Raw genomic sequence first — 72,089 nt, forward strand, 5'->3', positions numbered from 1 at the left:
ATTGGCCTAGGCTTGGCTATTAAAGGGAGAGTTACCAGAAACAGCTTTGACAAACAGAAAGCGGGCACAGAAATTGGAAGAGATCAAACAGACTCTGATTCAAGGGATAAGAAAGGAATCCTTGGCAAGAAGCGAGAATAGAGGGATAAGCACTCAGAGGAGAACATGGTCATCTGTTCAAGTCTATGGGAAGGCCATGCTGATTCAAGCTTGAAGCTTGATTGGAAACAGGAGGCCTGACTTGGGCCTTATCAGACCTACTTTGTCCTTCTGCCTTAAGCATAATCGAAAGTCAAGAATGATGTCTTGAGGACATTGAAGAGAAGAATCGATGCCTCCTTTCCTAGGCCCCTAGCATTCTTTGAAGATCAGTCTCACTTTTCCATAGCTCTGGAGTCATGGGGGCCCACTGGATGCATGCTAATGTGTCCCAAGAGATGTCTTGGAAGCCTTCAAGGAATGCGGCCTTGTCATGATTGGGGTATGTCTCTTTGTTTGGAGGGGCTCTACAAGTGTGCTGAAAAGCACCCTTTTCCAGAGGGATTCGTTCCTTTGTGAAGGCTGCCCTCCCAGGCTTGAGTGCTCAGTTTGCCTACAATAAAATTCTATCCCCCTACCTCTTGCCAGACAAGGATTATTGCTTATGTGATTTGACACCATATGTAAGGACGTAGGCTGAAAATTAGAACATTACAATTGTGTTTCAAGCAAAATAAACAGGCCAGGGTTGAGGATGTAAGTCCAACAAATGGCACTGCCTCTAGAATTAAGGTAAGCCTGTATCTAGACGGAATCTAGGGGAACGTTCAAGGATCAGGGGTCATTTCGAAACTTCCAGATCCAGAAAAGAGAGAGAAAACTATCTTTCCTGGAGAGAGGAATTCATCAGATTTGTCTAATTTGTCTCGGAAACACTTTGTCTGTGAAGGGGGTTGCCAGGACCACCTCGAATTAGGAGTTTCTGGTCTCAAGATGTCAAACCAACCCAGATGACCACGTGTTCTCAGTGCTTCGTTTGACCTAGGCTAGGATAGCAAAGATTCCTACAAGTGACCGGTGCAAGTTCAAAGACAACCAAGAGTCATGAAAGCTCTCACACCTCGGCCTAAAACACATACGGTAATTAAAGAAATACAAAATTAATCACTTGGAATGAAGGAGAACGGACTGATAAGCATGTCTGAGGGAGATATCTGAGAAAGGCCAAGACAATTATACTATGGAAAAGAAAAAGAGGTCCCAGAAAATGTAAGGCGAACAGAAATCCCACCGGAATAATCCACAATGAAAGATGATGTCACTTTTTATACAGACTCTGCTTGAACGTTTGAAAGTCAGAGAAATTCACAAGCCAAAAAAGAGCAGCGAAGGTCGAACTTTGAAAAGATCTGCTCGAAATTTCTGCTACATTCTCTCTAGACACTGGTTTCTTTCCTATAAGATTATCCTGGGTTGTATCTCTTCTATGTTGTGTAGATGGCCAAGTGGGTGGACCTTCCCCAGAGAAAGTCCTGGACTCCCTCCCAACTTGAACTTACCCAGGCAATCCTGTGATGCACAAAGATCGTGTCATCTCCTAGCACTCTGCCGATTCCACCTTGGCAGGTCACAGGTTTTCCTTCCTTCTTCCTTTGGGGAAGTGTACCAGATGCGTTCATAGATTGTAATATTCTCATTGTTCTTTTTCTGGTGCGTATTGGTAAAGTATCCTCACAATTGCTACTTATTTATGATCCCTGTCCCGCACCGAACCGTGAAATCTATATTTCCTAACACTGCTAATGTGATCTGCACCCGTGATGTGAATCAGTGAGCCCCATGCCACCAAAGCAGAACGTGGCCACTTTCCCGCTCCACCACAGGGCCGGACCTGAATTGTACTTTTGGACCAACCTTTTGGCTGAACTTGGGAAGACGTGGGCCTGTTTGGATTATTGGTGAAGGTGATTAGTAGTAACATCATGGACGGTAACATTTTCCGTTGGTTCATGGGTTTGGCACGGATCCTTTTCTCTTTTAGTATCCCTCTTAACCTATTTGGAATGGTCTACCTTTCTGTAGCATCAGTAAGCATTTGGAGGTGATTTTCCATCCTTGGAAGTTCACCTTCTCTAATCTCTTTCAGACCCCAAAGCTTTATGCCATCATTCTGGACCTCTTTTATGATTTTTGATTTTTGGTGAATTTCCTGCCGTAAACCTGCATTAGAACATCCTATATCTTTCAGATTTGCATCCTCATCAATTTAGACTTCTATGTAGCTTACATCATCTTCACCAGCGTAAGCCTAATCTCAAGCCCTCACCACACACTTGTGCCTCATCATCTCTTTCACCCTCCCCCTCCGCCCCGGTTTGCCTCCTGGAAGCCACAATCAAATATCCCGAGCAACCTGTTGGTTACTGCTTGCTTTTTCTTCTCCTTGTAAGTGAGATCCTACGCTGTTTGACTTTATCCCAGGGGCTTGTTTCACTTCCCCTAAAACCCTCACTGTCATTCTGGTGGTCACAAATGGCTGGATTGCATCCTTTGTTCTGGCTGAGTGGTATGCCATTGTGTGGCTATAGCCCATCTTCCCTCTGCATTCATCCCTTGCTGGGGACCAGGGCAGCATCCAAGTCTTGAATAGTGGGAGTAAGGCTGTGGTAAACTCAGTGGTGCACATGTCTTTATGCAGTAGTTTCTCCGAGTTCTTTGGTTAAACACGCCACAGAGGAATAGCTGGAATCATATGGGACATGGAATCCAAAACTTCTGAGGCAGTTCCACACCGCTTGGCGTAGTGGCTGCACGGGTTTCCACTCCCAGCAGCAGTGCAGGAGGCTTCCCTTCTCTCCACCTCCTCTCTGACACTTGATGTTTCCCGTCTGCTTCCTTATAGCCATCATGACCACAGTGAGCTGCTATGTCCTTGCAGTTTGGATTTGCATTGGCCTGAGACCTAATGATGGTGAACATGTGTTCAGGCACCTGTTGGCCCTCTTTCGATCTCCTAAGGAGAAATCCCTGTTTCCATCTTTTGCCCAGATTTTCATGGGCTTGTGGTGTTTCTTCTTGTGAAGACGTTTGAGTTGATTGCATCTTGGGGCTTTCCACCCCGTGTCCGACGTGTGCTTTGCAAACATCCTCTGCCAGTTGTTGTGCTGTCTTTGCATTGAGGCGATGGTTTCCTTGACTGGGCAGAAGCGTGTGCATTTGATGTGGTCCCGTTTGTTTCTTGTTTCCTCTGTTACCCTTGCCCAGTCAGACACGCCTCTTCCAAATAGGTGGCTCAGACAGATGGCAAAGAGCAGTCTGCCTAGGTCTTCTCCTACAAGTTTCACGGTTTCAAGTCTGCCATTCCAGGCTTTAATCCATTTCGAGGTGGTGTGTGTCTCATGTGTAACATCATGGTGTACTCTCGTTGTGTCCCATGTGGCTGTGCAGACTTCCCAGCACCGCTTCTTGTAGAGACTCTGCTTTCTCCACTGTCTCCTCTTGGCTCCCTGGTCGAAAATGGGCCGTCCATGTACGTTTAAGTTGGGCTCTGGGCTCTCGATTCTGTTGCATGGGTCTGTGTGACTGTTTTGAGGCCCAGACTGTGCCGTTTCGGTGCCCAGCGCTTCGTCCTCTATGTTGAAATGAGAAAGTGTGACACGTCCCGCTTTGTTCATTTTCCTGAGGATTCCTTGCCTATTCAGGGTCTCTTGTGTCTGGCTAGAAACTTTAGGATTCTCTCTTCTATCTCTGTGGCAAATATTGCTGCAAATTTGACTGGGTTTGTAAGGAATCGAGGGATTCCTTGCTCAGGTATGGAAGTTTCAAGTGTGTTCATTCTTCCATTCCCGGATCCTGGAATATCCTTCTTTTTCCTTGTGTCTTCTTGAATTTCTTTCCCCAAACGTTTGCTAGTTTTCGATTGACATAGCTTTCACCTGTTTGGCTAGGGTTCTTCATAGAGATCTTATTTTTGCACTGGCAAGCTGTTGTTTCTTCTTTGAGCTTCAGTTTTTCTATCCTTTGCAACTTTTCATTGGTTTGTTTCGGCAGAAGTGCATCGCTGAGCTCACATCTGCTGGCTATGCTCCTGTATTTGCTCAGAAGTGTGGCCCTGTCTAACATCTCTTCCCATTGGACTCTACACTACCTGTGACGCCTGCCCCAGAACGAACGAAGCAGTGGTGAGCAGGCTCCCCCCCAGGATTCCACCCGGCCCACCCCTGGCCACCGACTCAGAAGGTGCGGTCCTCACTGCTGCACCACCGGCCGGCCCCTTTCATGTTCCACTGGCAACCTGCAGTTGAGTGCAATGGGACTTGAATGGGCTACTTGAGACCAGCTCTGGCACTGTGTAGATGAGGCCAGGTTGTTTTTCGGCTCTTCTGTGATGTCAGAGGATTTGTCATAATTGTGTATCTGCTGTCCCGGCTAGCTTCACGGACACAGGGGTTTCCGAGCCCGCTTGGAGGAGTCTCATGACTCATCCTTCCCAGTTAGCCCAGGTTTGACCTTCGCTGTCATTTGTTCGCTTGTGAATTTCTCTGACTTTCAAACGGTAAACCAGAGTGTGTCTAAAGACTGACATCTTTCATTGTGGATTATTCAGGTGTGGTTTCTGTTCGCCTTCCGTTTTCTGGGACCTTTTTTTCTTTTCCATAGTATACTCGTCATGGTCTTTCTCAGCTATCTCCCTTAGACATGCTTATCAGTCCGTTCTGCTTCACTCCAAGTGATTAATTTTGTATTTCTTTAATCACCGTATGTTCTCTAGGCTGAGGTGTGAGTCCTTTCGTGACTCTTGGTTGTTGTCTTTGAATTTGCAATGGGCACATGTAGGGATCTTTGCTAGCCTAGCCTAGGTCAAACTAAGCACTGAGAACATGCGGTCATCTGGGTTGGTTTGACATCCTGAGATCAGAAACTGCAAACTCGCGGGTGTCCTGCCAACCCCCTTCATGGACATAAGGTTTCCGAGACAAATTAGACAAATCTGATGAATTTCTCTCTCCAGGAAAGATATTTTTCTGTCTCTTTTCTGGTTTTGGGAAGTTTCGAACTTGACCCCTGATCCTTGAACGTTCCCCTAGATTCCGTCTAGATACGGGCTTACTTTATTTCTAGAGGGTGTGCCATATATTTACCTTACGTCCTCAGTCCTGGCCTGCTTATTTCCTTGAAACAGAATTGTAATGTTCTAATTTTCAGCCAGCTTCCTTACGTATGGTGTCAAAACACACAAGCAATAATCCATCTATGGCAAGAGGTAGGGGGATAGAATTTCATTAGGGCCAAACTGAGCACTCCAGCCTGGGAGGGCAGCCTTCACAAAGAAACGAAGCCATCTGGAAAAGGGTGCTTTTCAGTACACTTGTGGAGCCCTTTCAAACACAGGGACAACCCCAAGCATGACAGGGCCCCATTCCTTGAAGGCCTCCAAGACATCTCTTGGGACACGTTAGCATGTACCCCGTTGGCCCCCGTGACGCCTGAGCTATGGAAAGTGAGACTGATCTTAAAGAATGCTAGGGGCCTAGGAAAGGAGGCATCGATTCTTCTCTTCAATGTCCTCAAAGCATCGTTCTTGACTTTGGATTATGCTTAAGGCAGAAAGACAACGTAGGTCTGATAAGGCCCAAGTCCGGCCTCTTGTTTCCAGTCAAGCTGCAAGCTTGAATCAGCGTGGCCTCCCTATAGACTTGAGTAGATGACAATGTTCTCCTCTCAGTGCTTGTCCCTGTACTCTCACTTCTCCCCAAGTATTCCTTTCATTTCCCTTGAATCAGAGTCTGATTTATCTCTTCCAGTTTCTGTGCCCGCTTTCTGTTTGTCAAAGCTGTTTCTGGGTATCTCTCCCTTTAATAGCCTAGCGTAGGCCAATCCTCAGACTGGAACCATGCGGCCATCTTGGGGGACATGTTCAGCGTGATGTCATAAACAACCTCAAAATTCTAAGTTGTCCTGACAAGCTCCATGCACACAGAGTTTGAGAGCCATCTCGGACCAGTCTGACTCCTCACCCTTTCCAGGTGGGATAGTTGTCCTTTTTCTGGATTTCTTGTCGTTTTTCTAAGTTTCCCCTCGAACTTTGAAAGGCCTGCTACATTCTCTCTGGACACTGGTTTCTTTCCTGTAAGATGATTCTGGGTTGTATCTCTTATAGCAGGTGTAGATGGCCTAGTGGGTAGACCTTCCCCAGAGAAAGTCCTGGACTCCCTCTCAAGTTGAGTTTGCCTAGGCAATCCTCTGATGCACAGTGATCGTGTCACTCCTAGCACTGTGCGAATTCCATCTTCGCAGGTCACATGTTTTCCTTCCTTCTTCCTTTGGGGAAGTGTACCAGAAAATTCACAGATTGTAATACTCTCATGGTTCTTTTTCTGCTGCGTATCGATAACGCATCCTCACAATTGTTACTTATTGATGATCTCTGCCCGCACGTACCATGAACTCTATATTTCCTAACGCTGCTAACGTGATCTGCACCCGTGATGTGAAACAGTGAGGCCGGGCCGCCCAAGCAGAACGTGAGCTCGTACCCGCTCCACCACATGGCCGGCCCTGAATTGGACTTTTGGACCAACCTTTTCCTGAACTTGGGAAGACGTGGGCCTGTTTGGATTATTCGTGAAGGTGATTAGTAGTAACATCATGGACGGTAACCTTTTCCCTTGGTTCATGGGCTTAGTTCGGATCATGTTCTCTGGGTAGTATTCCTCTTCATCTATTTGGAATGGTCTACGTTTCTGTAGCATCAGTAAGAATTTTGAGGTGAATTTCCATCCTTGGAAGTTCAACTTCTCTAATCTCCTTCAGCCCCCAAAGCTTTATGCCGTCATTCTGGACTCCTATTTGGATTTTGGATTTTAGGTGAATTTATTGCCATAACCCTGCATTAGAACATCCTATATCTTTCAGATTTGCATCCTCATCGATTTAGACTTCTGTGTAGGTTACAACATCTTCACCAGCGTAAGCCTAATCACAGGACCTCACCGCACACTTGTGCCTCATCATGTCTTTCACCTTCCCGAACCACCCGGCTTTGCCTCTGGGAACCCCCAATCAAATGTCCCGTGCCGCCTGTTCGTCAGTGCTTCTTTTTTCTTCTCCTTGTAGGTGAGATTCTACGGTATTTGACTTTCTCCCTGGGGCTTGTTTCACTTCCCCTAAAACCCTCACTGTCATTCTGGTGGTCACAAATGGCTGGACTGCATCCTTTGTTCTGGCTGAGTGGTATGCCATTGTGTGGCTATAGCCCATCTTCCTTCTGCATTCATCCCTCGCTGGGCACCAGGGCGGCTTCCAAGTCTTGAATAGTGGGAGTAAGGCTGTGGTGAACTCAGTGGTGCACATGTCTTTATGCAGTAGTTTCTCCGAGTTCTTTGGTTAAACACGCCGCAGAGGAATAGCTGGAATCATATGGGACATGGAATCCAAAACTTCTGAGGCAGTTCCACACCGCTTGGCGTAGTGGCTGCTCGGGTTTCCGCTCCCACCAGCAGTGCAGGAGGCTTCCCTTCTCTCCACCTCCTCTCTGACACTTGATGTTTCCCGTCTGCTTCCTTATAGCCATCCTGACCACAGTGAGCTGCTATGTCCTTGCAGTTTGGATTTGCATTGGCCTGAGACCTAATGATGGTGAACATGTGTTCAGGCACCTGTTGGCCCTCTTTCGATCTCCTAAGGAGAAATCCCTGTTTCCATCTTTTGCCCAGATTTTCATGGGCTTGTGGTGTTTCTTCTTGTGAAGACGTTTGAGTTGATTGCATCTTGGGGCTTTCCACCCCGTGTCCGACGTGTGCTTTGCAAACATCCTCTGCCAGTTGTTGTGCTGTCTTTGCATTGAGGCGATGGTTTCCTTGACTGGGCAGAAGCGTGTGCATTTGATGTGGTCCCGTTTGTTTCTTGTTTCCTCTGTTACCCTTGCCCAGTCAGACACGCCTCTTCCAAATAGGTGGCTCAGACAGATGGCAAAGAGCAGTCTGCCTAGGTCTTCTCCTACAAGTTTCACGGTTTCAAGTCTGCCATTCCAGGCTTTAATCCATTTCGAGGTGGTGTGTGTCTCATGTGTAACATCATGGTGTACTCTCGTTGTGTCCCATGTGGCTGTGCAGACTTCCCAGCACCGCTTCTTGTAGAGACTCTGCTTTCTCCACTGTCTCCTCTTGGCTCCCTGGTCGAAAATGGGCCGTCCATGTACGTTTAAGTTGGGCTCTGGGCTCTCGATTCTGTTGCATGGGTCTGTGTGACTGTTTTGAGGCCCAGACTGTGCCGTTTCGGTGCCTAGCGCTTCGTCCTCTGTGTTGAAATGAGAAAGTGTGACACGTCCCGCTTTGTTCATTTTCCTGAGGATTCCTTGCCTATTCAGGGTCTCTTGTGTCTGGCTAGAAACTTTAGGATTCTCTCTTCTATCTCTGTGGCAAATACTGCTGCAAATTTGACTGGGTTTGTAAGGAATCGAGGGATTCCTTGCTCAGGTATGGAAGTTTCAAGTGTGTTCATTCTTCCATTCCCGGATCCTGGAATATCCTTCTTTTTCCTTGTGTCTTCTTGAATTTCTTTCCCCAAACGTTTGCTAGTTTTCGATTGACATAGCTTTCACCTGTTTGGCTAGGGTTCTTCATAGAGATCTTATTTTTGCACTGGCAAGCTGTTGTTTCTTCTTTGAGCTTCAGTTTTTCTATCCTTTGCAACTTTTCATTGGTTTGTTTCGGCAGAAGTGCATCGCTGAGCTCACATCTGCTGGCTATGCTCCTGTATTTGCTCAGAAGTGTGGCCCTGTCTGACATCCCTTCCCATTGGACTCTACACTACCTGTGACGCCTGCCCCAGAACGACTGAAGCAGTGGTGAGCAGGCTCCCCCCCAGGATTCCACCCGGCCCACCCCTGGCCACCGACTCAGAAGGTGCGGTCCTCACTGCTGCACCACCGGCCGGCCCCTTTCATGTTCCACTGGCAACCTGCAGTTGAGTGCAATGGGACTTGAATGGGCTACTTGAGACCAGCTCTGGCACTGTGTAGATGAGGCCAGGTTGTTTTTCGGCTCTTCTGTGATGTCAGAGGATTTGTCATAATTGTGTATCTGCTGTCCCGGCTAGCTTCACGGATGCAGGGTTTCCGAGCCCGCTTGGAGGAGTCTCATGACTCATCCTTCCCAGTTAGCCCAGGTTTGACCTTCGCTGTCATTTGTTCGCTTGTGAATTTCTCTGACTTTCAAACGGTAAACCAGAGTGTGTCTAAAGACTGACATCTTTCATTGTGGATTATTCAGGTGTGGTTTCTGTTCGCCTTCCGTTTTCTGGGACCTTTTTTTCTTTTCCATAGTATACTCGTCATGGTCTTTCTCAGCTATCTCCCTTAGACATGCTTATCAGTCCGTTCTGCTTCACTCCAAGTGATTAATTTTGTATTTCTTTAATCACCGTATGTTCTCCAGGCTGAGGTGTGAGTCCTTTCGTGACTCTTGGTTGTTGTCTTTGAATTTGCAATGGGCACATGTAGGGATCTTTGCTAGCCTAGCCTAGGTCAAACTAAGCACTGAGAACATGCGGTCATCTGGGTTGGTTTGCCATGCTGAGATCAGAAACTGCAAATTCGCGGGTGTCCTGCCAACCCCCTTCATGGACATAAGGTTTCCGAGACAAATTAGACAAATCTGATGAATTTCTCTCTCCAGGAAAGATATTTTTCTGTCTCTTTTCTGGTTTTGGGAAGTTTCGAACTTGACCCCTGATCCTTGAACGTTCCCCTAGATTCCGTCTAGATACGGGCTTACTTTATTTCTAGAGGGTGTGCCATATATTTACCTTACGTCCTCAGTCCTGGCCTGCTTATTTTCTTGAAACAGAATTGTAATGTTCTAATTTTCAGCCAGCTTCCTTACGTATGGTGTCAAAACACACAAGCAATAATCCATCTATGGCAAGAGGTAGGGGGATAGAATTTCATTAGGGCCAAACTGAGCACTCCAGCCTGGGAGGGCAGCCTTCACAAAGAAACGAAGCCATCTGGAAAAGGGTGCTTTTCAGTACACTTGTGGAGCCCTTTCAAACACAGGGACAACCCCAAGCATGACAGGGCCCCATTCCTTGAAGGCTTCCAAGACATCTCTTGGGACACGTTAGCATGTACCCCGTTGGCCCCCGTGACGCCTGAGCTATGGAAAGTGAGACTGATCTTAAAGAATGCTAGGGGCCTAGGAAAGGAGGCATCGATTCTTCTCTTCAATGTCCTCAAAGCATCGTTCTTGACTTTGGATTATGCTTAAGGCAGAAAGACAACGTAGGTCTGATAAGGCCCAAGTCCGGCCTCTTGTTTCCAGTCAAGCTGCAAGCTTGAATCAGCGTGGCCTCCCTATAGACTTGAGTAGATGACAATGTTCTCCTCTCAGTGCTTGTCCCTGTACTCTCACTTCTCCCCAAGTATTCCTTTCATTTCCCTTGAATCAGAGTCTGATTTATCTCTTCCAGTTTCTGTGCCCGCTTTCTGTTTGTCAAAGCTGTTTCTGGGTATCTCTCCCTTTAATAGCCTAGCGTAGGCCAATCCTCAGACTGGAACCATGCGGCCATCTTGGGGGACATGTTCAGCGTGATGTCGTAAACAACCTCAAAATTCTAAGTTGTCCTGACAATCTCCATGCACACAGAGTTTGAGAGCCATCTCGGACCAGTCTGACTCCTCACCCTTTCCAGGTGGGATAGTTGTCCTTTTTCTGGATTTCTTGTCGTTTTTCTAAGTTTCCCCTCGAACTTTGAAAGGCCTGCTACATTCTCTCTGGACACTGGTTTCTTTCCTGTAAGATGATTCTGGGTTGTATCTCTTATAGCAGGTGTAGATGGCCTAGTGGGTAGACCTTCCCCAGAGAAAGTCCTGGACTCCCTCTCAAGTTGAGTTTGCCTAGGCAATCCTCTGATGCACAGTGATCGTGTCACTCCTAGCACTGTGCGAATTCCATCTTCGCAGGTCACATGTTTTCCTTCCTTCTTCCTTTGGGGAAGTGTACCAGAAAATTCACAGATTGTAATACTCTCATGGTTCTTTTTCTGCTGCGTATCGATAACGCATCCTCACAATTGTTACTTATTGATGATCTCTGCCCGCACGTACCATGAACTCTATATTTCCTAACGCTGCTAACGTGATCTGCACCCGTGATGTGAAACAGTGAGGCCGGGCCGCCCAAGCAGAACGTGAGCTCGTACCCGCTCCACCACATGGCCAGCCCTGAATTGGACTTTTGGACCAACCTTTTCCTGAACTTGGGAAGACGTGGGCCTGTTTGGATTATTCGTGAAGGTGATTAGTAGTAACATCATGGACGGTAACCTTTTCCCTTGGTTCATGGGCTTAGTTCGGATCATGTTCTCTGGGTAGTATTCCTCTTCATCTATTTGGAATGGTCTACGTTTCTGTAGCATCAGTAAGAATTTTGAGGTGAATTTCCATCCTTGGAAGTTCAACTTCTCTAATCTCCTTCAGCCCCCAAAGCTTTATGCCGTCATTCTGGACTCCTATTTGGATTTTGGATTTTAGGTGAATTTATTGCCATAACCCTGCATTAGAACATCCTATATCTTTCAGATTTGCATCCTCATCGATTTAGACTTCTGTGTAGGTTACAACATCTTCACCAGCGTAAGCCTAATCACAGGACCTCACCGCACACTTGTGCCTCATCATGTCTTTCACCTTCCCCCACCACCCGGCTTTGCCTCTGGGAACCCCCAATCAAATGTCCCGTGCCGCCTGTTCGTCAGTGCTTCTTTTTTCTTCTCCTTGTAGGTGAGATTCTACGGTATTTGACTTTCTCCCTGGGGCTTGTTTCACTTCCCCTAAAACCCTCACTGTCATTCTGGTGGTCACAAATGGCTGGATTGCATCCTTTGTTCTGGCTGAGTGGTATGCCATTGTGTGGCTATAGCCCATCTTCCTTCTGCATTCATCCCTCGCTGGGCACCAGGGCGGCTTCCAAGTCTTGAATAGTGGGAGTAAGGCTGTGGTGAACTCAGTGGTGCACATGTCTTTATGCAGTAGTTTCTCCGAGTTCTTTGGTTAAACACGCCGCAGAGGAATAGCTGGAATCATATGGGACATGGAATCCAAAACTTCTGAGGCAGTTCCACACCGCTTGGCGTAGTGGCTGCACGGGTTTCCACTCCCACCAGCAGTGCAGGAGGCTTCCCTTCTCTCCACCTCCTCTCTGACACTTGTTGTTTCCTGTCTGCTTCCTTATAGCCATTCTGACCACAGTGAGCTGCTATCTCCTTGCAGTTTGGATTTGTATTGGCCTGAGACTTAATGATGCTGAACAAGTTTGCATGCACCTGTTGGCCCTCTTTAGATCTTCTTGGGAGAAATCTCTGTTTCCATCCTTTGCCCAGGTTTTCATTGGCTTCTGTTTTTGTTGTTGTTGTTGTGGAGACATGTGAGTCGATTGTATCTTTGGGCTTTTCACCCCTTGTCCGATGTGTGCTTTGCAAACATCCTCTCCCAGTTGCTGTGCTGTCTTTGCATTGAGTCGATGGTTTCCTTGACTGGGCAGAAGCGTCTGCATTTGATGTGGTCCCGTTTGTTTCTTGTTTGCTCTGTTGCCCTTGCCCAGTCAGACATGCTTCTTCCCAATAGGCGGCTCAGACAGATGGCAAAGAGCACTCTGCCTAGGTCTTCTCCTACAAGTTTCAAGGTTTCAAGTCTGCCATTCAAGGCTTTAATCCATTTCGAGGTGGTGTGTCTGCCAGGTGTAACATCATGGTCTACTCTCGTTGAGTTCCATGTGGCTGTGCAGGCTTCCCAGCACCATTTATTGTAGAGACTCTCCTTTCTCCACTGTCTCCTCTTGGCTCCCTGGTCGAAAATGGGCTGTCCATGTACGTTTGAGTTGGGCTCTGGGCTCTCGATTCTGTTGCATGGGTCTGTGTGCCTGTTTTTGGGCCCAGACTGTGCTGTTTCGGTACCTAGCGCTTCGTCCTGTATGTTGAAATCAGAAAGTGTATCACGTCCTGCTTTGTTAGTTTTCCTGAGGATTCCTTTGCCTGTTCTGGATCTCTTGTTGCTGGCTAGAAACTTTAGGATTCTCTCTTCTATCTCTTTGGCCGATATTGCTGCAACTTTGACTGGGATTGCATGGCATCCAGAGATTCCTTTCTCCAGTATGGACTTTTCAGGTGTGTTACTTCTTCCATTCCTAGATCCCGGAATATCATTCTTTTTCCTTGTGTCTTCTTGAATTTCTTCCACCAAACGTTTGCTAGTGTTCGCAGTAACATAGCTTTCACCTGTTTTCCAAAGATTCTTCATAGAAATCTTATTCTTCTTACTGGCAAGCTGGTTTTTTTATTTTTTTGAGCTTCAGTTTTTCTATTCTTTGCAACTTTTAATTTGTTTTGTTTTGGCAGAAGGGCATCGCTGTGCTCAACTCTGCCGAAAATGCTCCTGTATTTGCTGTGGATATCTGGCACTGTCTAACGTCCCTTCCCATCTGCCTCTACACTACCTCTGATGCCTGCCCCAGAATGACTGAAGCAGTGGTGAGCAGGCTCATCCCCAGAATTCCACCCGGCCCACCCCGGACCATCGACCCAGAAGGTGGGGAACTCACCCCTACACCACCGGCCAGCCCCTTTCATGTTCCATTGGCAACCTGCAGTTGAGTGCAATGGGACTTGAATATGCTACTTGAGCCCAACTCTGGCACTGTGTAGATGAGGCCAGGTTGTTTTTCGGGTCCAATGTGATGTCAGAGGATTTGTCATAATTGTGTCACTGCTGTCCCGGCAAGCTTCACAGACGCAGGGTTTCAGAGCCCGCTTGGAGCAGTCTCATGACTCGTCCTTCCCAGTTAGCCCAGGTTTGACCTTAGGAGCCGTTATTTGGCTTGTGAATTTCTCTGACTTTCAAACGTTCCATCAGAGTCTGTCTAAAGAGTGACATCATCTTTCATTGTGGATTATTCAGGTGTGCTTTCTGTTCGGCTTCCATTTTCTGGGACTTTTTTTTCTTTCCATAGTATACTCGTCATGGTCTTTCTCAGCTATCTCCCTTAGAGATGCTTATCAGTCCGTTCTACTTCATTCCAAGTGATTAATTTTGTATTTCTTTAATCACCGTATGTTCTCTAGGCCGAGGTGTGACTGCTTTCGTGACTCTTGGTTGTTGTTTTTGAATTTGCACCGGTCACTTGTAGGAATCTTTGCTATCCTAGCCTAGGTCAAACTAAGCACTAAGAACACGTGGTCATCTTGGTTGGTTTAACATCCTGAGATCAGCAACTGCAAATCTGCGCAGGTCCTGGCAATCACCTTACCGGAGACAATGTTTCCTAGACAAATTAGACAAATGTGATGAATTCCTCTCTCCAGGAATGATATTTTTCTGTCTCTTTTCTGGTTTTGGGAAGTTTTGAACTTGACCCCTTATCCTTGAACGTTCCCCTAGATTCCGTCTAGATATGGGCTTACCTTATTTCTATAGGCTGTGCCTTTTGTTTGACTTACATCCTCATCCCTGGCCTGTTTATTTTTCTTGAAACACAATCATAATGTTCTAATTTTCAGCCAACTTCCTTACATATGGTATCAAAACACATGATCAATAATCTTTCTATGGCAAGAGGTAGGGGGAGAGACCCCTTTTTGGATTTGATTTTACGTGAATTTATTGCAATAACCCTGCATTAGAGCATCCTATGTCTTTAAGATTTGAATCCTCATCGATTTAGACTTCTGGGTAGGTTACATCATCTTCACCAGCGTAAGCCTAATCACAGGTCCTCACCACACACTTTTGCCTCATCATCTCTTTCGCCCTCCCCCACTGCCCCGCTTTGCCTCTCAAAACCCCCAATGAAATGTCCCATGCTACCTGTTGGTCAGTGCTTACTTTTTCTTCTCCTTGTATGTGAGATCCTATGGTATCTGACTTTCTCCCTAGGGCTTGTTTCACTTCCCCTAAAACACTCACAGCCATTCTGGTGGTCACAAATGGCTCGATTGCATCCTTTGTTCCGGCTGAGTGGTATGCCATTCTGTGGCTAGAGCCCATTTTCCTTCTGCATTCGTCCCTTGCTGGGCACCAGGGAGGCTTCCAACTCTTGGATAGGGGCAGTAAGGCTTTGGTAAAGTCAGTGGTGCACATGTCTTTATGCAGTAGTTTCTGAGTGCTTTGGATAAACACGTCGCAGAGCAATAGCTGGATCACATGGGACATGGATTCTTAAATTTCTGAGGCATTTCCACACCGCTTGGAGTAGTGGCTGCACCAGTTTCCACTCCCACCAGCAGTGCAGGAGTCTTCCCTCCTCTCCACCTCCTTACTCAGGCTTGTTGTTTCCTGAGTGCTTCCTTATAGCCATTCTGACCACAGTGAGCTGCTATCTCCTTGCAGTTTGGATTCGCATTGGCCTGAGACTTAATGATGGGGAACAAGTTTTCATGCACCTGTTGGCCCTCTTTAGATCTTCTTGGGAGAAATCTCTCTTTTCATCTGTTGCCCAGGTTTTCATTGGCTTGTTGTTTGTTTTATTTGGGAGACGTGCGAGTTGATTGTATCTTTGGGCTTTTCACCCCTTGTCCGATGTGTGCTTTGCAAACATCCTCCCCCAGTTGTGCTGTCTTTGCATTGAGTCAATGGTTTCCTTGACTGGGCAGAAGCATCTGCAGTTGATGTGGTCCCGTTTGTTTCTTGTTTGCTTTGTTGCCCTTGCCCAGTCAGACATGCTTCTTCCCAATAGGCGGCTCAGACAGATGGCAAAGAGCACTCTGCCTAGGTCTTCTCCTACAAGGTTCACGGTGTCAAGTCTGCCATTCAAGGCTTTAATCCATTCCGAGGTGGTGTGTGTGCCAGGTGCAACACCATGGTCTACTCTCGTTCTGTTCCATGTGGGTGTACAGGCTTCCCAGCACCGTTTCTTATAGAGACTCTCCTATCTCCACTGTCTCCTCTTGGCTCCCTGGTCGAAAATGGGCTGTCCAGGTACGTTTGAGTTGGGCTCTGGGCTCTCGATTCTGTTGCATGGGTCTGTGTGCCTGTTTTTGGGCCCAGACTGTGCCGTTTCTGTTTCTAGTGTTTCGTCCTATATGTTGAAGTCAGAAAGTGTGACACGTCCTGCTTTGTTCGTTTTCCTGAGGATTCCTTTGCCTATTCGGGGTCTCTTGTTGCTGGCTAGAAACTTTAGGACTCTCTCTTCTATCTCTGTGGCAAATATTGCTGCAACTTTGACTGGGATTGCATGGAATCCAGAGATTCCTTTCTCCGGTATGGACATTTAAAGTGTTACTTCTTCCATTCCTAGATCCCGGAATGTCCTTCTTTCTCCTTGTGTCTTCTTGAATTTCTTACCCCAAACGCTTGCTAGTTTTCGATTGACATAGCTTTCACCTGTTTTGCTAAGGTTCTTCATAGAGATCTTATTCTTCATACTGGCAAGCTGTTTCTTTTCTTTTTTTTTGCTTCAGTTTTACTATTCTTTGCAACTTTAATTTGGTTTTGTTTTGGCAGATGTGTAACGCTATCTCAGATCTGCTGGCAGTGCTGCTGTATTTGCTTTGGAAAAGTCGCCCTGTCTAACGTCCATTCCCATCTGCATCTACACTACCTCGGACGCCTGCACCAGAATGACTGAAGCAGTGGTGAGCAGGCTCACCCACAGGATTCCACCTGGCCCACCCCAGGTCACCGAACTAGGAGGTGCGGACCTCACCGCTGCACCACCGGCCGGCCCCATTCATGTTTCATTGGCCACCTGCAGTTGATCGCAAAGGGACTTGAATATGCTACTTGAGCCTAACTCTGGCATTGTGGAGATGAGGCCATGTTGTTTTTCGGGTCCACTGTGATGTCAGAGGATTTGTCATAATTGTGTCACTGCTGTCCTGGAAAGCTTCATGAACACAGGGTTTCAGAGCCCACTTGAGCCGTCTCATAACTCACCCTTCCCAGTTATCCCAGGTATGACCTTCACTGCCGTTTTTTGGATTGTGAATTTCTCTGACTTTCAAACATTCAAGCAGAGTCTGTCTAAAGACTGATATCTTTCATTGTGGATAATTCGGGTGTGATTTCTGTTCTCCTTCCAATTTCTGGGAACTTTTTTCTTTTCTGTAGTATAATCATCACAGTCTTTCTCAGCTATCTCCCTTAGATATGCTTATCAGACCGTTCTCATTCATTCCAAGTGATTAATTTTGTATTTCTTTAATCACCATCTGTTCTCTAGGCCACGGTGTGAGTGCTTTCGTGATTCTTGGTTGGTGTCTTTGAATTTGCACCGGTCACTTGTAGGAATCTTTGCTATCCTAGCCTATGTCCAACTAAGCACTGAGAACACGTGGTCATCTGGGTTGGTTTGACATCCTGAGATCAGAAAGTCCAAATTCGAGGTGTTCCTGGAAACCCTCTTCACAGCACAATGTTTCCGAGACAAATTAAACAAATCTGATGAATTCCTCTATTCCGCAAACAAATTTTTCTGTCTCTTTTCGGGATTTTGGAAGTTTCAAACTTGACCCCTTATCCTTGAACGTTCCCCTAGATTCCATCTAGATGTGGTCTTACTTTATTTCTATAGGCTGTGCCATTTTTTTTTACTTACATCCTCAGCCCTGGCATGTTTACTTTTCTTGAAACAGAATTGTAACGTTCTAATTTTCAGCCAACATCCTTACATATGGTTTCAAAGCACATAATCAATAATCCTTCTATGGCAAGAGGTAGGGGGAGGGAATTTCATTGGAGCCAAACTGAGCCCTCTAGCGTGGGAGAGCAGCCTTCCCAAAGGAATGAAGCCCACTGGAAAAGGGTGCTTTTCAGCACACTTGCAGAGCCATTCCAAACAAAGAGTCATACCACAAACATGACAGGGCTCCATTCCTTCAAGGCTTCCAAGACATCTCTTGGGACACATTAGTGTGTACCCAGTGGGCCCCCGTGACCCCAGAGCTATGGAAAGTGAAACTGATCTTCAAAGAATGCTATGGGCGTAGGAAAGGAGGCATCGATTCTTCTCTTCAATATCCTCAAGACATCATTCTTGACTTTGAATTATGCTTAAGGCAGAAGGACAACGTAGGTCTTGTAAGCCTCAAGTCCGGCCTCTTGTTTCCAATCAAGTTTCAACCTTGAATCAGCATGGCCTCCCCATAGATTGTTAGGAAATATAGATTTCATGGTACAGCGTACACAGTGATCATAAATAAGTAGCAATTGTGAAGACACGTTATCAATACGCACCAGATAAAGAACCATGAGAATATTACAATCTATGAACGCAACTGGTACACTTCGCCAAAGGAAGAAGGAAGGAAATCATGTGACCTGCCAAAGTGGAATTGGCAGAGTGCTAGGAGATGATGCTATCATTGCCCATCAGAGGATTGCCTCGGCAACTTCAACTTGGGAGGGACTCCAGGACTTTCTTCGGGGAAGGTCCACTCTCTTGGCCATCTCCCCAAGATATAAGAGATACAACCCAGGATAATCTTACAGGAAAGAAACCAGTGTCTAGAGAGAATGTAGTAGGCCTTTCAAAGTTCGAGGAGAAAGTTAGAAACCGACAAGAAATCCAGAAAAAGGTCAACTATCCTACCTGGAAAGGGTGAGGAGTCAGACTGGTCTGAGATGGCTCTGAAACTCTGCATGGAGGTTGTCAGGACAAGTTAGAATTTTGAGGTTGTTTATGACATCACGGTGAACAGGTCCCCCAAGATGTCTGCATGGTTACAGTCTGAGGATTGGCCTAGGCTAGGCTATTAAAGGGAGAGATAGCCAGAAACAGCTTTGACAAACAGAAAGCGGGCACAGAAACTGGAAGAGATAAATCAGACTCTGGTTCAAGGGATAAGAAAGGAATACTTGGCAAAAAGCGAGAATAGAGGGACGAGCACTGAGAGGAGAACATTGTCATCTATTCAAGTCTATGGGGAGGCCATGCTGATTCAAGCTTGCAACTTGATTGGAAACAGGAGGCCAGACTTGGGCCTTATCAGACCTATGTAGTCTTTCTGCCTTAAGCATAATCCAAAGTCAAGAATGATGTCTTGAGGACATTTAAGAGGAGAATTGATGGCTCCTTTCCTAGGCTCCTAGCTTTCTTGGAAGATCAGTTTCACTTTCCATAGCTCTGGCGTCATGGGGGCCCACTGGGTACATGCTAATGTGTCCCAAGAGATGTCTTGGAAGCCTGCAAGGAAGGGAGCCCTGTCATGCTTGTGGTATGTGTCTTTGTTTGGAAGGGCTCTACAAGTGTGCTGAAAAGCACCCCTTTCCAGAGGGCTTCATTGCTTTGTTAAGGCTGCCCTCCCAGGCTAGAGTGTTCAGTTTGGCTCCAATGAAATTCTCTCCCCCTACCTCTTGCAGGAGACGCATTATTGATTATGTGTTTTGACACCATGCATGAGGAATTTGGCTGAAAATTAGAACATTACAATTCTGTTTCAAGAAAAATAAACATGCCAGGGCTGAGGATGTAAGTCAAACAAATGGCACAGCCTGTAGAAATAAGGTAAGCCAGTATCTAGACGGAATCTAGGGAACGTTCAAGGATCAGTGGTCAAGTTCGAAACTATCCAAATCCAGAAATGAGACAGAAAAATATCTTTCCTGGAGAGAGGAATTCATCAGATTTGTCTTATTCCTCTCAGAAACATTGTGTCAGTGGTGGGGGTTGCCAGGACCACCTCGAATTTGGAGTTTTTGATCTCAGGATGTCAAACCAACCCAGGTGACCACGTGTTCTTGGTGCTTAATTTGACCTAGGTTAGGATAGCAAAGATTCCTACAAGTGACCGGTGCAAATTCAAAGACAACAACCAAGAATCATGAAAGCAGTCACACCTCGGCCTAGAGAACATATGGTGATTAAAGAAATACAAAATTAATCACTTGCAATGAAGGAGAACGGACTCATAAGCATAGCTGAGGGATATAGCTGAGAAAGACCATGACGAGTATACTATGAAAAAGAAAAAAAGGTCCCAGAAAATGGAAGCCGAACAGAAAGCACACCTGAATAATCCACAATGAAAGATGATGTCAGTCTTTAGACAGACTCTGATGGAACGTTTGAAAGTCAGAGAAATTCACAAGCCTAAAAATGGCAGCGAAGGTCAAACCTGTTCTAACTGGGAAGGGTGAGTTATGAGATTGCTCCAAGCGGGCTGTGAAACCCTGTGTCCATGAAGCTTGCCAGGACAGCAGAGACACAACTATGACAAATCCTCTGACATCACAGTGGACCCGAAAAACAACCTGGCCTCATCTACACAGTTTCAGAGTGCCGGGGTCCCGCCCCGGCTGTGTCCAGGTTCCTGAGGGATGGACGGTGTTGGCGCAATGAGGGGAAAATAAAGGGCTCGTTAGACTTGGGTTAGTGTTAGGAAGTCCGACTTTACTTTGCACAAGTGTCGTTTATATATTTTTCAGGCTTAGTACAGAAATGCTTCTACAAATATTCTCAGAGAGATAAGGAAGTGAAAAAAACGAGCCCAAGAATATTTAGTAGCATTCCATTCTAAAGAGCATAAGGTTAATGATCGTCTTCTCCGCAATTAACTAGTGTTTGATGTCTCTAAGCTAAAAGAGATAGGTACCTAGACACCCGTTGTAATTCATGGTAAAGTTAAATCAAAGAGAGAAGGTCCAGGCCTCCGGACAGGACAGCTGTTTACATCCTGGGGGAGCCATCCCTGCCTCCCTCAATCATTTACGCCATTTGTGTAGATGGTTAATGGGAACAAAAGGCGACTCCAGGGTATCTTATCCCCAGGGCTATCTGCATTCTCAGCGGGCAGTTAAACATCTTTACATTTTTGCGCCCTTTAGAGGGTGAAAGCATTCCTTTGTCTTTTAGATTGTGGAGCTAGCAGTCCCTTAAACACACTGCCGGAGAAAGCATCATTTCGTTAGTAAAGTAAAGGGCAGAAAAGCTAAGCTAAACTATATATCTTCAAGAATAAAAAGCACAAATAAGTATAGACATAACCTTGATAGAAAGCATGCATATAATTCAGAAAATATCAGGGGTGTCAGCCGGCCATTCTTCACCGAGGGGCATCCCTGCACCCCTCGGCCCTTCTACTCATCAATTATTTGTTATTTATTGCTTTTAGGAGAAAACCTCTATAACATTTTAACAGAAAGCAGAAGGTGAAGAATAATATATAGATACTTCTTGATCATCCAATTAACCAACAAACTTAGAAGGACGATGCCTATATATTTAGACAAAGAACTGGAGGGAGAAGGAAACATTAACCAGACAGAGGCCATAAACCTAATTCGGCATCTTATCTGGGCAGGATTAATTTCTGATTGTCTCAAATGGGACTGTGTGCTCCTCCAATAATTAACCGAAAAATATCTTGAAAGTTACCTACAGGTGGTCACATTCTCTTAGTATATCGAATTTTCCCAGGAGGTAGTGCCTCCCAAGCAGCCACCCAAAGGAGTGAAAACTGGAGGTTAAGAAAGGAAAAGGAATGAAGGGCAATTAGAAGCAGCACAGGTTTCAGAACTATGTGAGGGGCTGACCGGTTATTCTTCACCAAGGGGCGACGCTGCACCCCTGGGCGTTAATCATCTGGACCCTGTCAAACCGCCAATCAAATGATGCAGCCACGGCTCCCAGCACCAGAGTTGGGATCAAGTAGTATATTCAAGTCCCATTCCACTCAACTGCAGGTTGCCAATGGAACATGAAAGTGGCCGGCCAGTGGTGCAGCGATGACATCCACATCTTCTGGGTTGGTGGCCCGGGGTTGGCCGGGTGGAATCCTTGGGGTGAGCTTGCACACCACTGCTTCAGTCATTCTGGGGCAGGCGTCTGGGGTAGTGTAGAGGCAGATGGGAAGGGAAGTTAGACAGGGCCAGATATCCACAGCAACTACAGGAGCATTGCCAACAGATGTGAGCACAGCGATGCACTTCTGCCAAAACAAAACAAATGAAAATTTGCAAAGAATAGAAAAACTGAAGCTAAAAAAAAAAAAAACAGCTTGCCAGTAAGAAGAATAAGATCTCTATGAAGAACCTTAGCAAAACAGGTAAAAGCTATGTCAATCGAAAACCAGCAAACATTTGGGAAAGAAACTCAAGAAGACACAAGGAAAAAGAAGGATATTCCGGGATCTAGGAATGGAAGAAGTAACACACTTTAAACGTCCATACCGGAGAAAGGAATCTCTGGATTCCATGCAATCCCAGTCAAAGTTGCAGCAATATTTGCCACAGAGATAGAAGAGAGAGTCCTAAAGTTTCTAGCCAGCAACAAGAGACCCCGAATAGGCAAAGGAATCCTCAGGAAAATGAACAAAGCAGGACGTGTCACACTTTCTGTATTCAACATATAGGACGAAGCGCTAGGTACCGAAATGGCACAGTCTGGGCCCAAAAACAGGCACACAGACCCATGCAACAGAATCGAGAGCCCAGAGCCCAACTCAAACGTACCTGGACAGCCCATTTTCGACCAGGGAGCCAAGAGGAGACAGTGGAGAAAGGAGAGTCTCTACAATAAACGGTGTTGGGAACCCTGCAAGGCCACATGAAACACAACGAGAGTAGACCATGATGTTACACCTGGCACACACACCATCTCGAAATGGATTAAACCCTTGAATGGGAGACTGGAAATCGTGAACCTTGTAGGAGAAGACCTAGGCAGAGGGCTCTTTGCCATCTGTCTGAGCCGCCTATTGGGAAGAAGCATGTCTGACTGGGCAAGGGCAACAAAGCAAACAAGAAACAAACGGGACCACATCAAATGCAGACGCTTCTGCCCAGTCAAGGAAACCATCGCCTCAATGCAAAGACAGCACAACAACTGGGAGAGGTTGTTTGCAAAGCACACATCGGACAAGGGGTAAAAAGCCCAAAGATACAATCAACTCGCATGTCTCCATAAGAAAAAAAACAAGAAGCCACTGAAAACCTTGGCAAAAGATGGAAACAGAGATTTCTCCCAAGAAGACCTAAAGAGGGCCAACAGGTGCATGCAAACTTGTTCACCATCATTAAGTCTCAGGTCAATGCAAATCCAAACTGCAATGACATAGCAGCTCACTGTGGTCAGAATGGCTATAAGGAAGCAGACAGGAAACAACAAGTGTCACAGAGGAGGTGGAGAGAAGGGAAGCCTCCTGCACTGCTGGTGAGAGTGGAAACCGGTGCACCCACTACGCCAAGCGGTGTGGAACTGTCTCAGAAATTTAAGAATGCATGTCCCATATGATCCAGCTATTCCTCTGTGGCGTGTTCCTGCAAAGAACTCGGAAACACTACTGCATAAACACATGTGCACCGCTGAGTTCACCACAGCCTTAACCCGCCATCCAAGACTTGGAAGCCGCCCTGGTGCCCAGCAAGGGATGAATGCAGAAGGAAGATGGGCTATAGCGACACAATGGCATACCACTCAGCTGGAACAAAGGATGCAATCCAGCCATTTGTGACCACCAGAATGGCTGTGAGGGTTTTAGGGGAAGTGAAACAAGCCCCAGGGAGAACGTCAAATACCGTAGGATCTCACTTACAAGGAGAAGAAAAAACAAGCACTAAACAACAGTTGGCACTGGACATTGGATTGGGGGTTCCCTGAGGCAAAGCAGGGCGGGGTGGGAGGGTGAAAGAGATGCTGAGGCACAAGTGTGTGGTGAGGGCCTCTGTTTAGGTTTACGCTGGTGAAGATGATGTAACCTACACAGAAGTCTAAAGCGATGAGGATGTAAATCCTAAAGATATGGGATGTTCTAATGCAGGGTTATGGCAATAAATACACCTAAAATATAAAATCCAAAAAGGGGTCCAGAATGACGGCATAAAGCTTTGGGGGCTGAAAGAGATTAGAGAAGGTGAACTTCCAAGGATGGAAAATCACCTCCAAATGCTTACTGATGCTACCGAAAGGTAGACCATTCCAAATAGGTGAAGAGGGATACTACCAAGAGAACAGGATCCGTCCTAAACCCATGAACCAAGGGAAAATGTTACCGTCCACGATGTTACTACTAATCACCTTCACGAATAATCCAAACAGGCCCACGTCTTTCCAAGTTTAGGCAAAAGGTTGCTCCAAAAGTACAATTCAGGTCCGGCCCTGTGGTGGAGCGGGTAAGTGGCCACATTCCACTTTGGTGGCCCGGGCCTCACTGTTTCACATCACGGGTGCAGATCACATTAGCAGTGTTAGGAAATATAGACTTCATGGTACGGTGCGGACAGGGATCATAAATAAGTAGCAATTGTGAGGATACGTTACCAATAGGCACCAGAAAAAGAACCATGAGAATCTTACAATCTATGAACGCACCTGGTCCACTTCCCCAAAGGAAGAAGGAAGGAAAACCTGTGACCTGCCAAGGTGGAATCAGCAGAGTGCTAGGAGATGACACGAGTGTTGTGCATCACAGGATTGCCTCGGCAACTTCAAGTTGGGAGGGAGTCCAGGACTTTCTCTGGGGAAGGTCCACCCACTTGGCCATCTACACAGAATAGAAAAGATACAACCCAGGATAATCTTACAGGAAAGAAACCAGTGTCTAGAGAGAGTGTAGCAGGCCTTTCAAAGTTCGAGGAGAAAGTTAGAAACCGACAAGAAATCCAGAAAAAGGAAAACTGTCCTACCTGGAATGGGTGAGGACACAGACTGGTCTGAGATGGCTCTGAAACTCTGTGTGCATGGAGGTTGTCAGGACAACTTCGAAATTTTAGGTTGTTTATGACATCACGGTGAACATGTCCTCCAAGTTGGCCGCATGGTTACAGTCTGAGGATTGGCCTAGGCTAGGCTATTAAAGGGAGAGATACCCAGAAACAGCTTTGACAAACAGAAAGCGGGAACAGAAACTGGAATAGATAAAACAGACTCTGATTCAATGGATAAGAAAGGAATCCTTGGGGAGAAGCGAGAATAGAGGGACAAGCACTGAGAGCAGAACATTGTCATCTATTCAAGTCTATGGGGAGGCCATGCTGATTCAAGCTCGAAACTTGATTGGAAAGAAGTGGCCGGACTTGGGCCTTACCAGACCTACGTTGTCCTTCTGCCTTAAGCATAATCCAAAGTCAAGAATGATGTCTTGAGGACACTGAAGGGAAGAATCAATACCTCGTTTCCCAGGCCCCTAGCATTCTTCGAAGATCAGTCTCACTTTCCATAGCTCTGGCGTCATAGGGGCCCACTGGGTACATGCTAATGTGTCCCAAGAGATGTCTTGGAAGCCTTCAAGGAATGGAGCCCTGTCATGCTTGTGGTATGTCTCTTTGTTTGGAAGGGCTCTACAAGTGTGCTGAAAAACACCATTTTCCAGAGGGCTTCGTTCCTTTCTGAAGGCTGCCCTCCCAAGCTAGAGTGCTCAGTTTGGCTCCAATAAAATTCTCTCCCCCTACCTCTTCCCATAGAAGGATTATTGCTTATGTGTTTTGACATCATATGTAAGTAAGTTGGCTGAAAATTAGAACATTACAATTCGGTTTCAAGAAAAATAAACCGGCCAGGGCTGAGGATGTAAGGCAAACAAACGGCACACCCTATAGAAATAAAGTAAGCCTGTATCTAGATGGAATCTAGGGGAACGTTGAAGGATCAGTGGTCAAGTTCGAAACTTCCCAAATCCAGAAAAGAGACAGAAAAATGTCTTTCCTGGAGAGAGGAATTCATCAGATTTGCCTAATTTGACTCGGAAACATTGTGTCCTGAAGGGGGTTGCCAGAACCACCTAGAATTTGGAGTTTCTGATCACAGGATGTCAAACTAACCCAGATGACCACATGTTCTCAGTGCTTAGTTTGACCTAGGTTAGGATAGCAAAGATTCCTACAAGTGACCAGTGCAAATTCAAAGACAACAACCAAGAGTCACGAAAGCACTCACACCTCGGCCTAGAGACCATACGGTGATTAAAGAAATACAAAATTAATCACTTGGAATGAAGGAGAATGGACTGACAAGCATGTCTAATGGAGATAGCTGAGAAAGACCATGATGAGTATACTATGGAAAAGAAAAAGAAGTCCCAGAAAATGGAAGTCAAAAGAAATCACACCTGAATAATCCTCAATGAAAGATGATGTTAGTCTTTAGACAGACTCTGCCTGAACGTTTGAAAGTCAGAGAAATTCACAAGCAATAAACGGCAGCGAAGGTCAAACCTGGGCTAACTGGGAAGGGTGAGTCATGAGACTCCTCCAAGCAGGCTCTGAAACCCTGTGTCCATGAAGCTTGCCGGGACAGCAGAGACACAATTAAAACAAATCCTCTGACATCACAGTGGACCCGAAAAACAACCTGGCCTTATCTACACACTGCCAGAATTGGGCTCAAGTAGCATATTCAAGTCCCATTGCACTCAACTGCAGGTTGCCAACAGAATATGAAATGGGCCGGCCATTGGTGCAGAGGCGAGGTCTGCACCTTCGGGGTCGGTGGCCCGGGGTGGGCCAGGTGGAATCATGGGGATGAGCCTGCTCACCACTGCTTCAGTCTTTCTGGGGCAGGCGTCTGAGTTAGTGTAGAGGCAGATGGGAAGGGACGTTAGACAGGGCCATACTTCCACAGCAAATACAGGAGCATTGCCAGCAGATGTGAGCTCAGCGATGCACTTCTGCCAAAACAAAACCAATTAAAAGTTGCAACGAATAGAAAAACTGAAGCTAAAAAAAAAATAGCTTGCCAGTGAGAAGAATAATATCTCTATGAAGAACCATAGCCAAACAGGTGAAAGCAATGCCAATCGAAAACTAGCAGAGTTTGGGCAGAGCAAAATGGCGGGGTGAGCTGATCCGGATTGTCTCCCCTCCAAAATACAGCAAAAGATTGCAAGAACTGAATTTCAGAGAATAAACATAATGCCAGCTCCTTAGAGACCTACAATACCAAGAAGGGGGAGATCATAAACCTAGCTTTACACCCTCGGAGGCGCTGGAACGGTAGGAGAGAACATCGCTCCCTCCCCTAGAGTCTGCGATCGCTGCAGCGTGGGATGGCAAGGAGCGGGGGAGGGGCCACGTGACCGTAGGATCATCCACGACTCCTGCCTCTGATTCAGTGGAGACCCGCTGACGGGGGGAAAGCTTCCGTCCGTGGGAACCCTATAAATCAAGGGCCTTGGGAGACCAGAGAACAGAACTGATCTGAACCCAGACGGCGTGTGTGAGTAACAGCCCCTCCCCCACAGCAAAGCCAGTGGGTGCAGCCATCTTGCCCCAAGGCGGAGAGCTAACATGCCGCTCTCGACCCCCATCTAGTGTCGACAGGCTGTAACTACAACTGAATTCTACCACCATGAGAAAAAAACCGCTCCTCTACCATCAGCAATTTATAAAAGCCCCAGACCAGAAGGAAAACAATAAAAACACAGAATTAAGTCCTGAGGACTTGGAATTAGCTAAACTAAGTGATAATGAATTCAGAGCAGCTATAATCAAAAAACTCAATGAGGTAGAGAGATAGAGACACAAGCCGAGTTCTGGAGCTACTTCACAAAAGAGATTGAAATCATAAAGAAGAATCAGAATTACTTGAGATGAAAAACACAATGGACCAGATAAAACAGAATACGGATTCCCTGATTGCCTGTGTAGACAACATAGAGGAGAAAATCAGCATAATCGCGGACAGACAGGCTGAATGGCGCCAGACAGAGGAAGAAAGAGAACTAAGAATTTAAAAAAATGAGGAAAATCTCTGAGAGATAATGGATTCAATGAGGAGTAAGAACATAAGGATCATAGGAATTCCCGAGAATATGGAAAAGGAAAATGGAGCAGAAAGTGTGCTTAACGAAATTATTGAAGAGCACTTCCCTAATCTAGGGATCAACGGAGAAATGTGTGTAGAGGAGGGTTTTAGAGCTCCTAGATTTTTCAATGTAAAAAGACCCACCTCAAGGCACATAATAGTAAAGTTGGCAAATAGGAATGATAAGGAAAGCATACTCAGGGAAGTAAGAATAAAAAAGAGAGTAACCTATAAAGGAGCCCCTATCAGACTGTCAGTGGATTTCTCTACAGAAACCCTACAAGCTAGGAGAGAATGGAGTGATATATTCAAAGCTTTAAAGGATAAAAACCTTCAGCCAAGAATACTCTATCCAGCAAGAATTTCCTTCAGATATGAGGGAGAAATTAAATCTTTTCCAGAAAAACAAAAGTTAAGGGAATTTGTAACTAAAAGCCCTCCATTACAAGAAATCCTCAAGAAGGCTCTCATACTTGAAAAAAGGAAAAAGGGAGAAAGGGGACACAATCCACAGACTAGGGAGACCGATGGATAGAACCAGAACAGGATAGCAAATATTCAACTATAGCATTAGGGTAAAAATAAGGAAACTACCAAAACAAGGACGATCTTAGCACTCTAACTACAAATTAATAAGACGAGTTGGAATAAGAAATGAAAATAATTATTTAGGAGGGGAAGAGCAAAGGGTCTAAGTCAGTATTGGTCGAGTAAGTAAGAGACCACCAGAGAATAGACTATATTATACACGAGATTCTAAATACAAACTTCAAGGTAGACACTAAAATAAAGTACAGAACAGAGTCACAAATCATAGATAAGGAAAAATCTAAGAAACCCAGCATAAGAAATTGCAGTATTAAATGGGTAGTCTAAAGCACACAGGAAAAGAAACACAGGAAAACAAGCTAATGAGCGACAGATTGACAGCATTAAGTCCACATGCATCAATAATCACTCTCAGTGTGAACGGATTGAACTCTCCAATAAAAAGACACAGAGTGGCAAAATGGATTAAAGAACAAGATCCAACAATTTGTTGCCTCCAGGAAACACACCTCAGCCCCAAGGACAAACACAGACTCAGGGTGAAGGGGTGGAGGACAATACTTCAAGCAAGGAGCAAGGAAAAAGAGGCAGGTGTTGCAATTCTCATATCAGACCAAGTGGATTTCAAAATAAGACAGGTAAAGAGAGACACAGAGGGACAATATATAATCATCAAAGGGACACTTCATCAAGAAGAAATAACGATTATAAATATCTATGCACCCAACACAGGGGCACCAAGATTCATAAAGCAACTATTAACAGACCTAAAGGAAGATGTTAAAAACAGCACAATTATAGTAGGGGACCTCAACCCCCCACTCACATCAACGGACAGATCATCCAGACAGAAAATCAACAAGGAAATATTGGAGCTGAATGAAAAACTAAAACAATTGGACTTAATAGACATATATAGATCACTCCACCCTGAAGGAGCTGAACACATCCTTCTCAAGTGCACATGGAACATTCTCTAGGATAGACCATATGTTGGGAAACAAAGCAAGCCTCTACAAATTTTAAAAAATTGAAATAATAACACGCATCTTCTCAGATCATAGTGCTATAAGGCTAGAAATTAATTACAAGAAAACAGCTGAGAAAGGCACAAAGATGTGGAGACTAAATAACACACTACTGAACAAGCAATGGATCATTGAAGAAATTAAAGAAGAAATAAAGAAATACCTGGGAACAAATGAAAATGATAGCATGCCATACCAACTCATAGGGGATACAGCAAAAGCATATTAAGAGGAAAATTCATCGCAATACAGGCACATCTTAACAAACAAGAAAAATCCCAAATAAGCAACCTTAAAGCACACCTAACTGAACTAGAGAAAAAAGAACAAATGAAGCCCAAAGTCAGCAGAAGGAGAGACATAATAAAAATCAGAGCAGAAATAAATACTATTGAAACGGAAAAGGCAGTAGAAAGGATCAATGAGACAAAGAGCTGGTTTTTTGAGAAGATAAATAAAATTGACAAACCACTAGCCAGACTTACAAAGAAAAAACGGAGAAAGCTCAAATAAACAAAATCAGAAATGAGCGAGGAGAAATAACAACAGACTCTGCAGAAATACAACAGATTCTAAGAGAATACTACGAAAAACTATATGCCAACAGAATGGATAACCTAGAGGAAATGGATACATTCTTGGACTCCTACAATCTCCCAAAGCTCACTCAAGAAGAGGCAGACAATTTGAACAGACCAATCACAAGGAAAGAGATTGAAACAGCAATCAAAGACATCCCAAAGAATAAAACCCCAGGACCAGATGGCTTTCCTGAGGAATTCTACCAAATTTTCAGAGAGGATTTAATACCTATCCTTTTCAAGCTATGCCAAAAAATTAGGGAAGATGGAACACTTCCTAACACATTCTATGAGGCCAACATCACACTGATACCAAAACCTGACAAGGACACCACGAAAAAAGAGAACTACAGGCCAATATCACTGATGAACATAGATGCAAAAATTCTAAACAAAATTTTGGCAACCGGAATTCAGCAATTCATCCAAAGAATCATACATCAGGATCAGGTGGGATTCATACCAGGGACACAGGGATGGTTCAACATCCGCAAATCAATCAATGTGATACACCACATCAACAAACTGAGGAATAAAAACCACATGGTCATCTCAATAGATGCAGAGAAGGCATTTGACAAGATCCAACAGCCATTTATGATAAAAACTCTGAATAAAATGGGCATAGAAGGAAACTACCTCAACATAATAAAGGCCATATACGACAAACCCATAGCCAACATCATACTCAATGGGCAAAAACTGAACCCCATCCCCCTGAAAACAGGAACGAGACAAGGATGCCCTCTATCACCACTCTTATTTAACATAGTACTGGAGGTCCTGGCCAGAGCAATCAGGCAAGAAAAAGGAATAAAAGGAATCCAAATAGGGAGGGAAGAAGTGAAACTCTCGCTGTTTGCAGAGGACATGGTCTTATATATAGAAAACCCCAAAGAATCCATTGGAAAACTGTTAGAAGTAATCAACAACTACAGCAAATTTGCAGGGTATAAAATCAATTTGCATAAATCAGTAGCATTTCTATACTCCAGTAATGAACCAACAGAAAAAGAACTCAAGAATACAATACCATTCACAATTGCAACAAAAAGAATAAAATACCTTGGGGTAAATTTAACTAAGGAAGTGAAGGACCTATATAATGAAAATTGCAAGGCCTTTCTGAGAGAATTGGATGACGACATAAGGAGATGGAAAGGCATTCCATGTACATGGATTGGAAGAATAAACATAGTTAAAATGGCCATTCTACCTCAAGCAATCTACAGATTCAATGCCATCCCAATCAGAATCCCAATGACATTCTTTACAGAATTAGAACAAAGAATCCTAAAATTCATATGGGGCAACAAAAGACCCCGAATTTCTAAAGCAATCCTGAGAAAAAAAGAGCAAAACGGGAGGCATCACAATCCCTGACTTCAAAACATACTACAAAGCTACAGTACTCAAAACAGCATGGTACTGGTACAAAAACAGGTGCACAGATCAATGGAACAGAATTGAAAGCCCAGAAATAAAACCACACATCTATGGACAGCTTATCTTTGACAAAGGAGCTGAGGGCATACAATGGAGAAAAGAAAGTCTTTTCAACAAATGGTTCTGGGAAAACTGGAAAGCCACATGTAAAAGAATGAAAATTGACCATTCTTTTTCACCATTCACCAAAATAAACTCAAAATGGATTAAAGACCTAAAGGTGAGACCTGAAACCATAAGGCTTCTGGAAGCAAACATAGGCAGTACACTCTTTGACATCAGTATTAAAAGGATCTTTTCGGACACCATGCCTTTCAGAGAAGGGAAACAATAGAAAGAATAAACAAATGGGACTTCATCAGATTAAAGAGCTTCTTCAAGGCAAATGAAAACAGGATTGAAACAAAAAAACAACCCACTAACTGGGAAAAAATATTTGCAAGTCATATATCTGACAAAGGCTTAATATCCTTAATATATAAAGAACTCTCGCAACTCAACCACAAAACACCAAACAACCCAATCGAAAAATGGGGTGGAGACATGAACAGACATTTCTGCAAAGAGGATATACTGATGGCCAATAGGCACATGAAAAGATGCTCATCATCGCTGATCATCAGGGAAATGCAAATCAAAACTACACTAAGATATCACCTTACACCCGTTAGAATGACAAAAATATCTAAAACTAGTAGCAACAAATGTTGGAGAGGTTGCGGAGAAAAAGGAACCCTCATACACTGCTGGTGGGAATGCAAACTTTTGCACCCACTATGGAAAACAGTATGGAGATGCCTCAAAAAGCTAAAAATAGAACTACCATAAGATCCAGCCATCCCACTACTGGGTATTTATCCAAAGAGCCTGAAGTCAGCATTCCCAAAAGTCCTGTGCACCCCAATGTTTATTGCAGCACTGTTTACAATAGCCAAGACGTGGAAGCAACCTAAGTGCCCATCAACAGACGAATGGATAAAGAAGATGTGGTACATATATACAATGGAATACTACTCAGCTGCAAAACAGAACAAAATCATTCCATTTGCAATAACATGGATGGACCTTGAGAGAATTATGTTAAGTGAAATAAGCCAGCGACAGAAAGATAGTCTGTGTATGACTCCAGTCATATGAGGATTTTAAAACTATGGACCAAGAACAGTTTAGTGGATACCAGGGGAAAGGTGGGGTGAGGGGTGGGCACAAAGGGTGAAGTGGTGCACCTACAACGTGACTGACAAACATTAATGTACAACTGAAGTTTCACAAGATTTTAACCTATCAATAACTCAATAAAAATAAAAGTTGCAAAGAATAGAAAAACTGAAGCAAAGAAAAAAAAAACAGCTTGCCAGTGAGAAGAATAAGATCTCTATGAAGAACCTTAGCAAAACAGGTAAAAGCTGTGTCAATCGAAAACTAGCAAACCTTTGGGGAAAGAAATTCAAGAAGACACAAGGAGAAAGGAGGATATTCCCGGATATAGGAAGGGAAGAATTAACACACATGAAACGTCAATACCAGAGAAAGGAATGTCTGGTTTCCATGCAATCCCAGTCGAAGTTGCAGCAATATTTGCCACAGAGATAGAAGAGAGAATCGTAAAGTTTCTAGCCAGCAACAAGAGACCCCAAATAGGCAAAGGAATCCTCAGGAAAACGAACAAAGCAGGATGTGTCACACTTTGTGATTTCAAGATATAGGACGAAGCGCTAGGTACCAAAACGGCACAGGCTGGGCCCAAAAACAGGCACACAGACCCATGCAACAGAATCAAGAGCCCAGAGCCCAACTCAAACGTACCTGGACAGCCCATTTTCGACCAGGGAGCCAAGAGGAGACAGTGGAGAAAGGAGAGTCTCTACAAGAAACGGTGCTGGGAAGCCTGCACAGCCACATGGAACACAACGAGAGTAGACCATGATGTTACACCTGGCACACACACCATCTCGAAACGGATTAAAGCCTTGAATGGGAGACTTGAAACCGTGAACCTTGTAGGAGAAGACCTAGGCAGAGTGCTCTTTGCCATCTGTCGGAGACGCCTATTTGGAAGAAGCATGTCTGACTGGGCAAGGGCAACAAAGCAAACAAGAAACAAATGGGACCACATCAAATGCAGACGCTTCGGCCCAGTCAAGGAAACCATCTACTCAATGCAAAGACAGCACAACTGGGAGAGGATGTTTGCGAAGCACACATCGGACAAGGGGTGAAAAGCCCAAAGAAGATACAATCAACTCACATGTCTGCACAAGAAAAAAAACAAGAAGCCAATGAAAACCTGGGCAAAAGATGGAAACAGAGATTTCTGCCAAGAGGGCCAACAGGTGCGTGAAAACTTGTTCACCATCATTAAGTCTTAGGCCAATGCAAATCCAAACTGCAATGACATAGCAGCTCACTGTGGTCAGAATGGCCATAAGGAAGCAGACAGGAAACAAGTGTCAGAGAGGAGGTGGAGAGAAGGGAAGACTCCTGCACTGCTGGTGGGAGTGGAAACCGGTGCACCCACTACGCCAAGCGGTGTGGAACTGCCTCAGAAATTTAAGAATCCGTGCCCCATATGATCCAGCTATTCCTCTGTGGCATGTTCATCGAAAGAACTCAGAAAGACTACTGCATAAAGACATGTGCGCCGCTGAGTTCACCACAGCCTTAACCCCACATCCAAGACTTGGAAGCCGCCCTGGTGCCCAGCAAGGGATGAATGCAGAAGGAAGATGGGCTATAGCCACACAATGGCCTACCACTCAGCCGGAACAAAGGATGCAATCCAGCCATTTGTGACCACCAGAATGGCTGTGAGGGTTTTAGGGGAAGTGAAACAAGCCCCAGGGAGAAAGTCAAATACCGTAGGATCTCACTTACAAGGAGAAGAAGAAACAAGCACTAAACAACAGGTGGCACGGGACCTTTGATTGGGGGTTCCCTGAGGCAAAGCGGGGCGGGGTGGGAGGGTGAAAGAGATGCTGAGGCACAAGTGTGTGGTGAGGGCCTGTGATTAGCCTTATGCTGGTGAAGATGATGTAACCTACACAGAAGTCTAAATCGATGAGGATGTAAATCTGAAAGATATGGGATGTTCTAACGCAGGGTTATGCCAATAAATTCACCTAAAAGCAAAAATGCAAAAAGGGGTACAGAATAACGGCATAAAGCTTTGGAGGCCGAAAGAGATTAGAGAAGGTGAACTTCCAAGGATGGAAAATCACCTCAAAATGCTTAATGATGCTACAGAAAGGTAGGCCATTCCAAATAGATGAAGAGGAATACTACCAAGAGAACGTGATCCATGCTAAACCCATGAAGCAACAGAAAATGTTACCGTCCATGATGTTACTACTAATCACCTTCACCAATAATCCAAACAGGCCAACTTCTTCCCAAGTTCAGGCAAAAGGTTGGTCCAAAGGTACAATTCAGAGCCGGCCCTGTGGTGGAGCAGGTAAATGCCCACGTTCCGCTTGGGCGGCCCAGGCCTCACTGTTTCACATCACGGGTGCAGATCACATTAGCAGTGTTAGGACATATAGATTTCATGGTACGGTGCGGACAGAGATCATAAATAAGTAGCAATTGTGAGGATACGTTCTCAATACGCACCAGAAAAAGAACCATGAGAATATTACAATCTATGAACGCATGTGGTACACTTCCCCAAAGGAAGAAGGAAGGAAAACGTGTGACCTGCCAAGGTGAAATTGGCAGAGTGTAGGAGATGACACGATCGTTGCGCATCACAGGATTGCCTGGGCAACTTCACCTTGGGAGGAAATCCAGGACTTTCTCTGGGGAAAGTCCACCCACTTGGCCATCTACACAAGATATAAGAGATACAACCCAGGATAATCTTACAGGAAAGAAACCAGTGTCTAGAGAGAATGTAGTAGGCCTTTCAAAGTTCGAGGAGAAGGTTAGAAACCGACAAGAAATCCAGAAAAAGGACAACTATCCTACCTGGAAAGGGTGAGGAGTCAGACTGGTCTGAGATGGCTCTGAAACTCTGTGTGCATGTAGGTTGTCAGGACAACTTCGAAATTTTAGGTTGTTTATGACATCACGGTGAACATGTCCCCTAGGGATGTGAGGACATCCTTAACACTTCCACGAGCTCCTGGAAGTGTGTTTTCCCTCCTCTTGCCAGAACTAGTTATTACAGAGCTTCGTAACATTTGCCACTCTATTACGGATGTCCTACTTTAGTATTTATTTTTTACTTTTACATGTTTTAGACCATAAAAAACTTCAAGTTTTAATGTAATCTTTATGTTTTTATTAATGTTTTCCTTTATGGCTTTAACTATATATTTTTTCTAACAATTTTATCATTTTGTTTTGTGTAAATCTTTACATAATCTAGAGTTGATTTTTGCTGTAAAGTTACTCTTTCTGCACTTTAATCAGTTCCACAAATGATCTTAAAGATGGAACATCGGGCATCCTGAGCTCAGGCAGACTGGTTTTGAAATTAGTGGGCATTTCTAACAGCTCTGCGTATGTGCCATTTCAGATACAAGTGCTGGTTGAAGCTGACCACTTCAAGGTTGCAGTCAGAGATGCTCACTTATTGCAGTACAATCATCGGAATAGAAATCGCAGAGAAATCAGCAAACTGAATTTCTGGTGACATAAATCTCACCAGTGCTTCGCGCACTGTGATATAATCTTAAAGGGGCAGATGCTTTTTAAAAAAACAAAATTGAATGTAAACTTTGCACATTTAAAGGGTTCCTGTACACTATGAGTGAAAAGTTGTACCTTTATTCATCAATGTCCTACTTGTAAATCATCCATTTAATAAATACTGTAAGAGTTACCTGTCTTCATATGTCATTTAATTGGGGCAGTTTATTTTCAATAATGCACAATGCAAAAAGAAATATGTAGCAATATTAATACTGTGTTGGAGTCTCCCAAAGCTTTCTATACTTCCTAAAATATTTTTAAGACAAGAAATAGGAGTAAATACTACCCAAAAATTAACCTCTCTCTTCCTGGGTTTCATAAAAACCAGGAGATGCCACAAGGAAATCATTCTCCCATTTTCTTACTTAAGGAAATAAAATATATTCAGGAAATGAGAAAAGCAGAAAGAGTTTACCCATAGATGACCCTTGACCCATAGGCAGTTACTGTTAGCATTCTATTTCTTTTGACTCCTTTTAAATCCTATTTTGTCTCTAAACTATACTTCGCTGCTTTCAAGTCAGCATTGGATACCGACATGAGACTATCTCTATAGGTTTTCTTGGTTTTTATGAAATCTCTAAATTTGTAGAGGGGAAAAAAGTCATTTCTTAATTAAACATATATCAAATTCAGAAGTTTAATAGTTCCCATTGTCAACATGCTTAACTATGCCTTTCTGCCCTTCCTTTCTCCCAGCAAGCCCAAAGAATAATGAAATTTCAAAACTAGGTTGTGGTCACACCACTTCATTTTATAGAAGACTGCAATATTATTGTATCTATTATTGTCTCTACAATACCGTCTTCTCAAGTACTTTAAATTGCTCGTTGTCACAGGCTGGGTTCCCGGGGAAGCAAAGAGATCAGAATGCAAGAGGTTTATGAGGGAGCGCTCTTGTGATCAACTGCTGTAGGGACAAGAAGGTACAGGATTGGGCAGAGGAGGACGTGGGACGTGGAGGCCTCAGCCCACCCTGCAGGGGAGCTGAAGCTGGGATGATCCTTTAGAGCAGTCAAGAGGGGGACAGGTCCTTGTAGCTCAACTCTAGTCAACGAGTACAGGCCACCTGGGAAACAGGGTGGAAACGTGGTTGAAGGGTCTGTCTTCACCTGAGGCCGTTCTCACATGGGATGATAGCTGCGGGCGGCCTGCGCTTCCGATGACAAGAGGAGTTCATTCCTCAGTCCTTCAGAGGGATTGAGCGGCACATCACAGCACAGTGTAAAAACTACGTAAATCCCTTAACCTAACATCTGGTCTGGACAGCCCTTCTCCTATGGTTAAATGGAAGAACATAAGCTTTGGAGGAAAGAGGGAACTATGTTTACGCAAAATAACTCCTCTGAGCCTCGGTTCCTTTGTCTATAAAATGGGCAGTATAGCACATCTTCTGTAGAGTTACTGTGATCACTAAATATTGTTTGCAAAGGGGTCGTCATGTAGTAGTCTTCAATAAACGGAAATGCCCTTTCTTTTTGATTTTGGAAAGGCTCTTGTTCTACTCAAGCAGTTTCCTTCCATTTGGTCTTCAAAGAGTTTTCTCATGCCTCATGGTTCTAGAGTCCAATAGCCCAGGAACACTATTTCTAGTTGTAGGAGACACTGATGGCTGCCTTCCCATTTATTCCCCATTTCCCATCCCCTACTGACTCCTATTGATCTGCAGATGGGCAAGTGGCATCAGTTGGCCCAACCAAAGGGAAAGACAAAGCTCTGGTTACCACCCACAGCCATCTTATGACCCCAAAAGGACCCCGCCTTGGAGAAGCCGACACCGAGGGTGACCAAGTGAACTACGAACTGAATGTGGACCTTGATGCCATCACTGAGCTGTTGATACTAAAGTGCCTCAAATCATCCTGATGACTTATTGTTAAGCCATGGGCGGTGCCATGTCCACACGTGGGATCTGAACCCACAAACCCGGGGCCACTGAACCGGAGCCATTTTCTGGCTTCTTGGGGCCTCGCCAACTGAGTGGGAGGGCCTGTCAGCTCCTTCCTTTAATAAGCAAACCAGCCCTTCGTCCGGACCCCACACCCACCACCATCTCTCCACCCCAATCACCCCAGAGCAGGTACTAGGCCTCAGGTGCGTCTGCCTCCACTTCAGAGGAGCCAGCCTCATGTACCAAAACTGGCTGCCTGGTGCCTGCCATTGCTCCCAACGTCCAGGCCCAACTAGTGGCTGCTCGCTGACCCATCTCCCCAGATCCAGGCCTCACCTCACTGATGGACCCACAGCCCAGACCCACCCTGTCCAGACCCCAGACCCCTGCCTGGCCTTGGACTGAAGTGGGGGCTGTGTGTCCCTTCCCGTTTGTCCCCCTGAGGGGCTGCCACCATCCTCTTAGTCCTTGAAGCCAGAGACAGGCTGTGAGGACCCCACATCTCAGCTGTGGGCTGAACCGTGTCCCCAAACTCACAGGTTGAAGCCCTGACCACAGGACCTTGGCACGTGCCAGGTTTTGGAGATGGCTCTTTAAGGAGGTGAAATGAGGTCCTGGTGCAGTGGGACTGGGGTCCTTATGAGAAGAGGAGACGCAGATGCAGAGGAGCAGCCCCGTGAGGACGGAGACAGAGATGGGAGGGAGGCTGCCACCAGCCCAGGGACCCTGGAGCCCCAGACGCTGGAAGAGACAGGAGGGACACTCCCCTGGAGCCTCCGGAGGGAGCACGGCCCTGCAACCCTTGACCTCAGACTCTGGGCTCCAGGATGGGGTAGGACGTATCCCTGGGGTTCAAGCCCCTGAACGGCCCGTCACCTGGAACTCTCGGGACCTGCACTCTGTCCCACCCATCCAATCCCGTTTTGCTGACTTGAATGCCCCTCAGCCCGATTCCCAGCCCCCGAGCGGCCCTGGGAGCCCCGACAGGGCGGGCTGATGATGCGGGCGGGGGGACCAGAGGCGACTGGCCCCCACTAACGATTCCCCTAAACCCCGTCTTCCCTCCGGCATCTGATATGCAGACGCCCCCCGGCTCGCACCCCATTCCTTTATCTCTGGGCCGACGACACCCGACCCCCCACCCAGGCCCCCCAGCAGGGCTCCCCGGCTGAGGGCTCGGCGCCCGGGGGTGATTAACGCCCAGCTTGCTGTGTGAAAGATGTGAGTCCTGACTCGGTTGGGGGCCAAGCGGCCCCAATTAAGGCGGCAGCGGCTTTCATGTTCACCTCAATTAAGCCGCCTGCCGTTTCCCGAGTCATTTCCCGGGCACCGTCCCGTGGTGTCGGCCGCACACCAAAGGGCCTCGCGGGCCACGCAGCAGGTGACGCTCATTTGCACACTGACCCAGGCAGGCGGGGGCAGGGGTGCTCTGGGAGGGCTCTGGAGCTGGTTGGGGTGAAGGGTCACGGGGTCGGGTCCCTCCTGCCTCTTCTGCTCATCAAACCATGTGAGGCAGCATCTTGCATACAAAATGCAGGAAAACCGGCACGGATGTGAGTTCAGGGCCACTCTTCCTCAGCAAAAAAAACAGGTGATCTCTGATTCAAAGGATGAATTGGGTCTTGGGCCAGAGGCCGCGTCCCTCAGGACGAGCCTAGTGGTGGTGAGGTCACAGGGCACGGCGGGTGCTGCCTCCTTCCGCCTCTGAGGTCCGACCACCGTCCTTCAGATGCGCAGGACCCGACCAACCCAAATCACCCATCACAAATCACTCCCGGACAGCATTGCCTCCCAACCTCAAAACCACCATCAAAAGGGCCCAGTCAGTCCCCACATTTGCTTTTCTCCTTCTCCGTGCAAAAACCAATGCTCCATCCTTGGTGCTGAAAGCACGAAAATGGACGCCTGCATCCTGGGACAGCAATCCAGCTGCTTCCAGGAGCGCTGTTTGCAGGAGGAATAAATGAGACCGAAAACAAATGGGCAAAATACGGTCCATCCGTGCAGTGGAATATTATGCAGCCATGAAAAAGGAGCCCATGTCTGAATCTCCTTCCTTTTCATGGCTGCATAATATTCCCCCCACAACGGACCATGTGCTGTTCCCCCATTTATGCAGCTGTGGACACTCGCGGTGGTTGATGAATCCGATTTTTATAAGTCGGTCTATTAACCCGAGCCGCTTCCTGTCCATTTTCCTTTCTCCAGGGGCTCAGTATTTATTCCCAGGCCACGTGACCCTCAGGCATCATGCCCCTGGGCAGCATTGACAGCTGTCGACCCTGCAGAGAGGTCCCCCGTCCTGCTGTTTGCACACGACCCCACCCACATCACCCCCATCTCCACATGGAGCTCGCCTGTCAGATGCAGCAGGAGATGCAAAAAAAATCCATTGTTCGTTTCTCAGGAAACCCCAAAAAGCCGCCAGTGCAGGCGACGCCAGGCCTGAGAGTCTGAGCCGGGGTCGCGGGAGGTCCTGGTAGGTCAGCAACCTGGGCGGCAGAGTCACGACCCTCAGACACTGACCCCGGCTCCAGGCTCCATCTACACGGTCGGCGGGGAGAAAAGGAGAGAAACCTGGTGGCGTCAGACTCGGAGCCACAGGAGCCGCCGTCCCCTGGGCTTCACCGCCACCCTGTGGCCACATGCGGGACGGGCCACCCCGGCCGCAGGGGACGTGGGGGGGCGGGGGCTAGCGGAGGCGCGGGAAGGTTCCAGAACATGGAAGCTGGGGTCAAAGGGTGCAGAAAAATACACATTTATGTGCATGTGTGTTCAGGTGCACGTGTGCACATACATGTACAAATCCATGTGGGACGTGTGCAGTCAACATACAGATGATTGACAGATGGGAGATGATTGACAGATAGATAGTTGATTGACAGATAGATAGATGATAGAGACATAGATGATTAGATCCTCCACCCCCGGATGCCAAGCGGGTAAACTGAGTCACGGGGGAGGAAACTCGGGAGCCGAAGCCTGCTGTCGTCTGGGGCATCCCAATGGGGTGCCCGAACTCAGAAAGCCACCCACACCCTTGAAACCCCAGCAGTGAGAGGGGCTGAACCCAGAGGCAGACCCTGCCACGGGGCTCCATCCACAGCCGAGGGAACAGCACAGGGAGAGACGCCCGCACAACTGGGCCCACGGCAGGTCCAATGGTCAGAGGAGGGAAAGTGGTCAGTGGTTCCTCAATAATATATAACCAGACAGTGAATAGACAAACAAAATAATATATAAGTGGACAGAGAGTGAGTAGTCAAACAAAATAATATATAAGTGGACAGAGAGCAAGTAGGCAAACAAAATAATATATAAGTGGACAGGGAGTGAGTAGAATTAAGCAGAATCACCACCCAACCTGACAAGTCTGTTCCCAGGTGTGGCCCCAGATTAACCGGAAATGGGTGTTTGAACAAGTATTTGTACAGGAAAGCTCATGGCAGCTCTGATTGCAACAGCCAGGCATCCATGACAGGTGGATGGACACACAGAAAGGGATCTGTCTACATGGTGGAATATTATGCAGCCAAGAACAGGAGCAGGGCCCTGACATGGCTACACGTGGACGGACCTCAAACACACGATGCTCAGAGACAGAAGCCAGACACACAAGGACACATATTGTGTGATCCCATTGGCGGGAAACGTCCAGAACAGGCCAATCCCCAGACAGAGGGAGGTGAGTGGACCCACTGGGCCGGGGAGGAGGCAACAGCTGGGTGGGCCGAGTGCCACCTCTGAGGACAGGAGGTTAACGCCACATCCTCCCACCTGCTGCCTGGTTGGGATCCACCACAGAGAGAACCCGGCCCAGACTGAGGGGCTGGGATCAGGGTCCACGTGCCCTGAGCCAGTCAGAGGGACCGACGGTTGGGTGCCCACAACACCTCCTTCCCTCTGTCCTTTAATGAAAGCTGAGCCCGTCCCCAGGTCTGCAAGGCATATATGTTAGTTTGCCTCCTCACCCTGTCCACTTATACATTATTTTGTTTGTCTACTTGCTCTCTGTCCACTTATATATTATTTTGTTTGTCTAGTCACCCTTTGTCAGCTTATACATTATTTTGTTTGTCTACTTTCTCTCTGTCTCTCTCCTGCCTTGCAGACGCTCAACAAACCTTCACTGACCCACACAGAGTGGGGTCACCAGGCGGCAGCGGAGACGGGAAAAGTGCCAGAGCCACTTCCTGCCTGTGTCTGCCTTCCCGTCCCTGGGGCCTCGAGCACAATCAATCTTTATCCAGCTCTGCAGCCTGCAGGGCCAGCCCCTTGCACATTGGAGTCGGCAGCCACGTACGCGGTTGGATCTGGGGACCCCAGGAACAGCAGCTCCTGCCCGGCCACCGTGCCCTCCCAGCCCGGCCTTCAGGGCCTGGAAGGTGGTGCTGTCTCCCTCAGGGGAGGGAGGAGAGGCAGCCATGGAAACACACGTCTGGTCAGGGGGCGAACACGTTAGACGGGGCGGCTGCTAACATCGTGGCCCCAACTGCTTTCTCGGGGTCCCTGCAGGAGCGAGAATGTCCCCGGGGGCCCAGGAATCCGATGCTGCTGGACGGACCCTCAGGAGCCGGGGAAGAAACAGAGAGGGACCCACACAGAGGCCTCCTGGGAAGAAACAGCACCGACCAAAACTGGGGGGAAGTCTGACCCACGGATGGTCCCAAAATGCCAAAGGGAGTGATCAAGCAACATTAATAGACTGACTCATGTCTCCAAAAGGATCCGCTGAAGTCCTGCCATTGTGGGTGGAATATTACACAGCCATGAAAAGGAAGGAGATTCTGACACCAGCTCCCACATGGACGGACCTTGAGGACCTGATGCTCGGCAACTGAGGCAGCTGACACGGGACCTCTGGGAGCCCTGCAGGATGGCAGCTGTCACAATGGCTTCAACTGTGTCACTTCCACGTGAGTTGCATGGTCACAAGCATATTCTCAACACTGGGACTCGATTCCTCTGATATGACAGCTAACTCGACTCCAGAGTGAACACAGTCTGATCATTTTACCCTTCGTGATTGTTTTGTTTGTGCATCTTTTTAGTGGATGCGCCATGGCTGCCCACAGTCAGCAGATTTCTACATACAGGTAAAGTTCGAGCTTCTCCAGAGCTCAGGAGCGAGTCCGTCCTGACGCCTGAGGTGGAAATAATTCTCACCCCCATGGATGGATGAATTAAACAGAATGGGGTCCATCCACATGGTGGAATATTACGCAGCCATGAACAGGAGTAAAGTCCTGACAAAGCTACATGTGGTTGGACCCTCAATGCATGATGCTCAGAGACAGCAGCCAGACACAGAAGGACACACAGCATGGGATCCCATTTATATAAAACGTCCAGAAGAGGCCAATCCACAGAAACAGAGTAAATTATTGGCTGCCTGGGGCTGGGGTGGTAGAACAGGGTTTGGGGGTGATGGCAGAGGGATGTGGGGTCTCTTCCCAGGGTGATGACGACGCTCTGCAATTGATTGTGTTGTCGGAGGCCATACTGTGCGTCCATCTGAAAGCCCCCAAACTGGACTCTGGAAACGGGTGACCTGTGTCCTGTGAACCTCTTTTTTACAGACTCATCAACGAACGCTGAGAAAACCTCGAACCGTCTCAACAGGCCCAGGATGAGCACCAGCCGGGCCGGGAACCAGGGCCCTCTGTCCAGCCCGACACCCCGACCGTTGTCCCACCCACAAAACGAACGGAGTCGCCCCTGAATCGGTTTTGCTTCCAGATTTTTTTTAAAAAAGGCAACATTGTAACCGAGAACAAAATTAAAATGTCCCGCAAGAAATGAACAATGTTTCATTCAAAATATGTAACTGCTGCAACAGGCTCTTGGCAACGAAGCACTTTATTGTTACTTTGAAACACACATTTCACCCATTTGGCCCCGTTTTAGATCAAAAGAGGGACATAAATGTCAGCGAAGCATTTTGTTTTTCGTTCTTTTCGGTAGAACATTTTCCCACTAAGACGGTTACGTTTTGTCAAGAGTTACCACCTCCTTGAACCAAAAGCACATTTTTGTCCTGGGAAAGAAAAGAAACAATTGTGCTATTCAATTTGTGGCTACAAAGACGCCCTGGATTATGAAGCCATAAAAAAAGTAGGAAAAAAAAAGCGATATAAAGTGAGAGACAGATTGAACTCCCTCCTGGAAACCCGCGAGAGGCAAGCAGATTTGGTTTATTGAGGAAGCTTTTATGGACACGGGATCAATAATAAAGTTTATACGTCCCATCTTGTGACTTGATTAAAACATTCTTCTATTTATTAAACGAGTCCACCCCGTTTGGAGCTGCAAGGAAACAGCTGCAGCGGATCTGGGTCATTCCCCTCCGGAGAGCTGTCGGCATTCCAGGCAACCGTCCCTGAGCGTGGATGGAGAAGAGGCCAGGCGGGGAGTTTGTGCTCCGTGCGCCATCGCCTTGGCAACGGCCACGCCACCCGCCTCAGCACCACCCACGCGCGCATGCGCATGGTCACGCACGCGGCACAGGGAGGGCTCCAGGTGGAACCCTGGCCTCGAGCGGCCTGAGCTGAGACTCAGCAGCTGAGATCCCATAAGAGGGACAGAACCTGATTTTTTTTTATTTTTTGGTGAGGAAGATTGGCCCTGAGCCATCATCTGTTGCCAGTCTTCCTCTTTCTGCTTGAGGAAGTTTGTCGCTGAGCGAATACCTGTGCCAATCCTCCTCTATTTTGTATGTGGGATGCCCACCACAGCATGTTGTGATGAGCAGTGCATAGGTCCATACCCAGGATCTGAACCTGCGAATTCTGGGCCACAAAAGTGGACCAGGCGAGCTTAACCACCAGGCCTGCCCCTCTAACTTTTAATGAACATGTAATGGTGATAACAAAAATTTAAGACTATTAAATTCTTAATTTTGAGTATTAATATATGAAGTCAATATTAACATCAATTTTGAATACTTGTACAAAACTTCTGAATAAAATATTCACAAGAAAAACACTGAGCAGTTTTTCAAGAGAATAATATGCCATGGCCAAGCATGTTATACTCTGCCTCAAGTGTTATATGCGGTTTTATTCATTGTTCTATGCGGTTTTATTGCACTGTCCTCCTCAGCTGTCTGGCTACTTGGTGTCTGGTTATTAAAGAATTCTTAATCCCCTAAATATGCCAGCTACCTTGTCACTAATGTATATTTAGGAAGACCAAAGGCTGCTCTCTACTTTGTGTCCACTTGATGAGTGAAAGTCAAGGGGGAGGGAAGAAGCCCAGGGCAGAGAGCCTCGAGCACCACTGCAGTGCATCCCCCTGAGTGACATTCATTCAGGAATTCCTCTACAGCCGTTAACTGAGGATCAGCAACTTTTTTCCTAAAGGGCCAGATAATAAATATTTTTGTAGTTACTCAACTCTGCTGTTGTAGCTGGAAAGCAGCCATTGACAATATCTAAATGAATGGGTGTGGCTGTATTCCAATCAAATTCTCTTACCCCTTGGTTTAAATTAATAGATAAAAAGAAGCTCTGAGAGATCTCCTTAGTTTGTGTCTGCCAGGTGTAAGAATTTTGGAGGGGAAGTGATGGAAGAAAGAACTTTTAAAATTTCTTTAAAAAAGGACTAAACGCATCAAGCAAAAATAATAATGATGCATTGTATGATGTACATTATAGGCAGAAGTGAGCTGTATGATGAAAATAATCCAAAGGATAGGCAGGCAAAGGTAAATATACTGTTGAACATTCTTACCTTATATGCTAGGTAGTATAACGGTATTTGAGGATGGACTGGGGTAAATACTGGAAACCATAGAATAATCGCAAAAAATAAAATAAAGCAGTATATCTGATAAATCAAAGTGGAAATACAAAAGAAAAAGTTCAATTTAAGACAAGGCAAGAAAGTGGGAAAAGGAAACAAGCAGCAGATAGGCAGACAGGAAAAAAGGCATGAGTGGTACATAGAGACATAAATGCATAGATATGTGGTTATTGGACCAGCATTAGAATGAGCTATGAGCTTGATAGCACTGCAGATTCATGGGCTCCACTGAACATACTGGTGATGGGTCCAGAAAAGTATGGTTTAACAAGCTCTGCAGGTGACTCTTATACATGTTAGTTTTAGAACTGCTGATATAGATAATTACATCAATTGTAAATTGTCTAATGATTACATTTAGAGATTGTCAGACTGGGTTTAAGAAAGAAAGGACAATACTACACATTTTAATATATATACACATTTACACAATATATACATTTTAAAGAAAAATAGTTCAAAAGTAAAAGGATAGACAGAGAATATCATGGAAACACTAATCCAAAGAAAGCTGTAGTGGCTGTGATGATACCAGACAAAGGAGACTTCAGAACAAGGAATATTACCAGGGTCAGAAAGCCATTTCATAATGAAAAAGTATCCAATTCCTCAAGCCCACATTCACAAGTGTGAATGTACATAATCATAGCTTCAAAGCATAGGAAACAAACAGAAGTGAAAAGTAATAGGAAAAAAATAAAATGGTAAAGATGCTTCAACACACTTCTCTTAGTAAATAGCAAATCAGTAATAGCAAAGAAGAAAACACTACCAAACAAATAGACTTAATATCAATTATAGAAAACTCCACCCAACAACAACAGAACACCTGTTCTCTTAAGCACATGAGGAATACTCACCAGGTTAGACCATAGGCTGGGAAACAAAACTCTAGTCTCATAAATTAGAAATATCCAATCACACAGAGTGTATTCTTAGACCAAAGTGGAATTATTAAAATCAGTAACAGAAATATCTGGGAAATGTTTGGAAATTAGACAATACATATGTATATAACCCATGAGTCAAAGAAGAAATTTCAAATGGAACTTAAAATATGTTGACCTGAATTATAATGAAGATAGAACATGTCAAAATCTGTGACATTCAGGTTAAAAATGGGTTGAGAGGGAATGGCTAAAATTCAAAAGTCTGATAATAAGAAGGATGATAAAGATGTGGGGTCAATGGAGCAGTCATAAATTAATAGTGGGAATATAAAACAGTTTTAAAAATTGGAAAACAGCTTGTCAATTCATCCTAAAGTCAAACATACAACTACCTTACTTCCTAACAATTTTACACCTAGGTATATACCAAAGAGAAATAAAAACTTAGACCCATTCAGATACTCTCACAGAAATGTTTATAGCAGCTTTATTCATAATAGCCCCAAACTGGAACAACTCAAATGTCTGTTGAGAGGAGAAAGGATAAATGAATTATAATACATCCATATAATGGAATACTACTCAGCTATATATTGGATTGAACTGATACATGAAACAACATGGATGAATCTCAAAGTAATTATGCTGAGTGGAAGAAACAAGAGAAAAAAGAAAACATACTGTTTGATTACATTTATATACATTTCTAGAAATTGCAAACTAATTTATGGTCCCAGAAAGCAGATCAGTGGTTGTCTGGAGGCAGAGAGGGAGGAGGCTGGGAGGTGGGAGGGATTACAAAGGCTTTGGGAGTGATGGATTTGTTCATTATCTTGACTGTAGTCATGGTTTCATGGATGTATACACATTTCAAAATTAATCCATTTGTAAGTATATGTGGCGATGAATATTTATTAGACTTAGTGGGATCAGTTCTCAATATATACAAATATTGAATCATTATGTTGTACACCTGAAACTAATATAATGTTATAGGTCTATTATATCAAAGTTTTAAATAAATGAATCCAAGTGTATACTTTAAATATGTGCTGTGTACTATATCAATACAGATGTTATTAAAACATGGTATTATAGTTTTATATAAAGATAGATGTAATATATACAACAGCTGCAATCTAGAAGATGGAGCTATAAATTGCAAGGTTCTTACACTTGACGAGTAAGAGCAGAGTTCAATATTAACTCTAAGTAGATTCTGAATAGTTAAGAATATATATTATAATAGAGACAGTGACCACTAAAAATGATCACAAAGTATAGCAAAGAAGCAAATTAACATGGAATTTTAAATAAATACTTAATTAACCCAAGAAGACAAAATGGAGAAATATGGGAACAAAAGCCAGATGGAAAAGACAGAAAATAATAAAATGGATGACCTTAATCTAACTGTATCAATGATTACATTAAATGTAAATGAGCTAAACACTCCAAATTAAAGAAAGACATTGTCACAAGGGATAGAAAAATAAGAGGGTTTGATAAACTAAGGGATGTCTTGAATCCTCAAGTTCTTTATGTTAAATCCTATGCCACATCCTTTTATTATTTTAACAAATATTTTGAATGGCTGCATAGCACTCAAACTTACAGTTATAATAGATGTAATCATCTCCAGATGACTAGGTTTGTATACACAAGGTTGGACAACATATCTAAGGTCTTTTCTGTTCTTCATCTCTGATAACTTCAACAGCTCATGTTTTTATTCTCTTTTATGGCCATTAACAACCCCTCACTGAACACTTTTGCGGTTCCAGATTTAGAGAATACTTGATGTATGATGATGCAGAATTATACCAAGGTCATTCAATTTCAGCACATCCTAGTCAATAATAAAATATTCATTGTACATATCATTCAGAAATTCCTTACCAAGAACCATGATCCATATATTACAAGCACTAATTCATATTGCTATTCAATTCCAAAAACCTCACAGAGCATTGGATCTCAGCCTCCAGAGACCGTTCATTGATGGGCTTTATCACATGTAAATAGAAAACTCACGTCTGTGAGAATGTCAGTCTTTCCCTGCTTGGCCAAATGGGATCTCCATCTCTCATGCAACTACAGTCCTGACACGGGAAGCTCAAATCATTTCTTTACAGGACTTAATTTCTTCCTTTCTCCATTATAGCTCTTAATATTACTAAGTTGAGCACATAGGAGAGAATAATCTGGTCAGTGAATACGTAAACACTGGCTAGAAGAGACTGGGCTAGAAGAGATACGAGTATCTTCAATACGTAGTTTTTGACAGCCGAAACTAGAAACACAAAAATATAAGAGGGAGCAGGTTAATTAATTTGGTCCTGCAATGTGATGGCAGGTACAGGATTATTAATCAGGACGATACTGGTCCCAGTGTAAAATACGCACTCATAACTGGGGAATGGTATCCAGTTGAAACTTAAGACATAGATTCTGTTCTCAGATTTTCTAAACGTAACTGCTCTTAGAGTTCATGACATTTTAGTGTCTTGCGTTTTTCATCGGTAAAACCAAGAGTATGAAGATCACTTACTAAGCATGAATATCTTAGAGAAATATAATCTCCATAAAAACTTAATAATACGTTGTAATCCTATATAAATATGTTAGCTATTTTTATTGAAGAACATTGCATGTCCCCTAACTAAAAGAAAAAATTTTCCTTTTTAGAGTAAAATTCTGCTTATCAGCCCTGCTCTGATAATGCTCACAAAAAAAAAGGGGGGGGGAATAGGACTTTTACTTCAGAATGCATTTATAATTCATAAATCAAGACCTTCTAGAAAAGCGGAGGAGGAAATTTCCCTCCCGCCGAAATGCAGCAGAAACAAGAGACATTTATGAATCATAACCTGCCCAAAAAATCCGATGTGATCAAGAGTCTCATAAATTTAGAACATTAGTAAGACTGACAGTGCCCTTAAGCAGCAACAAAAGGCATGTGGGTAAATAAATGATTCCTTATTTTCTTGTATTTCAATCAGTATTTGGACGTTTTTGGGAAGACAACTAAAAGTCAGATATTATTGCAAAGTTTTGTTAAATTTTTCTTATATCAATAATTTAAAATCAATGATTTTATGAAAGAAAATCAACCATCCTCAACGTTGATTTTTGCATGTAAAACAATTTTTTTCCCCTCATCAAGGTTCTTCTTTTGGGGATGGCAGGACTGAGGAGGAAGTCAGGAGGCACCAGGCTGTTCTTGGGGCACAGAATGACTTCCTTACATGTAGGACACTCTCCAGGTCCACACCCGCCCTGCTCATACACATAAACAGATGGAAAAGAGGACAGAGCCTGGACCACCGGAATAGGTTTACAGCACGTTCCTGGGGTCCGAGCTCTGGGTACCCCGAGGCTCTGAGACAGTAGCTGCCCCTCAGAGCTCCCAAGCAGAGAACTTTCCAGGCTTTCCCAAACTAACCTCGGTGCCCCCTGGCTGGAAATCTTCCTTTAGGGCTCAATATCCTACTTCCCTGTTGCAGCCAAGTAGCTGTGAGAAGAGAAGAGGAGGAAGCGCCAGGGAACCCAGAGCCACCAGACAGCGACGCCACAGAGCCACAGCCATCACACCCGCACAGGTGAAGGACATGCAACCAAATCCCCGTAACCCCAGCACAGCCACGCACCTGGCACAGCCTCGCAGCCACACCCACGGCAGGGAGGCGCATCCCACCGCTCACTCGCGTCTCTCTCACACACACACCCCGCCACACGCTGCCCGTCTGTCCCCACAGACACCCATCGTCCTCTGCCGTTCAGGCCCGAGAGTCCCGTGAGGACTGGCGTCCCTACTACCGGCCTCCACGCTGTGAGCGCTTCCACTGCCACCCCACCTGGTTCACGTCGGGCTCCGAATTGACTCGCTCCACAGGATTCCCGCATCCTGTGCTAACACATCCACAAATGAGCTCCACTCACCCTGCAAAGAGGGAGAACCGCGCGAACACGGAATGGAAGCCAAAGATCTGGAGTCACAGCTGCCCTCTGGGAAGTGTCGCTCCAACCTGAACATCTCTGGGCGCCGCGGCTAGTCAGAAAGGCCGCCGAAGCGCGGAAGTCCCGCGAGAATGGCAGCGCGAGAACCGCCCGGAACCCGGCCCCGAGCGCAGGTCTCTCCGCCAGGAGCGCGACGCGAGGGCGCATGCGCGGGCACGGAGCCTGCGAGGAGGCCGCTGGTGCGCGTGCTCGGTCCAGAGGCGCCGCTGCGCCCAGGAGGCCGAGCAGGGCAGCCCGGCGCCGGCTCCGAGCGTCCGGCCTGTGCGCGCAGAGCCGCGCGGGAGGGTCGGCGGGGCGGCCCCGGGGCGAGAGCGCAGGGCGGGTGTGAGCTCTGAGGGCGGGGCCCCGGGCGAGTCCCCTCAGGCGGCTGCAGCCTGGGGACAGCATATGGGGCAAGTAACTCCTGATCCCCCCGGGGATGGGCCGGTTTATTCAGTGTCTGTTAGCTGCGTTTAAAGGGTGTGCAGGAGTGAAGTAATACATGTTTACTTAATTCTCTAGGCTAAGCTATAATAGTCAAAATGGAATGAATAATTAAATGTAAAAGCGATCTGGCGATACACCTGCATGTGTTTTTCTAATATTAAGTTAGGGACAGATTTTCCAAACATAAATGAAGAGAGAAATGCTATATAAATACTGAGATTTGACTCGATAATTATGTGTAAACATCCAAATCATCTAAATGGCAATCAATTAATGAAATAAAAATTGATGCAAGACAAAAATTCAGTAACTTAACACGTGTAATGAACAGGCAGATAATCTCAAGGCACTGTGTTTTTGTCGCTCAAATAATGGTCACTAGTCTAAGAGGAGAGTAGCAATAACTATAGAAATATGTTATATATGCAAGTTATCAGCATTACATGATGATAATTGAAAATACAAATTATCGTTAGTAATAAACATTACCATCAAATACATCATAATCACAGTTACTTGAACATTTAGGAATTGACCCTGCTCTCCATAACTAATAACTAAGAAATTAAGGGTCATTTTTTTTCCGCTTAACTCTGTTTATGCTCCTGAATCTCGATGCATTTTATTGCTCATCTTTTTTCATTATTATTTTTTGTAGCTTCTTTCTCTTCAGCTGAGACATCTCCTATATTCTCTTTACACTATTAGATAAATGATCCCGATTTCTTCCTAGGCATCATTGGTGAATTCCATGCTTTTGATGACAATGTAGTGATAAGTTATCGATGTGTTTTTTCCTCGAGTTTTGTCTATTCCTCAAGTGACTCTCCTGGATATAGCAATACGCCAGTAGCGATGCATGACATTTTGGTCAGGTCAGGCAGTGAGAAGGAAAGAAAATCTAAAGTCTCTCTTTGAGATTTTCAATGCAAGATCTGGGTGGAAGCTGACAAATAATTTGGAAGGATCCCTGATTAGTCAGTGTGAGGATTTTATGCTACCTCAAGAGTAGTTGAGTGGGGGGTGAAAGGGGTGAAGAAGGTTGAATAACAAACTCCAGCTATAAATAAATATGTCTTAGGGATGTAACGTACTTGTTGACTATATCTATATTTATATTAACTATAGTTAATAACACTATGCTGTATATTTGAATGTGGCTAAGAGAGTAGGTCTTAAAATTTCTCATCATAAAAAAATATGTAATTATGTATAGTGATGGATGTTAACTAGACTTATTGTGGTGACCATTTCACAATATATACAGATATTGAATCGCTATGTTGTACATCTGAAACTAATATATGTTAATTATATCTTAATGATTGTTTTTAAAAAGAGTACTCAAGGTTGTTTTATCAGGTGGACAAAAGAAGCTATTTCAAAGGGAAACAAGAAGACCTTATATATAGAGTCTAATATTTAGACTCCGTGGCATCCTTGAGAAATGACTGTGTTGTGGCCACACTACTGGACAGTGCACCTGAAATACCAAGTAAAGTAAAAGAAATAAATGATATCAGGGTCCCACAAACATTGTCACGCAGGGTGATGTAGGAATCCCAGGCTCCCTCCTACCCTGCCACCCCACACACACACAAATCTTGACCTGGGACAGAATTACAGAAAAGAAAAGCCTGAGTAAATTTACACCACAATCATCACCACACACCCACCAGAAGCCTCAAATTAAAATTTCGACAGTATTAAGTGTCAGCCAGAATGTGAAGATGTGGGAATTACAGTGTGGGACTATCAATTGGTTTGTTGACTTAGAGGGAAAAAATGACAATATCCCCAGTAAAGCTGAAGATATGGTTACCCTGTGATCCCTGCTTAATATCATAAGTACATCCATGCGAATGGTAACCAGATATATATATATATGCACACACAAGAATCTTTTCAGCAGCATCATTTGTAACCGCCAAAAATGAACACAACCCAGACGTCCATCGACAATCGAAGGAATAAACAAAATGGTGTATTAATAGGATTAACTCGCAACACTGAGTATGAATCTTAAATACTTAATATTGAATGAAACAAATGGGATGCAACAGTATATATATATTACCCTAATTATACAAGGGAAAAGAACAGGCAAAAATCAGACTATGTTTTTGGCATAGAAGTAGATATGATAAAAGTATAAAGAAAGGCAAGGAAGCGTTATTATACTAATATGGATATTTGATACCCTGGGGGCAAGAGGAGTCTAGCAACAGTAGGGGGCATGCAGGAGACCTATTGGTGGTAGTAGTACTCTATTTCTTGACCTGGGTTGATGTCACACAGTTGTTTATTTAATAACCATCTTTATGTATCCATTTTTGTGTTTGTGTATTTCACCATGAAAATGAAATAGAAGAAAGGAAGGTGAAGGAAAGAAATTTCTCTATTCATCAAGTTCTTAAAGTTATATTTTTGGTCAATCAGGTTCTTCTCCAAATTCAGATTTTAAAAATGTGAAATCACAAACACTGTTTTCCAGGACAAGTGTAACTGTTCTTTGTAAATGCATTTCAAGTCAATGACCAGCTCACACTGACCTGTGAGTCTGTAGGTTACAATCTGATTGCCTCAGTACTTAAAATAAGCTTAACTGGACACTTTCAAAGATTATTTTCACAGAGCTGCAATTCACTCAGGCTCTTTTTTCTGTGGGTCTCAAAACAGGAATCGTGCCTCCACAAATCTAGTATTTATTTGTCATTATGCTTTGGAGGAGAAAGAAGAAACTTCTTAATTTTGTCAATTTAATAATAGAAATTGAATGTGACTGTTGGGGGAGGCGGGCCTCCTTTCACACTTATGAAAGAACACAGGTTTATTAACCGTGGAAGATCCCAAAGTGTAGCCTCTGGGTCTCTTCCTAGGTCTGAATTGACTTGTGGTGTCTTCTTTTTGTCCTTTTCTTCATATTCTGATGATTCAGACCACTCAAACCTCCTTCATGCTGACAGATCACCGTTTGGAGCTGTGAGGTTCCTGTTACCCCAAGCTGGTGGCATAGTCTCTCCAGTCCCCACTTTCCTCATTGCCACTGGAACAATATGCAAGCTGAGGCAATCCACTAGCCTTCCTCAGTTTGTAGTTCTGCTTATTTCAAAATAGTTTCATTATCCCAGCTACTGCCAACATCTTGCCCTCTTGTTTCCAAGAACAATGTTTAATGAAAAGACCTCTTCTCAAGCTAAAGATGAAATCCCATCATTCTACTTATTGTATGTAGGAAATCCACATCTACAGGACCCTTCAGAGAGGGATCCCTCTTGCCCTGGAGTAATGCTAATAAGCACTTTCATCTCACTGTTTCTAATTATAATAAGAAAGTCAGAAGAAACTCAGTTTCTCCTATAATGAATTCATACAAGAATTTCTGCAAGTGACAAAACATTGGAGAGAATGACTTCAACACTCAATAGACTGATTTTGAAAGAAAGAATAGATCTGATTATTTCCTACAATGTGAACAGCCTTTGTGTGTCTCCTATGGCTTGGCTGACTCCCAAAGTTGTCCCTTCTTTCCCTCCAATACCAGAAGTTGGAAGGAAAACCCTCCCAGCTACTGCAACGTATCAGCACGTAACTCATTGTCTAAACAAGCGTGGAGGATATTCAAACTTGGCAAAGTGGAGGAGATTGTTCTATGCCATGCATCATGAGGTCATGACCATCAGCGAAGACTGTCAGAGCACTCAGTGGCCAGATGGCCCGCATGCATCAACTGGCGTGGTGTCACTGAGTTGGAGATCTCTCCTTGTGTTGCAGGAGTAAACACATGGAAGATGTCGTAGACATACAGAAGGGAATGCTGTGTGAGGTCGTAGCGAGGACTCTCCTCTTCAGACCAGGGTAGGGAACCCAGCACACCAGAGGGATATGGCACCTGCATAACTGCTTCAGTGTTTTTTGTTATTATTGTTGTTTTTTTATCAAAATAAAGCATTGTTTGCTTTGATTCTCATTCTGAATTTTCTTGATGATACATTCCATCCTTTTAATTATAGAAAATTCCTATATTTAAATGAGGCAAGGACATGTTCACAGGAAAATGGAGTTCCCTTCTACCTAGGAACCTTCTTGTGTCCATTAGAGAGATATGGCAAGACAAGGATTTCCTCAGCGCACTCCACAGACATCCACTGTTAACTCTTCCCTTTTCCAATGTCCGATTTCAACATGTCAGTTCTGGCACTCTAAAAGTAAGTAATAGTTCTTCTAAGTGATCTAGGATTGACAGAAAAATTTCTCTGCTCAGGACGTTATCCCTATAGTGGAAGCCTAGGCTGAGAGACCCTGAAATCCAGCTTAATAAAGTTTCTCTCTGTTGTCTTATTCATTCCGCCGCAGTAGAGATTTTTAAAAAGTTCTGGAACATACCCAGTATGCCCTTTTGGCCTCAGGTCATTTGTTCCAAATCCAGCAGTCCCTGTGGCACTGGAGTCTCAGGGAAGGAGTAATTAAATCAACTCAACGTGACATTCGTGATCAAGTTGTTTAACATAGCCTGGTCATATGTACCCCTCCCAGAAAAGAGAGACAAAAGATGCAGCGATCTGAGAATATCTTTGGGGAGGCCAATGGCTCCATCACTTGATGTTGGATCTTTCTTTTGTAAAAGGGGTAAAAAAGAAAAAATAAAATTTGTATAAAATAAAAGAAGATCTGGCTTCTCTTTGGCTTTAGGCAGAGTTCTTAAAATCTATATAGGAAGGAAACTCAGACTTCCTGTCCTGCAATGGTTACCCTTGTGATTGCGTTCCAAGGCTCCCTTTCCAAGATTATTGTTTAAAGAGATACTAATCCATTAGGGTAACACTGTTGAGGTAAGAAACCTATGTAGTGCTGGTGGAAATATAAATTAGGAGCAATTAAAATTTTTCTCAGTTCATGCTCTCTTATACATCTAGCATAAGAAAATAAAAAATATACAGAATGTTTTAGTATGAATATATGTTAATACCAGCATCGTTTATAATCGCATAGTATGGAAAACGACTAAATTTCCCAAAGATTGAGATGGTTAAGTAAGTAATGAAACACCCTCAATATAATTTTGTAGCTGTTAAAATGTTTGTGTTTATTTTTTTGTATGGAGAAGTTATTTTGTTATGATACTGATTGCTGAAACGGGTTATAATTGTATATTAAGTTATAATACTTTAAATTGCACACACACACGCAAAATTCTATAGCACACAAACAAATTTTCACATTGCTTTTTATTGTACAAGCATCTTATGGTGATTTGTCTCTCCTTACGTAGCTTGTGTGATTTCCACATTTCCTCAGATAATATTATTAATTTTTATACTAGAATTATTAAAGAACAGCGATTTCATGTCACTTCCTTCTCTGTTCCTCTTTGAGGTTCCTGGACCCTGGACCAGCTGGCTGTCCTACAATGCAACTCAATTCACCCAAATTCTGACACTGTTTACCTGGAGACAGCATCCGATTCCACAGGTTGAGGGTTCAGTCCTACCACAAAGTTCCCCCCTGAATTCAGATGCCAATCCCAAGCCCAGGTTGTCACTTGCACTTCTGACCGACAGGCTATAGATCAGAGGTTTCCACAACTTCCTCCTTGGGTTCAATTTAATTTGCTACAGCATCTCAAAGAACTCAGAAAAATGTTTTACTTTTAAGATTACCAACTTATTATAGAAGAATATAACTCTGAAACAACCAGACGGTAGAGGTGCCTAGGGCAAGGTATGGGGAAATGACACAGAGATCCATGTGCTCTCCAGGCACACTACTCTCCCAGCACCTCCACGTGTTCACCCAGAAACTGCCCAGACCCTGTACTGTTGGGGTTTTCTGGAGGCTTTCTCTCGTCGGCATGATCAATTATTAACTCCGTCTCTAGCCCCTCTCCCTCTCTGGAGGATGAAGGATGGGGCTCAAAATTCCAAACTTCTAATCATGACTTGGTCATTCTGGTAATCCGCTCCCATCCTGCAGTCATCCAGGGGCCCACCAGAGTCACGTGTTGGGACAAAAGATGCTCCTAGTGCTCTCACCACTTAGGTTTTTACAAGGGTTTTAGGAGCTCTGTGTCGGAACCAGGGGCTGACATCAATATATATATTTCTTATTATTTCACAGTTCCCAACTCATGCTTACTCCTATTCCATGAGCTTTCAGTGTCCACACAACATAACATTTTTTTTAAACAATTAAACTCTTTATAGAGGTACCGGATCATGTTCTCAGCCTAGTTTTTATCCATTGTCAGAGACGGAAATACCCTAAGTAATCTTAGAAATATGTGTGTGAATGAGATGTTATTTTGCTGAACTTACAAAAGGAATAATATTCCAGTGTTCCCTGTTTGTAGTACAGATGTGGCTAAAGTGACAAGTGTGGAATCCTCGCTGAGCCTTGACACAGAGGGAAAACGTCTCTCTGAATGATTATTTGAGGGGAGGAGAAGGTAGAGCATTAACACAAGAAGAACTGAGAGTCAGAGTAGGAACTGTGGGCTGGGGAAACAGACACTCACATTGCTGTGAAAACGTAAAATGGTACAGTCACCATGAGAAATTTTTCAAGTGAAAAGACACACAAGTGAAAATTCATCACAAGTGAAAATGCACACAGAAAATACACTTTTGAAAATTTAACTTACATGTGAGCCTACATATATCAAAACTGTAGTTTATGCAGGTTTAATAATTGGAGCGCTGCTTGTAAGAATGCAGGGAAATCCTGAATGCGTGTTAGTAGAAGACGGGTTATTTAACCTAGGCTGCAGCCACACATACTGTGACCTAATTTGAAGCTGTGGGAAATGATGACACATCTAATGTAGTGATTTGGAACCACATGCGTGTGAAGAAAAAGATAAATACTTAGAAATGCATATATGTATTTGAAATTGCATATTAACATAGTATAGACCTATATACTTATATACGTATATAGGTAGGTGTGTGTATTTTCAGCATCTGCCTATTTGTATATGAAAGTAACTTCTCTGCAAGGATACACACCAAAATTAAAGCGCTGTTCTCTCTGAAGTACTGTGTGTCTGAGCACTTGGAAGGAAAGTTTGCTGACCCCTTTTACCTTTTGAACGGTTATGCTATGTATGCGTTACATACTTAAATATGTAATAATGCTGATAACTAAAATGTGGGCCTCCTTTGAGGAGAACTTTACATTTCCCATTTGCCCAAGTTCCTCATGAATCTAACTACTGTAGGGGAGCAGAATTTGCTACCCCAAAATGTTTCTCTTTGGCTTGATCATTTTTAACAGCAAAAGACTTTGACCTTCCCCATGACTGCCTAAAAGAATTTTAGATGGAAGGCCTGTTCCAGGAGGGAGCTCTCACCATGGAAACTACAGTGTGATATGAACGAGGTGGGATAGACAGCGAGGAGCCCAGCAAGGCCCATTTGATCACAGTCCTCTCTGTATCCCAAAGTCTCTGCCAGGTACGGCAAACAATTATTTACCAAACATTTGCTTTTCCATCTCCACGTGAATTGCCCCTGGAAATCCCAAACCCCCACCGCCAACATCCCCTGTGTCTTCAGCTTGAGTTGGTAATTAAGGTGGTGGCTTCAGCCGTTTTGGTGAGTTACTCAGTTTTCCTAGGTTTCTCCCATGCATACGTGTTATTAAACTTTGTTTTCTTTTTCTCCTTTTTTCTGTCTTATGTCAGTTTAACTCTTAGAACAGCCAGAAGAACCTAGAAGAATAGAGGGAAAATTCTCCCCCCCCATCCTATGTAGGGATTCAGCTTCTAATAGCCCCTTCTTTCCGGATTTTGAGCCTCTGGCTGCAGTTTATCCATGTCTGCATATGCCGGAGAAGCATAGCATTTGTAGTCAGATACTCATGAACAGGCGTTACAGATTACAGATGCTTCCCCATCTGTGGCCTCTGGGAGAAGTCAAGCCCACCTAGGCTTAATACAGCAGAGAAGGGTGCAAACATGTGCTGTATCGACAGTCAGTATCTGGAGACAGTAATGGGAAATGGAAAAAATGTTGTGAGCTATTAGGAAATATAGATAGGTCTCTGGCCACAGTTCCTGACACAGGGCTCCTGGAACACTGGTAAATTTCTAAGTGCCAAGAGCAATAGAAGCTTCTTTTGTTCTAACTAGGCAACTCTGGGTGAGCTCCTGTGTGGCTTTTGGATGCAGGCTGGACACCAGAAAGACCAGGCTGTGATTAGAAGCTTGGGATTTCTATCCCCCCTTTCTCCTCCAACTTCTCTAGAGAGAGAGGAGGGGCTGGAAGTGGAGTTACTAATTGGTCATGCTTATGTGAGGGAGCCTCCATGAAATCCCAATACTATGGGCTTTGGGGTGCCTCCAGGTTGGTGAACGAATCTGCCTACAGTGGGGGGTGATCCATCCCGACTCCACAGAGACAAATGCTCTCATGCTCTGGACCCACCCCAACCTCACCCTGTGTGTCTCTTCATTAGGCTGTTCATCTGTATCGTTTATCATATCCTTCAATAAACTGGTAAACATATATAAATGTTTCCCTGAGTTCTGTGAGCTGCTCTAGAAAATTAATCGAACCTGAGGAGGAAGTCGTGGTAACCTCTGATTTGTAGCTAAATTGGACAGAAAATGTGGGTAACCTGGGGACCTACTGCTTGCCATTGGCATCTGAAGTAGGGGGCAATGTCATGGGACTGAACCCTCAACCAGTGGGATCTGATGCTATCTCCAGCTACTGAGTGTCAGAATGAGGTTAAATTGTAGAACGCCCAGCTGGTGTCCATGGAATTGCTTGGTGTGGGGAAAACCCACACAGATTTGGTGAAGTGAGGTGTTCTGTGTGAAAATTAAGATGAGACACTGGGTAAAGGAGAACTGTAAGCTTTTTTCCTAACACGAAGGTGTTGCTTTTTGTTTTCTTTTCAAAGAACTCCTGCAATCAATGATCTTGAGAAAGAACCTGCATTCACTCTTCTCTTTTCTACAAGAAGTCATTAGAGGTTAAAAAGGTCAGCTCTGAAGGAAGCTTGTCTGACCTGGTAACATGGCTTCAGCACTTAGTAAACGTAATAACTTCGTAGATGTTATGTAATCTCTTCTGACCTCAGAATCTTCAGCTCTAAAATAGAAATATAATAGTAAGCACCTCCAGTGTTGCAAGTGAACTGAACATTAGAGAGGGGATACTGCACATGCTACATACACAAATATAAAAATGATTAGATTATGAGCCCAATGTAGTCAAGAATACAGAAACTTCTCAGGAATGAAGTGTCTTCCAAGAGATAAAAGAGACGAAGCTCCTCTCAGGGCTCTCTCTGGTGGCAAATGCAAAATGAAAATGCGTAATGCGAGAGGCATTGGCTGCCACTGAGACTGCCGCGAGAGGCAATCTAGCTCATGTGGTCTGTGGACCCTCACTGGGCCACTTAGGAAGGAGTCTTGGGCGGGGAACATTCCCTCACCAAGAGGTAAGGAGTCTGCACAGCCTGTGCTGGACTTGTCACCTCTTGTGGGACTATCTTTTCGCATTCCAGACTCAATGTGTTCTCCTTCATTCTGCTTAAGCTTGGGCGTCACATGGCAGCTGGCCAACTCTGCTGCTATACTTGTCCCTTGCAGAGGGGGTCAGGTTCTTTCTTCTACGGCATGAGAGGGGTGTGTGCAGACCAGCTGCCCTGCTTCAGCTGCCAGGAGGAGCCCACTGGCCATGGGGGACCAATGCCTACCACTGAAGCTGATCTTGCTCTGTCTCTTCTCTATGTGGGTAAAGCATTGTTCCACCCAGTGCTTGGCTGCATTGTGTTTTCCTTGGAGACTCCAATACTAAGACGCAGTGGCAGAAGTGTTTGGGTTTCTGCCTCTGGTGATAGGCAACACATGCCGCTTGCATGGCAGACACCATCCACTCAAGATAGACTCTCATCATCTCTGACGCCGTCATCACCTGCTGTACGGCAACCTGTTTATACATAGGGCTTACGGCATCTTTCAGTAAAAATATATATGAAAACTCAAGCCTCAATAAGATATATGTGTGCACAACCAGATACTATGGAGTTTTCACTCAAAACCCAATGTTAGGTAGACCACAATTTATCTGACAGAGGGCATAGTCAGTGCCTAGTCAGCCCTGAAGATCATCTCTGCCTCCACCTTCCTGTAATCCCAGCAATCTCTTTTCCTGCAGTCCATTCTGTTTCTGCCCTTTCATACACAGATGGCAAATGAGCACACAGAAAGATGCTCAACATCCTTGCCATCAGGAAAATGCAAATTAGAAATAACAATCAGATACCAATACAGGCCTATTAGAACAGCCAAAACCCAGAACACTGACAACTGCAAATGCTGAGGAGGACACGGAGCAACAGGAACTTTCATTAATCGCTGTTGGGAATGCAAGACAGTGCAGCCACTTTGGAGGAGAGTTTGGAAGTGTCTCACAAAGCTAGACATTCTTGCCCTAAGACCCAGCAATTTCACTCCTTGGTATATACTTGAATAAATTGAAAACTTATGTCCGCACAAAACCTACAGATGAATGTTTATATCAGCTTTATTCATTATTGGAAAAGCTGGCAAATAAACAAGATGTCCTTCAAGAGGTAAATGGATAAACAAACTGTTGTCTATTCAAACCATGGAATATTATTCAGCAATAAAAAAGAAATGAACTATCAAGCCATGAAAAAAACATGGAGGAATCTTAAATGCATATTTCTTAGTAAAAGAAGCCAATTGGAAAAGGCTGCATACTGTATGATTCCAATTATGTGCCATTTTGGAAAAGGCAAAACCAAGGAGATGGTAAAAACTTCAATAGTTACCAGGACTTGGGCAGAGGGAGGGAGGAATGAATAGGAGGAGCACAGAGGACTTTTAGAGCAGAGAAATTATGTTGTGTCATACTGTAACAGTGGATAGATGTCCTTATACATTAGTCCAAGCCCATTAAAGGTAAAACACACAGAGGGAACCCTAATATAAGCAGTTTACTTTATACTATTGTATCAATGTTGGCTCATCAAATATAACCAATGTATCTCACAAATGCAAGATATTGATAACAAGGGAAAGTGTGTGTGAACTGGGGTATGAGGGGGGATATTGGAACTTGTGCTGTCTGCTGAATATATATATTATATATATATATATATTTTTTTTTTTGGTGGGGAAGATTGGCCCTGGGCTAACATGTATTGCTAATCTTCCTCTTTTTGCTTGAGGAAGACTGCCGCTGAGCTAACATCTGTGCCAATCTTCCCATATTTTGTATGTGGGACACCACCACAGCATGGCTTCATCAGTGGTACATAGGTCTGCACCCAGGATTGAGCCTGGGACACACGGGCCACCAAAGTGTAACATACGAACTTAACCACTATGCCACTGGGCCAGCCCCATGCTGAATTTTTCTGTAAACTTAAAACTATTCTAAAAAGTAAAGTCTATTAATAGGAAAATTAAATCCTAGAACAGGGAGTTATTTGAGTACTGATGGCTTTCTCCTTGCTAGAACCTAAGTTTTGTTTGGGTGTTTCCCAACTCATGGACTCAGGCGACATGACCTTTTCCTCTCACCTGAGAACAGTGGGGAAGGAATTGAATACAATCCTGTCACTGGTCGAAGTGTAGCTTAGTCATGGGCTGGATTGCAACCCTGACCCAGAAAGTTCCCTTGGGGCTTCTGGAAGGAAAGCCCTGTCTAGTGAAAAGGGGTATGACAGGGCATATTTTCTCTCACTGTCTTTGGACATTTGGGGCCAAGAATAGAATAGTCTTGTGACAATGGACAGAACACTCTCACTATGAGTGAAAATGAAAATCTACCACTCCTGGAGTAATCATGAGGTTATTGATACAGCCCTTTCATACTTGAGCCACAGGGGCTCTTGACACTCTGTTGTGGGAGCTAATGAACTCTGTATTGTTTTCTTAAATTAAGGTAAAATTCACATCACGTAAAATTCACTGTGAAAAGGTGAATCACCCACAATTCAGTGGCGTTTAGGACATTCCCAGTGCTGTGCAATCATCACTGCTGTCTATACCAGAAGATTTTATCATCCTAAAGGAAACCCTGTACAAATTAAGCAGTCACTCCCCATTCCACCCTACGCCCAGCCTCTGGCAACCAGGAAGGGACATTCTATCTATTGATCTGCCTTTTCTGGACTTTTTGTATCAACAGAAACACAAAGCTTTCTCCTTTTGTGTCTGCCTTCTTTCACTAACATGTTTTTAAAGATTATACACACATCAGCAGTTCACTTTTTTTCATGGATGATTCCTATCACAGTGCATGGATGTACCCATTTTTGTTTCTCCCTTCAACAGTTGATGGACCTTGCACCTTGGACTATTATGCACAGGGCTGATGTGAATGTTCCTGGACAAATTGTTGGTTGTATACCTGTGTTCGGTTTTAGGGGTAAGTATCTAGGAGTGGAAGGGCCAGGTCATCAGGTTATTCTATGTTTAACTATTTTAAACAAACTTCAAATTCAGGTTTAAGTTTACTCCACAAAATTGAGTTTCAGCACCAAAAATAACAGCCATATTTTCTGTACTATTGGTAGAAAAACCCAAAAACAGTTGCTTTGGTAGGTTTTCCAGGTTTTGCTTGTAAAGCAAGATGAGACAGTAGGTATAGTCATGGAGAAAGACAGAAGAAAATGGACAAATCAGGTGCTGGTATCCATGACGTCTGTCTCTCTCTTACCCTGAAACAGAGCTGTTCAGCATCCTCGCGACAAGCTTATGAAGACATAGGCTCAGCACAGGAATGTGAATAGCAGCAAGCAGACAAAATTTTCTGCAGTAACCCCTCAGTGCTTCCTCAAGGGCCCCTTCTAATCATATAGTTTTCCTCTCTATGAGCCATCCTTCTTTGTCCCTTTGTATTCCCTGCAACTTCTTGCAGAAGACTTAGCATGTGGAATATGATGATGTGACAATTATGGATGTCAGGTTCTCCCCATCCCGATCATTTCTTGTTTCTGCTTATTACAATAGTCCTTGTTAGTTTCTTTAGTAAATTTTCTGATCCACTCCTGCGAGTTCTGTATTTGTGGCCCCTGAAGTCTTTGTCCCATTAGCCCAAGAGTCAGCTAGGGTTTCTGAGTTTACCGGGTCTTCAGATGTCCTCCTTGGGAAAGAGGGTGAGTGAATTCTCTATGTGAGAGGAAGAGCAATCATATCCTTTGGTGAAAAGAAAGACAGTGTGGTGGCCAGCATCCACTTCTGCTTTCACTCTGGCACACAGAAGACTATGTCTCCTAGACCTCTTGGTTTTGGAAAGGATGTGTGGTGCCTTCTGACCAATGGCATCACTTTTAAGCCAAAGAAGAAAAGAAGAGGTGTAAGACCCTAGGTGCTCTTTCTGTCCTTTGGTGGCAACTGAAGAAGGCATCAGTTTCAGATGGTGTACCAACAAGATCATGGGGCCTCCATCAGCCTTGCCCCACGTGACTTAGGAAGCAGGGGTCCCTTCACCTCAAATATCAATGTATGATGTAAATCTGAGGAGAAATACATCTTTAGTCATGAATTTCTCAATTGTTGCATTTATTACCAGAGCGTTACCTAAGTTATCCTGGAGATTACAATGACCTACCCTCTCTGATCGTCTAACAGATAATTCTTCCAGAACAGCATTTGCCAAATCTCATGCTGCTGTGTTCAGCATTAATGTCTCCTGATTGCTGCCTGTCACAGATGGGGCCCTGGAAAGAGACTGTGAGGGGGAGGATTCCATGTGGAAGGTTTAGGGAGGTGTTCTGGGGAGATGTCCCTATGGGAAGTTAGCAAGGCGGGGATAGTTGAATGAGAAGCTGAAGCACAAGACAGTTGCCACTGAGTCTCTGCCAACCCTCAAGGATCCATTCAGCTGGGACGGCCCTTTGGTGTTGGCCCAAATTGAGACCAGACTTCTTATTCCCTTATCGGCCAGACATGGGCCTCTGGCTGTCCCTTGAGAGGGCTGTGTCCTAAGGTTAGGTGGTTCCCTATGCTGTGGGCATGTCCTGTGAGGGAAAGAGCTGTGAGCTGTTTCAGCCAAAGTTCCCAGGAGCAGTGCGGTGGATGCATTGGCCTTGAGCATGACCCTGGGCTGAGTCTCACTGTTTCCATGGCACTTCTCCTTCACCATCATCTTCCTTCCCAACCCACTTAATAATCTCACAAACTGAGAAGTCCTTGGGATGACATGCGTAGAGCTTCTGCCTTTCCCTATGATTGGATGAGAGAACTGATTGGTGAAGACCAGAATCTCTCTCTCCAGAATCCAGACCCCTTACCCAGGGGCTTTGGTAGATCTCCAGAAGTGTTCCAACCTTAGCTGCAAATGCTGAAGTTGTTCCTAAAACAGTGGCCACAGTTTTGCTCTAGTCTGGTGGTTGTAGTTAGAGAGAGTTCAATTCCCTAAGGAGAGTCAGAGTGGTCTCCAAGGTCTTGTGGTCACTGGGACAGGCAGTGAAGACATCAAAACCTATGGGCAGGTTGAGGAGTCAAGAGGGGTTCTCATTGGTCTCCTCAATGGTTAAGGAAAGGCCAGTACATCTTGGCACTTCTTCCAGAGCCACGAAAACCGAGGGGGCAGCAGTCAGGTGAATGATCCAATCATGTCATTCAAGGAGAAATCCTAAGGCGAGCCAAGGGAAAGGCAGTGTTTGAGAGCCAGGTTTCCCATTCAGAGATCCTCCCATCTTGGCAATCGGAGGTGGTATGAATATGGTTCCCAGGGCTCTGGAATACTCTAGCATGAATCCCTCACTGTGATGAGACAGATCACCAAGAGAGGCTTGCGGGGCACTGTGAGTGGGGTGAGGTGGCATTTAGCTGGATGGTATGGCTGTCAATGGGACAGATTTTTTGTTAGCTCCTGTAAATGGAAGATGCATCAATGAATGGACCACGTGGCAAGATATTCTTGAGGGACGTGAGTGAGGAGTACAGTCCCATGTCTTACACCACTTTGGAAAGACTGAGTTCACTCCTAATGTGATCTTGTTTTCACTTACACTGGAAGACTAGATGCAAGCACCCATCCCCACCTTACACCTGCAACAGTCTAAACAGAACCTGGCTTTCCAGTTCCTCAAACATTTTGAGGATTTCTCTCTGACACTATATGCACCTGAGGCATTTCAAGAGATTCACATTATTATTTTCTCTTCCCTTTAGTTAGCTCTTCGGAAGCCAGTTTTGGTAACTCATACTTTCCTTCAAAAATAAACCTGTCATCCAGATTTGCTAACTGCTTTACTCACGGACTTCAGCAAACAATTTCCAATTTGGAAACCCAAAGATGGGATAAATTGTCCCTCCTCTGCCACAGCTGTACCCATGTGACTTACTGAATGTTGCTACCTGCCAGGTCGGCTCTCAGGAGCATCCCAGGCCTGGAGGAGACTCTCTTGGGACACCCATGCCTTCATCCTGGCCCTGGACTAGCCCTGGGAGCTGCCACGACTCTTTCTCCCTGGAGGGACAGCACAGCCTTCCCCACCTTCCTCTGGCAAGTCTCTTTCCTGGGTGGCTGTGCTGCATCAGCAAGGGCCTGGGCTGCTGGGAACCAGGATTGATCCTCAGCTTCTGGCTGTCCTGAGACGGCCTCCCTGGCAGAGTCCAGTCTGCCGAGTGTCTGAGTGACACTTGCAGCCATCAGGAAGGAGGGGATAACTCAGAAGTGACAAGCGATTCATCTGGTCCTTGCTTACATGGTGTTTCCTGGTGATGAGGCTCAAAAGGCCAGGTGGCCACCCTGTGGCTGTTGGTTCTCAGGCGGGTTCTCTGGTTGAGCCAGACCAGTGTCTGTTGGACACCCACATGGGGAGCATTACCGGATTATACTTGGTGAGGCTGTGTCCATGCACATCCACAGAACATTAGTTTGGTGGCAGTGCCCGCAGGACCCCCAACTCACACCCTTCTTAGGCCTCATCTTTCCAACTTCCCAACAGGAAAGGTTCACACCTCAATGATAGAACCACAGCACACGACTGTGGAAAAGACCCCAGTCACCCCAGGGGCTACATGCTTCATGGGCTTGGGCCCAGCTACCACTTTCGAAAAAGCCAGTCAAATTACACCAGAGTGTGTAAACTGGTGATTGTCCAAGACCATGGACCTGAGAACCACATAGGCCCAGAGGTCACCCTGGGCAGCAAGGAACACTGTGGGGTCATTCCTGGTCAGGATGATGGTCTGTTATCCTGGAAAACCAGAGCTCACCTGGAATCCATCAGGTCCAGCCTGGAAGGAGTGGCCACAATGAACCTGACAGAAAGGCTGGGGGCATCTAGGGAATTTCTGCCCTAAGAAAGAATTGCATGCAGAAATGCAGGGATGCTGAAAATCCTAGTTCCCAGGGAGCACCAGGTTCATGGAGGGAGACCCGGCTGTGGCGCTAAAATCCGCCTCCCCAATCTTTCCCCTTGGAGAGAAAATAAGCAAGAAATGGGAATCAGAGTCACAGACTCGAATCCCAAGAGGACCAAGCCCAGGTCAAAGGTGAACAGGGACACCCTAGAGGGGCCCAGAGAGGGAGAGTCCTGCCTGCCCTTAGTCCCTTTGCACAGGACCTTCCTCTAGCCTCGCCCTCTCCACGTGCACATTTTCAGGTTTTACAGGATTTTCCCCACTTACAGTGGATGCAATTCCAGGGGCTGAATCAGAAAACAAGTTCCTCATTTGGGCAAGAGGAACTGGGAAAATGTTCCCTCATCCTCCAAGAACAGAAAGGCAGCCACGGTCCTGGGCAGGAATTGTGCTGGGCACAGGCCAGGGCCAGCTTTTTTGCTGTTGAGGAAGGTTAGGTCTGAGCTAACATCTGCAGTGAATCCTCCTATTTTTGCTGAGGAAGACTGACCCTGAGCTAACATCCGTGCCCATCTTCCTCTACTTTATATGCAGGATACCTGCCACAGCGTGGCTGGACAAGTGTGCGTAGGTCTGCACTCGGGATCTGTACCAGTGAACCTCAGGCCGCCAAAGGGGACCATGGGAACTGAACCGCTGCACCACTGGGCTGGCCCCAAGCAAGTGCTACTTTTAAAGACACCCCCGTCTCCGTGGCTGTTGTTCTGACAGAGAAAGTCCCTCCAACGTTTCAGCCCCAGGAGATCGGAGGGGCTGCTTCTGCTCCAAGACCAGGTGAACCACACTGCAATGACCCTGTCCTCTGAGTGAGGGGGACACGGGACTGTCCAGCAGCCAGGGACGGCACTGGCACTTCTCCCTTCACCACATGCCCTGAGCTGAGGACTCTGCGATGTTTCTGAATTCAAGGAGGAATGTGAGATTCTGGATCTCATTTCCATGAGCTCAGAGAGTGAAAGAACCACACGTCCACTCCCAGGCTGAGAAAAAACAGAAATTTAATAGAATACTCAAACTTAGCATTTATCATTGACAACAAAAACATGGCCCCTCCAAAGAGGGAAATAGGCTCTGGGGAAAATGTGTGAGGGAGATGGGCAGATTGTCCACTGCCTTGTGGCCTTCAGGGACCCCAGGAAATGGATCACAAAGTTTTCATTCACATCAGCATCTGAGAGGTGGACCTGTGTACCTGAGTGTCCCTGCTGTAGTTCAGCTGGTCTCAGGAGCGTCATCTGCCACCACCGCTGGGCTCTTTTTTGGGGGCCTGGTGTCTGGATAGAGAGAGGAATTTCCTAGGGGGCCTCCCCCAGTATCACAGCATACTCTCCCCCCTCCCTGCACCCACTGTACCCTGTGCCCCATCTGTTGGCTCAGTCAGTCAACAGCACCCCATCTGTCCCCGACACAGGGGCTGATATTTAGTGTCACCCATTTCACAGAGGAAAAAACCAGTCCCAGAAATGCAAGGGGAATCGCCCGTGACAGGACTGCTCAGCGGAGGAGCTGGGGCCCCAGCACCACAGCTGTCTGACTCCCCTGGCCCAGCCTTGGCCTGAATCTGTACTGAGCCCCTGGATTTAGCCACTGCCAGTCCAGACACTCACTCAGCCCTGGGCGGGAAGATGAGTGGCTCTTCTTGTCTTTGAAGAAGAGTCGAATCTTTCTGGCCCACTGGTATTGTGGCTCCAGCTGACAGGACAGGCTGTAGCTACAGGACAGAGTGGAGTTGTTGGCTCCCAGGAGCCACGCCTGAGCTGTGCCTCCCAGAGCCTCCCAGCAGCTGGAGTCCCAGGGCCCCAGGGGTCGCCATGCAGCCAGAACTGAGGCTGACCATGGAGCCACGGCCATGGACACTGGAGCTGGTCTGCAGAGAGAGTCCGCCCTCCCCTCACCCAACTCCTGCCCCGCCTCACCTCGCCTCCTCACTCAGGGGCTCCACAGCCTGGAACCAGGCACCAAAATGCTCATTGGGCTGCACGGTGTACAGATTTGCAGCCTTCTGGACCATCTCGATGTCCTTGATGAATTTGAATTCCTGGGACAGAGGAAGGACAGGATGGAGACATGGCCTGGGTGGGGGACCCTGCAGGGCTCTTGGAGGGGGTGAGGAGGGGGACAAGGAGCCAGTATGGGGCCTTTGCCAACTTGGGAACTCTCCTTCCCTGCAATTACAGTCAGGACGTGCCTGTTCTCACAGTTGGCCCGAAATAGATCCTCTACCAGGAAGGGGTCATTGATGCCAGCCCTTCCCCTACCCGCCAACGCCATAGGATCCCAAGCTCTGTATATCAAACTCTGCAAATAAATGTCCGACCCCAGGGATTGAGCTAGAGGGCTTGTTATGAAAGGGGGGCTCTCTGATTCCCACACACCCACACTCACCACAGTGAGGCCGCAGCTCCTTACCTCATTCCGACAGCTGAGCACATTCCCCTGGAAGGCAGATAGCCAAAGTCCATCAGAAACAGCCCCCTTAGCCCAGAACTAGCCCCCATCCCACCTCTTCCAGTGTTGCACTGCTGCCAGTGGGCAGGCCCTTCCAGAGACCGGACTTGGACCTGGGCCAGGCTCTGGGCTCCAGACCTAACCCTCTCTGATGACACATGGGGAGACTGAGGCCTCAGGCAGGAAGGGACAGCTCAGCCACTGATGTGCCTCCTGACTGGGAGGGGCCCGACTTCTCTTCCCTCACTGGTAGGGCCAGAGGGAGATGCTGAGTCCAGCTCAGACACCACCTCCTGCGGCCACACAGCCAGGCAGCTCTGAGCCTCAGCAGCCCAGGGAGCCTGGATGGTGGCCTAGGCAGAGCCTCCCATCACTCGTTCCTGAGATGGGCCTGATGCCCTGGCTTCCACAGGAGGCTGGGAGGCTCTGCAGAGAGGACCTTTCCAAGTGTGAGAGCTCAGGGCTCAGGCAGGACTCTCTCCTCCCAAACCCTCAGGAGCCTGATCCCAGGGCCCCACCTCCAGGCTCACTCACCTCCACATAATAATCTGTCTCATCATGCAGCAGCTCCAGGTAACTGAAGATCATCTTGAGGGAGGGGATGACACCCTGCTCCATCAAGGTGGGTATGGTGATGAGTTCCAGCACTCAGGTGCCCCCATGAACCCTCCCCTGAAACCCCTTACCCCAGCCACCTGCCCACCCCTGGCTCCCATGTACAGTAGCCTAGGACCCTCAGGAGCCCCCACCACACACAATGCCCTCCTCCCCTCCCCTCCAGGAACACCAAACTCCCCCAGTCACGTCCCAGGGCTGGGTGTGGGCCAATCCCAGGGGGTGTGGCCCCTGCCCCTCCCCACCCCAAAACCATCTTGCTCCCAGCCCTTCCAGGCCTCCTCCTGCTCACTGCCAATGCAGGCACTTCAGGCTCGGCAGCCACAGCAGATGCGCTGGAGGAGGAAGGCCCCTCTCCTGAGGGAGGCCTCTAGCTGGGAGGGGGCGCCCCCTCTCCTCTGACTCCTGGGCACCTCCCCCCAGGCACCCTCACCTGCTGCCGCCGCCTCTCCCGGGCTCTATGGCAGCCCCTCTATGCACTGACCAACAAGGAGGTCGCCTCCTGTCAGTGCCGAGGACAGGGTCAGAGAGGCCCTGCTCCCTTTCACATGTCCCTCAAGGCCCCTGACCTCAGACCCTGGCCATCTGGCTCCAGTCCCCTGCTGCCTATGCTGTTCCCACCTCCAGGGTGCTCTGATTCTAGACCAGTCCTGGCTCCAGGACTCACTCTTGTCTGACCTTGGGCCTGCTCAGGCCTCCCTGAGACTCTTTCCTCATCAGGAAAGAGTGGGGAGAACTCCACCTGCCTCCAGGGCTCTCCTGAGGACTCCCTGTCATCTGACTGTCATCACTGCTCTCCCCTCAGCTCTTGAGGAGGAGCCAGCACGAATCTCCTCCCATTCCTGTCCTCCCTTGGACGGTATCACCCTGCCATAAGGCCTGCACCACGTCATCTCCCCCCATTTCCCAGAGGAGGAGACCGAGGCCCACAGAGGGGCAGAGACTTGCTCAAGGACCCACTGAGGAGAGGCCACTCTCCCTCCCAGCCAGAGTCCCTGTCCCCACTGCCTTCACCCATCGCCGTGCCCCACCACTGACCACCGTCCTGACCTCTGCACTCCCAGAGTGTGTTCCAACAATAGACAAACTGAGACATGGAGGGAGAGGGCAGAGGGTGTTGGTGGTGGCCATGCGGCATCTCCTCCCTGCCCCACCGACAGGGGTCTCTGAACCCCAGGATGGCCTTACCATAGCCTCACTTCCTAGGATGCCCTCAGGATGTTCCCGGCCCCCTCTCACACCCCTTCTCCCAGATCTCCAGTCCCAGGTTACCTTCAGGAACAGTCTCTTGCTCACATGCTGCTGTCCCCTGCACCACTTCTTAAAGGTGTAGGATCTCTCCCTGGGGGAGTGGGGAAAGAAAGAAAGAAAGAAAGATTATGGGGTGGTTGAAGGGCAAATCCCGTTTGTTTGAGATCCCAGAAGACCCAAGCAGCCTGGGGCCTGGATGAGGGATTTCACTGGGTTTCTCTGAGCCCCAAGGTCCCCATGGGACTGGGGAGGGGCCTCTCCTGTTGTCACCTGGGGCCTCCATTCCCATATCTACCACACAGATCTGTTTTGAACACTCTTGGTTTCAGTTGGATGGAGATTTCTGTTGCTGCAAAGGAAACACTTGAGAATCTCCAACTGG

At 45.7% G+C, this 72,089-nt stretch overlaps 1 long non-coding RNA gene across 1 annotated transcript; it reads right to left on the reverse strand.

Moving 5' to 3' along the window:
- Window positions 1-20,339: 20,339 nt before the first annotated feature.
- Window positions 20,340-50,745, reverse strand: LOC139044811 (uncharacterized). The gene is made up of 2 exons (XR_011502072.1): window positions 50,530-50,745; window positions 20,340-21,897 (listed from the first exon to the last, which is right to left on the reverse strand). It is a non-coding gene; the product is annotated as an uncharacterized lncRNA (long non-coding RNA).
- Window positions 50,746-72,089: the final 21,344 nt, after the last annotated feature.

The sequence above is a fragment of the Equus asinus genome, chromosome 3 (genome assembly GCF_041296235.1).
Source record: "Equus asinus isolate D_3611 breed Donkey chromosome 3, EquAss-T2T_v2, whole genome shotgun sequence".
Classification (NCBI taxonomy): Eukaryota; Metazoa; Chordata; class Mammalia; order Perissodactyla; family Equidae; genus Equus; species Equus asinus.